We start from the raw sequence: 72,089 nt of genomic DNA on the forward strand, positions 1-72,089 counted from the left end.
AATAGAATTACCGGTGAGTAAATTCTTATTTTCTCTAACGTCCTAGTGGATGCTGGGAACTCCGTAAGGACCATGGGGATTATACCAAAGTTCCCAAACGGGCGGGAGAGTGCGGATGACTCTGCAGCACTGAATGAGAGAACTCCAGGTCCTCCTCAGCCAGGGTATCAAATTTGTAGAATTTTGCAAACGTGTTTGCCCCTGACCAAGTAGCTGCTCGGCAAAGTTGTAAAGCCGAGACCTCTCGGGCAGCCGCCCAAGATGAGCCCACCTTCCTTGTGGAATGGGCATTGACAGATTTTGGCCGTGGCAGGCCTGCCACAGTATGTGCAAGCTGAATTATACTACAAATCCAACGAGCAATAGTCTGCTTAGAAGCAGGAGCACCCAGCTTGTTAGGTGCATATAGGATAAACAGCGAGTCAGATTTTCTGACTCTAGCCGTTCTGGAAACATATATTTTCAGTGCCCTGACAACGTCTAGCAACTTGGAGTCCTCCAAGTCCCTAGTAGCCTAGGCACCACAATAGGCTGGTTCAGGTGAAACGCTGACACCACCTTTGGGAGAAACTGGGGACGAGTCCTCAATTCTGCCCTATCCATATGGAAAATCAAATAAGGGCTTTTACAAGACAAAGCCGACAACTTTGATACTCGCCTGGCAGAAGCCAAGGCCAATAACATAACCACCTTCCACGTGAGATATTTCAGATCCACGGTTTTTAGTGGTTCAAACCAATGTGATTTTAAGAAACTCAACACCACGTTGAGATCCCAAGGTGCCACAGGAGGCACAAACGGGGGCTGACTCTGCAGCACTCCTTTTATAAATGTCTGAACTTCAGGTACTGAAGCTAGTTCTTTTTGAAAGAAAATCGACAGAGCCGAAATCTGTACCTTAATGGAACCCAATTTAAGGCCCATAGTCACTCCTGCTTGCAGGAAATGCAGAAATCGACCTAGTTGAAATTCCTCTGTTGGGGCCCTTTCGGCCTCACACCGTGCAACATATTTTCGCCATATGCGGTGATAATGAGTTGCTGTAACCTCTTTCCTGGCTTTAGTAAGCGTAGGAATGACTTCCTCCGGAATGCCCTTTTCCTTCAGGATCCGGCGTTCAACCGCCATGCCGACAAACGCAGCCGCGGTAAGTCTTGGAACAGACAGGGCCCCTGCTGCCGCAGGTCCTGTCTGAGTGGCAGAGGCCATGGGTCCTCTGATATAAATTCTTGAAGTTCTGGGTACCAAGCTCTTCTTGGCCATCCACGAGTATCGTTCTTACTCCTCGCCTTCTTATTATTCTCAGTACCTTTGGTATGAGAGGCAGAGGGGAGAACACATAAACCGACTGGTACACCCACGGTGTTACCAGAGCGTCCATAGCTATCGCCTGAGGGTCCCTTGACCCGGTGCAATATCTTTTATAGCTTTTTGTTGAGGCGGGACGCCATCATGTCCACCTGTGGCCTTTCCCAATGGTGTACAATACTATTGGAAGACTTCTGGAGGAAGTCCCCATTCTCCCGGGTGGAGGTCGTGTCTGTTGAGAAGATCTGCTTCCCAGTTGTCCACTCCGGGAATGAACACTGCTGACAGTGCTAACACATGATTTTCCGCCTATCGGAGAATCCTTGTGGCTTCTGCCATCGCCATCCTGCTTCTTGTGCCGCCCTGTTGGTTTACATGGGCGACTGCCGTGATGTTGTCTGATTGGATCAGTACCGGCTGGTTTTGAAGCAGAGGCCTTGCCGGCCTCACGGCATTGTAAATGGCCCTCAGGTCCAGAATATTTATGTGTAGGGAAATAACCTGACTTGACCAAAGTCCCTGGAAATTTCTTCCCTGTGTGACTGCCTCCCAGCCTCAAAGGCTGGAATCCATGGTCACTAGGACCTAGTCCTGTATGCCGAACCTGCGGCCCTCTTGAAGATGGGCACTCTGCAGCCACCACCGTAGAGATACCCTGGTCCTTGGAGACAGGGTTATCAGCCTATGCATCGGAAGATGCTATCCGGACCACTTGTCCAACAGGTCCCTCTGAAAAGTACTTGTATGGAACCTGCCTAATGGGATTGCTTCGTAGGAAGCTACCATTTTTCCCAGGACTCGCGTGCAATGATGCACCGCTACCTATTTTGGCTTCAGGAGGTCTCTGACTAGAGATGACAACTCCTTGGCTTTCTCCTCCGGGAGAAACACTATTTCTGGTTTATGTCTAGAACCATCCCCAGGAACAGTAGACGTGTCATAGGAACCAGCTGTGACTTTGGACTGTTTAGAATCCAACCATGCTGTTGTAGCACTTTCCAAAATAGTGCTACCCCGACTACCAACTGCTCCTTGGACCTCGCCCTTATAACGAGATTGTCCAAGTACGGGATAATTACAACTCCCTTTTTTTGAAGGAGTATCAACATTTCGGCCATTACCTTGATAAAACACCCTCGGTGCCATGTACAGTCCAAACGGCAGTGTCTGGACTTGGTAATGGTAATCCTGTACCACAAATCTGAGGTACTCCTGGCGAGGATGGTAAATGGGGACATGCAGGTAAGCATCCTTGATGTCCCAGGATACCATGTAATCCCCCTCGTCCAGGCTTGGAATAACCGCCCTGAGCGATTCCATCTTGAACTTGAATTTTTGTGTTCAAGGATTTTAAATATAAAATGGGTCACACCGAACCATGCGGTTTCGGTACCCCAACCCGTGTGGAATAGTAACCCCGTCCTTGTTGAAGTAGGGGCACCTTGAGTATTACCTGCTGGGAATACCGCTTATTAATTGCCTCTAGCACAGCCTCCCTGCCTGAGGGAGTTGTCAGCAAGGCATATTTTAGGAAACGGCTGGGGGGAGACATCTCGAATTCCAGCTTGTACCCCTGAAATACTACTTGAAAGAAACAGGGATCCACCTGTGAGCGAGCCCACTAATTGCTGAAATTTTTTAGACGGCCCCCCACCGTACCTGGCTACACCTGTGGAGCACCCGCGTCATGGTGTGGCCTCACAGGAGGCGGGGGAAGAATCTTGATTCTGGGAACAGGCTGACTGGTGCAGCTTTTTTCCCTCTACCCTTGTCTCTGTACAGAAAGGAAGCGCCATTTGACCCGCTTGCTTTTCTGAAGCCGAAAGGACTGTACCTTTGTCTGTGAGGAAACCTGAGGTAAAATTATTTCTTCCCAGCAGTTGCTGTGGATACGAGGTCCCAGAGACCATCCCCAAATAATTCCTCACCCTTATAAGGCTCTCTATGCGCTTTTTAAGTCAGCATCACCTGTCCAGTGACAGGTCTCTAATACCCTCCTGACAGAATGGACATTACATTTATTTTGGATGCCAGCCGGCAAAATATCCCTCTGTGCATCCCCCATATATAAGACGACGTCTTTAATATGTTTTTATGTTTGCCAACTAGTATCCCTGTTTGACAGGGTCACCGACCACGCTGCAGCAGCACTATCTGCAGGTCTCAGTCTAGTACCTGAGTGTGTAAATACAGACTTCAGGATAGCCTCCTGTTTTTTATCAACAGGTACCTATTAAAGTGGCCGTATCCTAAGACGGCAGTGCCACCTTTTTTGACAACCGTGAGAGCGCCTTATCCACCCTAGGGGATATCTCCCAGCGTAACTTATCCACCTGGCGGGAAAGGGTACGCCATCAGTAACTTTTTATAAATTACCAGTTTCTTAACGGGGGAACCCACGCTTTCACACACTTCATTTATTCATCTGATGGGGGAACAAAACACTGCCTGTTTTTTCTCCCCAAACCTAAAACCCATTTTTAGAGGTGCTTGGGTTAAAGTCAGAAATGTATAACACATTTTTTATTGCCGGGATCACGTCACGGATGTTCCTAGTGGATTGTGTCTGCCATCTGAGAGAGCGGGCGTTTTTGAGCCCCTGATGGCCTTTGAGACGCCTGGGCAGGCGCGGGCTGCGAAGCCGGCTGTCCCACAGCTGTTACGTCATCCACCCTTTTATGTAAGGAGTTGACACTGTCGGTTAATACCTTTCACCTATCCATCCACTCTGGTGTCGGCCCCACAGGGGGCGACATCACATATATCGGCCTCTGTTCTGTCACCATATAAGCCTCCTCATTCAACATGTCGACACAGCCGTACCGACACACCGCAGACACACAGGGAATGCTCTAAACGAGGACAGGACCCACAAAAGCCCTTTGGGGGGACAGAGTAAGAGTATGCCAGCACACACCAGAGCGCTATATATATACAGGGACTAACTGAGTTATGTCCCTAATAGCTTTTATATAATATACTGTATACAGTGCCAATTTTAATGCCCCCCCTCTCTTTTCCCTCTTACTGTACTGTAGAATTGCAGGGAAGAGCCAGGGAGCTTCCCTCCAGCCGAGCTGTGAGGGAAAAATGGCGCCAGTGTGCTGAGGAGATAGGCTCCGCCCCTTTTTCGCGGCCTATTCTCCCGTTTTTTATGGAATTCTGGCAGGGGTATTTACCTCATATATAGCCCCTGGGGCCATATATTGAGGTATTTTAGCCAGCCAAGGTGTTTTTATTGCTGCCTCAGGGCGCCCCCCCCCAGCGCCCTGCACCCTCAGTGACCGGAGTGTGAAGTGTGTGAGAGGAGCAATGGCGCACAGCTGCAGTGCTGTGCGCTACCTTGGTGAAGACAGAGTCTTCATGCCGCCGATTTTCCGGACCATCTTCTTGCTTCTGGCTCTGTAAGGGGGACGGCGGCGCGGCTCCGGGACCGAACATCAAGGCTGGGCCTGCGGTCGATCCCTCTGGAGCTAATGGTGTCCAGTAGCCTAAGAAGCCCAATCCGGCTGCAAGCAGGCGAGTTCGCTTCTTCTCCCCTTAGTCCCTCGCTGCAGTGAGCCTGTTGCCAGCAGGTCTCACTGAAAATAACAAATTCTAAGACTATAACTTTCTAAGAGCTCAGGAGAGCCCCTAGTGTGCATCCAACCTCGGCCGGGCACGAAATCTAACTGAGGCTTGGAGGAGGGTCATAGTGGGAGGAGCCAGGCACACCAGGTAGTCTAAGATCTTTCTAGAGTGCCCAGCCTCCTTCGGAGCCCGCTATTCCCCATGGTCCTTACGGAGTTCCCAGCATCCACTAGGACGTTAGAGAAATCAATATAATTATAGCCACAATATTTTTACAAACGAACCCATTTATACGTTTACCATGTAAAGATAGGGAAAATAATAGTATCTTTAAAAAGACACTTATAAATAATCTATTTGTAAAATATCACAGTAGTTCTACTAAATAGCCGAAGAGAACTCGTGTCTGACACATTTATTTGTGGCTTACAACTTATGTTATGAACTACTCCAGCACTGTACAAAATGCAATTTAACTAGATGATTTTGGTCTAGTTAAATTGATTTAGGCAAGGACAAACTAGCAGACACAATACAATCAGATCTTGCCAATAGAATCATGGCAGGTGGCAGATTCAAAAGTCTGATTAACCAAATCCCAGTTTGGAATGTGAGGTAACCTAGGGCAGAATGTATTAACAGTAAAATGCGGTCAAACCTCCCAAAAAAGTCAGATCGCTGCCACCCGCATGAGTATCAAGCCCCAGAGCCAAGGATTCCTATAGCCAACTGTCCATCGCCTATAGATGGACTGTGGGCTTCTTTCAGCATCTAGTCCCCAGAGAGAGATCTGAAGGGATCTTTATAAGCTCACCCCTAACACCCCCACCCCCGCGTACGGGCCTTGCACATGTGCTAGATAGTGGCCACACGTGCACAATAGGACTCTCAGGTCATAAACCTGTCTCGGACCAAATTACTCATGAGTATTCATGCATGGTGCATTGATAAATGCTTCTATGCATGCGATAAGTGTCGGGAAGTATCACAAAGAATAAGCAAAGTATGTTACATCCTGCCCCTAGTGACACAGTGGCAATCTAGTTATTCTACACAACCCCTCAGTGAGCAGATGTGTGATGAATATTGCTCTCCATGTGAGGGGCTAAAATAGGCAAGGATCTGGTGGTTTAGTTATTGGGCATAATTACTAGATCACATGAGCCATAAACCAGTCTCCTCTTCTATGAGAACAATAGAACACATGCAATCCGTCTGATACTTGCTCTATGTATGGTAGTGCCTGCCTGAGCTATAAGAGCCAATACATTGATGACGTACAATTGGATAACAATTTATATACAGTTACATTATTTTCACATGATTTGTTTGTTACAGCAACAAATCCTGTAATTACCCTCCCAAACCTCATGCAAGAAGTTAACAGATATGAACAGCTGTCAAATTTTAAGATTAATTATTATTCCAAGCTAATTCCTCTTAACATCAATGTTCCAGATAAGATCATTAATGGATTACAACAATCCTTTCCATTTACTTGGCATCCTTCCCATATCAAATAGCTAAGGATTATTATGACTAAAGATATAACATACCTAACTAAGAGTCTAATTCAAGGTTGATTGCAAAATAAAATTTCCTCTAATGGGCAAAACCATGTGCACTGCAGGGGGGGAGGGGGGGGGGGCCACAGATATAACATGTGCAGAGAGAGTTAGACTTAGGTGGGTTATTTTGTTTCTGTGCATGGTAAATACTGGCTGCTTTGTTTTTACACTGCAATTTAGATTTCAGTTTGAACACACCCTATCCAAATCTAACTCTCTCTGCACATGTTATGTCTGCCCCACCTGCACTGCACATAGTTTTGTACATGAGAGGAAAATGTTATTTTGCAATCAACCTTGAATTAGGCCCTAAATCTAATGCTGTTCCCTTTCTACCCAAATTGCATTTGGAGTTACCAAGTTGGTTGTCCCTCAAATTCTGTTGGCTAGGAAAAATTAGCCTAATATTATTAAAATGAATATGCTCATCAGACTCCTAGGGCGGTATTCAAATTAGATATCATGCCCAATCTCCTTTCTAAAGTGAACCCCATTATCGCACATATCGCGCCCCTAGTAATCAGGTTTAGCTGCGTAAAGGGTTGGGCTGAAATAATACCACGCCCGTCAGCAGAAACAGAACGGATGTGGGAGGGGGTGGAAAGAATTGAATACCACCCCTATATTTATTTAAAAACTAGTGTTTGCCTGTATGGATGTCTTCCAAAAAACAAAATATTAATTTTGTCTCCATAGTTCATAAACAGTCCCTAGAAGTATATTTGTTTCCAAAATTGTATATTATATACAGAAAGTAATTTCTGACTTGAGGAGCTTGCAAACTGCATATGCTGAGTGTCAAACATCTGGTTTTTCCTTTATTGCTCTTCTCTCACTGATGTCACATTGAGATAATACTGTACACTCCTCAGTTTCTTTCTAGGTCACTAAGCTATCATTTCATCCAGTAGTTTTGCGTGATACTGGAACAAACAGACAAAAAAAATTACAACTTTATTATAAACTAATGTTTTGCCCACGGCTTCGCTCATGTGGATGTCTGTTATTGCTCAGCGGAACTAATTTTACACAGACAACAGTGACATCTAATATTGTGGTGTATATTGTATATTGTACACATTGATCACAAAACTTCTTTGTAAACAATATTTGCAGTTTTTCTTTCAAGGATTAGCAGAATAAGATGCTTGGTGCACCATCTACTGGATTGACATGTATACTGCATCTTCATGAGTCAAGATAAACTGCCTGATTATTGATTAATATACTGTATAGGGCCGGATGTATTGGAATGCGAGACGGCCGGAGCTCCAAGACTCCAGTCGAACTCTTACGTTTTTTTAAAGCAGCAAATGTTTACAAGGCAAATCCAGGTTGGTTTTACTGGCCATCTCGCATTCCAATACATCCAGCCCCAAGTTGGATTTTATTGAGAAATAGATCTTGAGACATACATCTCTATCTATATAGATACGTATAAATGCGAAAGCCCTCACTCACTCACTGACTCATCACTAATTATCTTACTTCCCGATATTTATTTATTAACAGTTCTTCTATAGCGCAGCAAATTCTGTTGCGCTTTACAGTTGGACACAATGATAAAACAAAACTGGGTAATAAACAAAACAGTAATAGAGGTAGGAAGGCCCTGCTCGCAAGCTTACAATGTGTAGGGAAATATGCATTGATACACAAGGATAGGTGCTGTCTATTGCTTAGCTGTCCACCGCATTGCAAAGGTTCTAGGTGGGCTGCCTGATATCACATCACAGCAATGATGAACCAGGGTCGGAAGGAAAAGTGAAGAAAGAGAAAATAAGTGGAGGATATGTGCGGACTTTACAGTAGGGATATAATTGGATAGGAAAGCTTATGAAGGTTGAGTAAGCGGTTCTGGAATGTGATAAGCTAGCCTGAAGAGGTGAGTTTTCAGGGAATGCTTGAAGGTTTGGAGACTAGGGGAGAGTTTTATTGTGCGTGGTAGGGCATTTCACTGAGTGGGTGCAGCCCGAAGAACGTCCTGCAATCGTGCATGGGAGCAAGTAATGAGTGTGGATGAGAGACGTAGATCTTGTGAAGAGTGGAGAGGTCGGGTTGGGAGATATTTTGAGATGATCGAAGAGATGTACATTGGTGTAGTATGGTTAATGGCCTTATGTGTGAGTAAAAGTATTTTAGATTGAATACGGTAGAATACAGGTAACCAACGGAGGGACTGACAGAGTGGATCTGCAGACGATAAACGTCTAGCAAGGAAGATTAGCCTCGCAGCTGCATTCAGAACGGGTTGTAGTGGTGAGAGTCTGTTTTTGGTAAGACCAGTAAGAAGACTATTGCAATAATCAATGCGGGAGATAAAAAAAAGCATGGATTAGAGTTTCTGCAGTGTCTTGTGTAAGGTATGGTCATATTTTGAATATGTTTTTTAGATGCATGTAACTTGATTTTGAGACAGATTGAATGTGGGGAGCAAAGGACAGTTCTGAGTCAAGTATGACACCCTGGCAGCGAGCTTGTGGGGTAGGATTGATTATTGAGTTCTCAACAGTGATAGAGATATCAGGTTGGTAATGTCAGGAATCGGGACTTAGCATCACAGATCTTACCAGTGCGCAGCCTAGTCCGACTCTGGTGGTCCTGCAGGTGTCATGTCGTCCCTTGTTCTGCTTCCCACTGTGCTGGCTCCGGTACCCCTGAACCTTGTTCCAGCTCACCACTATCCTCCCCGCTGGCCGCAGATACTGGGCGCCGCCATGTTGCCGATGATCAGCTGACCGCAACTCTACCAACCACATCTGTCAGTTCAGTCACATGATTCCGCTGCCCAATCACTGTCCATCTAGGGGGATAGAAGGGCCGGACAGGACCCTAGCAAATCGTCCAGAACAACGTCGCTTCTTAGCTGTGTCTAGACTCAGACTTCAGTGTTCACTCATTGTTCCCTGAAGTTCTTTAAACTACCTGTAATTCTTCAGTTCCAGCAGTACTACCAGCACTGTGATTCCAGCTCATTGTATATCATCAGCACAGAGACTTCAGCTCATAGCAGCATTACCAGCACTGTGATTCCAGCTCATTGTATATCATCAGCACAGAGACTTCAGCTCATAGCAGCATTACCAGCACTGTGATTTCGTCTTAAAGCAAGTATTACCAGCACTGTGATTTCAACTCACTGCAGCAATACTAACACTGTGATTCCAGCTCATAATAGTAACACCTGTGCTGAGTTTCCTGAAGTTAAATAACCTCCCGGTGTGTCCTCGAGTGTGCTGCTGCAAGCATTATTGAAACAGCTCAGTCCAAGTGCAAGCTAATCAGTGTGAATTCGTGTGTACTGCAGTTCCAGTTGTCTCACCGGATTCCAAGCCAGTTCAAGCAAGTCAGATATTCAACTGACTCCAGTTCCAGTTGTCTCACCGGATTCTAAGCCGGTTCAATCAAATCAGATATTCAGCTGACTCCAGTTCCAGTTGTTTCAGCGGAATTCAGGCCGGTCCAAGCAAGTCAGATATTTAACGGACTCCAGTTCCAGTTGTCTCACTGGATTCCAGGCTGGTTCAAGCAAGTCGGATATTCAACTGACTCCAGCTCCAGTTGTCTCACCGGATTCCAGGTCGGTCCAAGCAAGTTGGATATTTAACTGACTCCAGTTCCAGTTGTCTCACCGGACTCCAGGCCGGTTCAAGCAAGTCAGATATTTAACTGACTCCAGTTCTAGTTGTCTCACTGGATTCCAGGCTAGTTCAAGCAAGTCCGATATTCAACTAACTACAGCTCCAGTTGTCTCACCGGATTCCAGGCCGGTCCAAGCAAGTTGGATATTTAACTGACTCCAGTTCCAGTTGTCTCTCTGGATTCTAGTCTGGTTCAAGCAAGTCAGAAATTGAACTGATTATTTTGACCAGTATATTTCATGTAATCTACAATAAAGCATATCAGTATTAACCTCATCTTCCTGTGTATCTCATCCGCAAGTCTTATCTACGCCCATCAAGTTTCCTGCACTGTGTGCCCACCATGGAACCACGTATTGATTCTAACTTGGATACACAAAATACCAGAGTTCTGACAGGTAACTTCTATTGGCCAGTGGAAATATAAGTAACTCTGTTTTGGAAATATTAAGTTTGAGGTGGTGAGATTACATCCAAGATGAAACAGTAGAAAGACATTCAGTGACACTGACCAATACATATGGTGACAAATTTGGGGAGGAGAGATAGATTTGAGTATCATCTGCGTACAGATGATACTGAAATCCAAAAGAGATGATTAGTTTATCAAGAGATGAGGTACAGATAGAGAAAAGTAGAGGACCTAAGACCGAGCCTTGCGGTACTCCAACTGAAAGAGGTAGCGGAGAGTAGGTGGATTCAGAGAAGCGAACACTGAGGAAGCGATTAGATCCAGGAGAGGACTGTGTCTTGAAGACCTAGGGATTGTAGTGTTTGTATGAGAAGAGAATGGTCAACAGTGTCAAAAGCAGCAGAGAGATCTAGAAGAATAAGAAGTGAGTAATGGCCTTTGGACTTCGCAGTGACTAGATAATTCGCTACTTTAGTCAATGCTGTCTCTGTGGAGTGTTGGGAACCAAAGCCTGACTGAAGTGGGTCACATAAATTGTGTGATTTAAGAAAGTGTGTGAGGTGAGTGTAGGCAAGTCTCTCAAGTAGCTTGGAGAGGCATGGGAGCTGAGAGATGGGATGGTAGTTTGAGAGAGAGTTAGGGTCAGAATTTTTTTTTTTTTTTCAGAATGGTGGTAATCAGTGCATGCTTGAACAGTGAAGAAAAGATACCAGTGTAGAGAGAGAGAGAGAGAGAGAGAGATTACAGGTGTTAGTTAAGGTTGGGATGAGCACAGGAGACAGATATTTACTTACTTGTGAGGCCATAGACTCAAGAGGAGAGGTAGTAGAGTAGCAGGATGAGAAGAGTGTTGACACTTCATCTTCATTTGTGGGATCAAATGAAGAGAGAGTGCAAGAGGGTTCAGGTAGAGAATTGAGCAGGTCACTGACTTTGGAAGAGCATACCATTTCATCTATGATCTTATCAATCATGTCCTTGAAGTAGGAAGCAAGTTTTTGCGCCTTGAAAGTGGTTGGTGGGTTGGGTGAGGGAGGGTTCAGAAGTAATTTAAATGTATTAAAAAGTTGTTTGGGGTTAGAGGCTTGAGCAAAGATGAGAGTTTGGAAATATGTCCAGTACATTACGATAAGAGTGGTAGACAGTCTTATATGTGAGAAAGTTGCTTGGAATACGAGATTTACGCCACTGACGTTCAACTTTCCATGAGAGTTTTTGTAGGTATCTTGTTAATTTAGAGGGCCACAGTTGACATCTAGACCTACGTGGCGTGTAAATCCTGATGGAATGTACTTCAAATGATGCAAATGTGAGTGATGGTACCTGTGATAGAACTGTGTATGTGAAACCCCACCTCCTTTACAGTTACCAGGCCTGGAGGTGTGTGTGAAGCGAAGACCACCATGTGACAGTGCTGCAGGGGAGGCCATGCCTGATTGTGTGAGCCATGTTTCTGTTACAGCAAGCATATTGAAGTTGTTAGATATGAAGAGGTCATGTATGAATGTTAATTTGTTACAAACGCAGCGTGCATTCCATAAGGCACATTTTAGTGATAGTTATATCTTAGGAAGCTGAAATTTAACATAGGTATTCTTCAGGTGAGAAATAGGAAACTGCGTAACTAGAATTTTAATAAACCTCCCCTAAGGGGATGAAAAGAGGGTTAACATAATAATGTCATTACCAATGCATGGCTTGCGTTGCATGAATGATAACACCCAAACGGACAATCGGATCAAAATTTGGATTGCACCTCTAGTGTGTAGAATCTAATAAACTACAAAAATGCGAAAGCCCTCACTCACTGATTGACTCATCACTAATTCTCTTACTTCTCGATATGTAAGGAAGATTAAATTTAACATATGTATTCTGCAGGTGGGAAATAGGAAAATTAAGTAATTAGGATTTTAATAAACCTCCTCTTAGGGAATGAAAAGGGGGTTGACATAATGACGTCATTATCACGTGAAAGATAACGCCCAAACGGACAATTGGATCAAAATTTGGATGTTGCCGCCAGTGTGTAGAATTTAATAAACTACAAAAATGTTTTCTCTTACGTCCTAGAGGATGCTGGGGTCCACATTAGTACCATGGGGTATAGACGGGTCCACTAGGAGCCACTGGCACTTTAAGAGTTTAATAGTGTGGGCTGACTCCTCCCTCTATGCCCCTCCTACCAGACTCAGTTTAGAAAATGTGCCTGGAGAAGCAGGTCACAGCTAGGGGAGCTTTTAGGGTTTTTTCTAGTTTAATTATTTTTTAGAGTTAGTTAGGTACAGGAAGGCTGCTGGCAACAGCCTAACTGCTTTGTGGGACTTAGGGGATGGGGGGGGGAGTAGGAACCAACTTCCTGAAGAGTTAATGGTTCCCTACTCCACTGGCAGGACACTGAGCTCCTGAGGGTGTTGATCGCAAGCCCACAAGGCGACCGCTCACTCCCGCAGCTGGGCCCCCACCCCCTAACAGAGCCAGAAGAAAGAAGAGTGGTGAGTACAGCGCCGGTGTCCCAGTTAGCGGGTCGCAGGCGGGTATGGCGTCACGACGGTTGGAGCGCAGCTCTGAGGGGCTGCACTCCCGGAGGTCCAGCAACATGCATCATGTCAGCGCTTGATGGGTGCCCTGGGCCAGCACAATACCCTACACTGGTCACGCTTGTTAACAGGGGCTAATCCCGCTGTTAACATTACAAACACCTCAGGCCAGTATAATCTCTTAGTGCGGGAAGCGGCACGCCATTACAGGGGGCGGGGGCTTCTTCTCAGAGCGGATCCAGCACTCACCAGCACCATTTACTCCCTGCAGATCAACAGAGACGCTGATTGAGAGCACTGCCCTCCACATAACTCCACAAGTACTCTGCGGTACCAGCGTGTTATAGACAGGGGGGAGTGTTATATTAGGACTAACTACCCTATTAAGGATAGTTAGTCGGCACCAGGCTTTTATCATAATAGCTGCCTACAGGGGTGCTGTGTGGCTGGCTCCTTATACTCTGTGACTCTCTGAAGGTACTCTGGGGGAAACTGTATCTGACATTCGTGTGTGTGTGTGTGTGTGTGTGTGTGTGTGTGTGTGTGTGTGTGTGTGTGTGTGTGTGCGTGCGTGCGTGCGTGTGTGTGTGTGTGTGTGTGTAAGTCTGTATATACCACATTACCATGTCCAAGGACTCTGTGGCCTGTGCTGCGGAATGTTTATCTTCTCCTGAGGAGTCTATTCCATGTACTCAGGACTGCAATATGCTTTCTCAGCCTTCCGAATCCGAATCTGCATGGGTGGATTCTTTAAGGAGAATGATATCCCAGATTTCTAGCAGGATGTCACATAATGAGAAAGAGATGCAGTTTTTGAGGAAATCTGTGGTGGGTTTGCAATATTCGACACCCACTACTTGTTAGGGCCCGGTATGGGAGTCCCCTTTGACCTCCCCCCCTGCCGCCAGGCCTGCAAGAGGGCTTTCTTCACAACCTATACCTCCTTCTAATAGGAAGCAGTGGAAGTCCAGCAACATGCATCATGTCAGCGCTTGATGGGCGCCCTGGGCCAACACAATACCCTACACTGGTCACGCTTGTTAACAGGGGCTAATCCCGCTGTTAACATTACAAACACCTCGGGCCAGTATAATTTCTTAGGGGGTCATTCCGAGTTGTTCGCTCGCTAGCTGCTTTTAGCAGCATTGCACACGCTAAGCCGCCGCCCTCTGGGAGTGTATCTTAGCTTAGCAGAATTGCGAACGAAAAATTAGCAGAATTGCGAATAGAAATTTCTTAGCAGTTTCTGAGTAGCTCCAGACCTACTCACAAGACTGCGATCAGCTCAGGCCGTTTCGTTCCTGGTTTGACGTCACACACACGCCCAGCGTTTGGCCAGCCACTCCCCCGTTTCTCTAGACACTCCCGCGTTTTTGCCTGACACGCCTGCGTTTTTCCGCACACTCCCTGAAAATGGTCAGTTTCCGCCCAGAAACACCCACTTCCTGTCAATCACACTCCGATCACTTCAACGATGAAAAGTCTTCGTTTGGACGTGAGTAAATCTACTACGTTTTTCTGCTAAAATACTTAGCGCATGCGCATTTTTGCCTTAATCGCTCCGTTGCGAAAATCGGCAACGAGCGATCAACTCGGAATGACCCCCTTAGTGCGGGAAGCCGCATGCCATTACAGGGGGTGGGGCTTCTTCTCAGAGCGGATCCAGCACTCACCAGCGCCATTTACTCCCTGCAGATCAACAGAGACGCTGATTGGGAGTACTGCCCTCCACATAACTCCACAAGTACTCTATTCCATGTACTCAGGACTGCAATATGCTTTCTCAGCCTTCCGAATCCGAACCTGCATGGGTGGATTCTTTAAGGGGAATGATATCCCAGATTTCTAGCAGGATGTCACATAATGAGAAAGAGACGCAGTTTTTGAGGAAATCTGTGGCGGGTTTGCAATATTCGACCCCCACTACTTGTCAGGGCCCGGTATGGGAGTCCCCTTTGACCTCCCCCCTGCCGCCAGGCCTGCAAGAGGGCTTTCTTCACAGCCTATACCTCCTTCTAATAGGAAACAGTGGGGCGCCAGAACCAATGTCATCTGAAAATGGAGTAGGTTCCGATAGGTAAACTCCAAAATCTCTGTTTTCAGCTTGTTGAATATTAGCCAGCCTCATTGGGCCACTGAAAGAATGGGTCTGTGATACTCCTTTCAGACATAAGAGCCTGGAAATACACAGGTACGACCCTGGTAAATCAGCACAGGAATTTCCCAGGTCTCAGTCTGAGTCCCGCATTCACACTACACTAAAATATGGTAAATTCCCAGGTTGGATGCGTTCACACTGAACCTGGGTCTGCCCTGGAATTTTGCGTTTATTTAAAGGGCACGCTTTTATGTATATTATTCAGCCTTTGATATTTAGTAATGGCAAGTTTCTGGTCTTATTTCCTATTTAAATACATGTTGGTTTAATACTGTGCTACTTACTAGGTAATTATCATTTTTTTTTTATCTTACTAAGGTGCTCCCACTCACATTCCCCCTCCCACACCAGTTATCTGCCAGTATTAGCGAAATTCCTCAGGTTCAGATCTGCCCATGTGTGTAATCTTCCTGTAAGTATACAGCATTTACCCTGTCTGCTGTGTAATAGTCTAAGCGGGTAATTCAGATCTGATCGCTGGGCTACGTTTTTTGCTGCCTTGCAATCAGATAGTCGCCGCCTACAGGGGGAGGGGAAAAGCGCTATGCAAGTGTGCGATCGCTTCTTTAGCAGAGCTGTACAAAAATCAGTTTGTGCAGCCTCTGCGCAGCCCAGGACTTACTTATCATGTGCGATGGAATCCTGCTGATCGGGGCCGGAGCTGACGTCAGACACCCTCCCTCAAACGCCTGATCCCACCTGTGTTTTTCCGGACACTCCTGGAAAACAGTCAGTTGCCACCCACAAATGGCCTCTTCCGGTCAATCTCCTTGCGAACGCCCGTGCAAATAATATTTTCGCACCATCCCGTCTCTAAGCACCAATGCCTGTCGCTGTTGTGCGACGCACCAGCGCGTAGTGGTGCATACACATGCGCAGTTCAGATCTGATCGCCCGCTGTGCGAAAACGCACAGTAGCGATCAGACCTTAATTACCCCCTAAATGTAGCTGGGTTATGTTACCTGAACAGCCAATCAGATACTTTTCTTCCAACCCAGGTCTAAAAACCTAGGTTGGATGCATTCACACTAGAGGCATCAGGGGTCGTACTGGAAAAAACCCTGGTAGGGAGCAGGAACGTAAAAACCTGGGTCGAGACACGTTCACGGGTAAACACCCAGGTTTTTGCTGTATGGGGGTGATTCAGACCTGATCAGTAGGCTGCTAACTTTGCTGTCCTGCGATCAGACAGTCGCCGCCCAAGGGGGAGTGTAAATTCGCCGTGCAAGTGTGCGATCGCATGTGTACGCCGAGCTGCAAAAATCCAGTGTGTGCAGTCTGTGTGCAGCCCAGGACTACTCCTCCAGTGTGATGAGAACGGGCTGATCAGGGCCGGAGCTGACATCACACACCCTCCGTGAAAACGCTTGGGAACGCCTGCGTTTTTCCAGACACTCCCAGTAAACGGTCAGTTACCACCCACAATCAGCCTCTTCTTGTCAATCACCTTGCGTGCGCCTGTGCGAATGAAATGTGATGATGAAGAGGCCCCTTAGACCCCCACATTTATAAATATTCAGAATAATATCATTTGGGACAAATCCCCAAGAATCATACAATCCCTGTAGCATGACATAATAAGAACCCAGGAACTGACCAAAGGAATTGACAATCTAGTAATATATGGTCTAGCTCTGCCATAACAACAGAAAAAAAATAACATAAAAAATATATATATTAAATGAGACTGTACATGTTCGTGGTTTACTGCTAGGAATGTACAATGATCTGCAGTGATATCTGGCTGTGCATTATAAAGACTGAACACGGAAGGTGTAGGCAGACAATGTAACACTCACCTACTTCTCACTACACTGTTATGCAATAATGGGAACAGAACGTGGTGGGAGTGTCTCCCAATTAATGCAAATTAGGCAGGTAGCAGCGCTCAGGTAACAGTCAGGGCTCAGATCTGTAGTGAGCAGGTGGATGGCCGCGGCCGGTGGACCCCTCTTACCAAGGAGACATGTCTCAGCCCAGGAGGCTGCTTGGCCGCTGCCCGGTGCTGTTTTTGCTAGCGGTGTGTTTCGATGTCCTGGGGCTCAGCCTGATCCTGACGGGGATCTTCGCCACCGTACAGCTGGACGGCCGGAGCTTTGGGGACTTCATCATCTACGGGGGCGGCATCCTCCTCTTCTTCAGCCTTCTCTTGTGGCTGGGCTGGTACTCCTTCAACCTGGAGGTCTCCATGGAGGAGCTGGTGAGAGACATCCCTGCGCCCCCCAAACGAGGCAACCTGGTGCAGCTGGCCAGAAAGTTCTCCGAGAGGTTCTCAAAGAGAGAGCGAAGGAAAGGGGCGACCAAGGGCTCCTCGGCTCCTCACAGCCTGCCCAAGCAGCCTCTACCTCTCACCCCTTCTGTGTTCATCAGTAACCTTGGGCTCAGCAGCCCGCTGCAACCGCCGGGATTCCCGCAGACACCATGGGAGCTGAGCAGTGTTAGTAGTCTGTTTGGGCACATGGAGACAGTGGGAGTGCAAGTGGTGGTGGACAGACTGGTGTAACTGGCTACGCTGTCAGGTAAGACTCGCAGTCAGGTCCCATATATAGTAATATAAATAGGTCATTTTTGCAACCCCAAGAACACCAGTGACTGCAGAATTCTAAAGTACAACACACACACACACACACACACACACACTTTTTATCATACAGTAGACGGCAATTAACATGTTCGTTCCCACTTAAATTATTTATTTCTATGACAAGCTGTTCAGTCATTATAGTAATATCATTCCCCAAATGTGGATGATGCATTAGCTCAAATAATTGCAGGATTCACTTTCCAGTGTGTGTGTGTGTGACTACAAGTTCCAGCATGTCCTGCAGGCCAGAGGCATAGCATACCAGAGACATTGTGTGTTTTTTATTTGTTTTAACATTGCCGGTCTGCTCAAACGATACCCAACTTCCCATCCCAGGAAATGGCAACACTTTGTGGAATGTTGTTAGTGCAGGAAGTAATTGGTGTGTCTATTCTTGTCTTAAAAAAGGAACCTATTTATTTTGAAGTGGGTGCTCCGTTTTATGGGGTTTTTTTTTTTTTTTTTTTTTCTCTTTCAGTATGTCTCCCTCAATATTATGAACAAAATACTTTGTGCTAGAAACCATATATTTGTCTACATCTGCTGCTTTCTTGACATAAGCATAGACACATATTGCTCATATATAGCAATGCAACAGCCAGGGGTGTATCTACCTATTGGCCAGGATGGCACTCGCCAGGGGCGCCAGGCAAGGAGGGGGCGCCGCCTGGCTGTGCCACCCGCGGCCAAAGGATAGAAAAGCAGTACTGTCAGACTGTGCCTGGTGAGAGTCTGTTACTGCTGGAGCGGCGCTGGTGTCCGGCAGCACCGCACTTGTAATCAGACTCAAAATAAACTACAGCTCCCAGCAGCCCTTGTTGCTGGGAGCTCCTGGCAGCAAGGGCTGCTGGGAACTGTAGTTTATTGTGAGTCTGATTACAAGTGCGGTGCTGCCGGACACTACTCTGATCACTAGTGCAGTGCGGTGCTGACGGACACCGGCGCCGCACCGGCAGTAACAGACTCTCACCAGGTACACAGCAATTGTTATATAGCACAGTGCTATAGATCTATTTGTTGTTGAAGATAATAAAAAAAGTGTCAATGTTTGGGAGAAGGGACTGTAGTACCTGGAAATCTACACGATTTTCATGCATGTTAGATGTAAGTAGTAAGTAAGTGAAAACTTTAACTTGTTGAGTGTAATAAAGAAAATACATATCTTACCTATTTCAAGGCCATGTTCAAGGAAACGTGTATCAGTTAATTGTATAATTGATCATTTTATCTTGGAAGTGATGGCACCCTGATGTTTTTTCTAACAGGAAGTACTTCTACCATCCAACTAATGGTGTTTGGTTAATGGATGGGTCCATTTGAGGCTCATCTCACTGCAGCTCATTAGCATTTCATTCAGGATGCAGTCAAGATGCTGGCGTTTGGCATCCCGGCGATTGGAAAGCTGACGCCAGCATCCCGAAACTGCTCGGAATGCTGATGCTGGCATCCCAACATAGATAGCGATGCAGAATGGCAAAATCCGGATTGAGTTGATGCCAAAGTCTGTACTGGCAAGGCACGTGGGAGGGTTAGGGTTAGGCTGCGAGGGCGGGAGGGCTAGGGTTAGGCTGCAGGGAGGGAGATTAGGAAGGGTGGGTTAGAGTTAGGCACCACTGAAGAAGCTTTTGGGGAAGGGGGGGAGGTTACGGTCAGGCTGTGGGGAAGGTGGGTTAGGGGGAGGGATGGTGTAACGTGAATACGAGACACTACTGTGCGGTGTAATGTGAATGAGGGACACTACTGTGTGGCATAATTTGAATTGGAAGTATTATTGTGTCCATGCCCTTCCCCCACAAGACCATGCCCCATTTCCAATACTCGCACCTTATTCCAAATGTGTGTGTGTGGGGGGGGGGGGGGGGCGCCATCCCCTTACTTTGCCAGGGGCGCTCGGACCCCTAGATACACCCCTGGCAACAGCCACTAATGGCCTAAAGATGTATTGTTTTCTTGTTTGTTTTAAGGAAATCATTGATAGAGCAGAATTTCATTTTTACTTTACTCCAGTGGTTCACAAACGCGGTCCTCAAGGTACCCCAACAGTCCAAGCTTTAAGAATATCCATGTTTTAGGCACAGGTGGTTTAATTATGCCTCAGTTTGATTATAACAGGGATATCCATAAAATCTGAACTGTTGGGCTGCCTTGAGGACTGCATTTGGCAGCCACTGCTTTAGTTTCTCTGCACAGAGAACACTTAATTTATTATGTTTGCCTTTTAACATGGGCGAAAGCTATCGTTTGGGTTGCTTCTTTTGGCCTAATTGACGCTTGCCCCGCTAGTGGTAAGATTTCTAACGGTTTTACCAAACCATAACTTTGGGTTATAGAGTATTTTTCAAACTGGATACGGTCTGAAGATCGACGGTGTCTAGGTCGACCACTATAGGTCAACAGTCACTAGGTCGATATGTTTTCAAGGTCGACAGTGTCTCTAGGTCGACAGGTCAAAAGATTGACATGAGTTTTTCACTTTTTTTTTTTTTTTTTCTTCTTTTTTTTTACTTTTTCATACTTAACGATCCACGCGGACCACGATTGGGAATAGTAACCTGTGCCAAGCACAGCGAGGCACCTTGCCCGAAGCATAGCGAAGCGAGCCATGCGAGGGGACACGGTGCACTAATTGGGCTTCCCGGTCACTGAAGAAAATGACACCAAAAAAACATGAAAAACTCATGTCGACCTGTAGTGGTCATCGACCTCTAGTGGTATAGTGGTCGTCGACCTCTAGTGGTATAGTGGTCGTCAACCTAGACACTGTCGATCTAGTGATCCACACCCCTTTCAAACGTGTAAGTTTTAAGCTAGTTTCACTCTTTAAAAAGATTTTCTTTTTAAATGGTATTTAAAAACACAATCAGCAAAACCTGCTGAATGTGCATGTAGATTAGATGTGACATCTGCACTTTAATCAGGTCAGGTTGAACTACTTCTAGGAATATTACATAAGATCCTTTCAAGGATATAAAAAGAACATATGAATAGAACACAATATGATCCCCTCCCTGCCCATAGTAACCTAATTCTGCATTGCTACAGCTTTTTTCCAGATCAAACTGATCTTCCTAATCAATTCATAAAAAATGTTTTTGTATTTCGCTATTAATTACTAGAAAATACATAGCTTTTAGTATAATGTTTACGATCCTGCTCTGCTTTTTGTTTCCTATTAATTTTGGGGCACTCTAGCTGCTGTTCTCAATACAGAGGAAATTTTAGCCTGTGAGTAACAGCCCCAAAAATAGCACCATACTGAAGACCCTAGAATTCTATGAACTAAGCCCTGGAGTGAGATAAAGTGGACAGAAATAAAGTTCCAGCCAATCGGCTATTAACTGCTATGTCACCGGCTGTGTGAAAAATGACAGGAGCTGGTTGGTTGGTACTTTATCTCTCTTCACTTTATCTCTCTCCAAGGCTTAGAGCCTAATTCAGACCGGATCGCGGCAGCGATCGCAGTCTGAAGCCTTTTACAGAGTGCGCATGCGCACCCCGGGAGCCCAGTGAAATGCTAAAAGCATCTCAGGGCTGCGATCGCCTCTACCTGATTGACAGGCAAGGCGGTCACGGGGCGGGAGGGGGCGTGCCAATGGCATTAGAACGCCATTGGTGGGGCGCAGTCTGTACAATGCAGGCGTGTCTGGAGAATTGCGGGGGCAGGCCGCGGCAGCTGCGTGACATCACACGCAGCTGCTGCAACCCAGGTTGCGGGGAGAAACATTTGAATTAGCCCCAGAGTACTTTACATTTGCCTATACAAAACAACCTTAACAAGGGACATTAGTGAAATGCTTGGGTAAACGGGAAAGTCTTGAGTCTATTTTTGAAGGATTGTAGAGTGGATGCTTCTCGAACTGTGCGGGGAAGCGAGTACAAAGAGTCAGAGCCACAAAGCTGAAAGCTCGACCCCCAAATAAATTCTGGGAGATTCTAGGTACTGTTAATAGTCGTCCATCAACAGATAGCAGTAATCAAGCAGGACAGGAAGGGATTAGAAGCTGCTTCAAGTACCTTCGGCCCTTCCATGTAGGGCTTTGAAACTCAGCCAATCTCCATCTTACAGGCAGCCATTGGAGGGAGTAGAGAATGGATGTTATGTGGCTGGAACAGGTTTGGTTGGTTAACAGCCTGCCAGCTGTTGAAGCAGTTTGTGTAAGAAAACAAAATGTTACCTGTCATAGACGTGCCGCATGTCTGATCCATTATGGGGTTTATTCATGAAGCAGTGAAAAGTGTGGAGAAGTTGCCAATGGCAACCAATCATCATTGAAGTAACATTTATAATTTGCATATTGTACGGAGCAGCTGATTGGTTGCTATAGACTATTTCTCCACAGGCTCACTTCTCCACTCTTTTCACTGCTTCATGTATAGACACCTAAGGTTCCGATTGGCTATAATGGTTTCATGTGGCATTATTGGGGAGCAAGTGTCAGTGGCTTTCCCACTTAAACTTTCTGTTCAAAACGTCAGAGGTAGGAAGTGTGTGGAGTAGGACAGTAATACCCCTTTCAGACATCCTCCAAAATCCCAGGTGTTTACACATGTCTGAAAGGCCCCAACCTGGGAACACATTCCCGGGTTGCTGACCCTGCAATGACCAGGGTTTTTCCCGGGACTTAAGTCCCGGGTAAACAACCCGGTTTAGTTCTTAAAGGCGGGACCAGGGAATTTGCTCCCAAGTCGCACCTGATTGGCGTGTGTACTTGTGGAAGGGGCTGGTCTGTCTGGAGGGAGCCGGAGTGAAGAGGGGCGTGCGCCGGCTGCTGTAGTCCATGTTACTGTGAGTAGTTGAAGCAGCCAGCGCAGCCTAAAAACAGAGAGGCGGCCTGTTGTGGTGTGTGTGTGTGTGAGTTTGGCATGTGTGTGTATATCACATGTATGTGTGTGATTGAGTGTGACGTGTATGTGTAAGACATGTACGTGTGTGTGTGACATGAGTAGCCTGGTCTGCCCTGGTTGTCAGGGCAGACCAGGCTTGTGACTGAAAGGGGTCGACCCGGGAATTTCCCAGGTCTCGGGTGTAGTGTGAAAAACTCGGGACTGAGCAGGGAAATTCCCTGGACGTATGTCTGAAAGGGGTATTAGAGCAATTGGGGATCCCAGGTAACCCAGCATCCACAGTACCATTTTGTTTTTCTTATTAACGAAAAAGTTATGTTTTAGATTTGAGTGCGTCTATATTTATGTAATGGGTTTTTGTTTTGTGTTTTTGGTTTGTTTTTTTATTTTGTGGTGGTACGGAGTACTTGCACCTTTTTCACCTCTTGGAAACAAGAAGTTCTTCTGTCATTGTTATTATATACTGTAACACTCCCTGGAACCTGTATCACCAGACAAGTACATTCCAGCTACTTAATAGATCGGGGGAGATGTATCAAGCTTTGGAGAGTGGTTGCTTTGTCATTTATCTAGCAGTCTTTGGGGCGAATTGAAATGTTGTTGCACCCCTGATCTCCTGTCTAAAGTGACGGGAGATTGTGGGGCAATATTCAAATTCCCCCACTGATCACGCCCATTACACTGAGGTTTAGGCGAGCAAAGCACATAAACTCGACTAAAGTAATGGGCGTGAGCGGGAAAGGCCCAAATGGGCCTCTTTTCATGCATTTCATCGCGTAAAGGTGGTAATGAGCTGAAATGATCTTGTCGCACCCATTGGCAGCATCATTAAATAGCTGCTGGCAGGCGCGATCGTGGGTGGGAAGGTGGTGAGACATTTGAATTCGTCCCTTTGAAATGACAGGAACTGATTGGTTGGTATGGCTAACTTCTCCACTTCATCACTTTCCACTACTTAATGCTTCTCCCACCAAAGGAGACATTAACCTGGCCCAGGAGCATTTTAACAGAGGAGGGGGCCCTTGTGCAGGCTCTGGGTGAGCCCTCTCCTGTCCACGGCACAGTAGACTCTGGCATTGTTCCAGTCTGCTGTGCATGCGTAAGTCTCCGGAAACATGGCGACCACCATGTTCCTGAGACTAATAATTATTATGCACAGCGGCCATTTTGCCTGTGATTATTATTTATTTTTTGTCGCGATTGCAGCACCGTTGCGCAGGGCTGCCATCAGAAATGATAGGGCCCAGGCAGGGGTGGATCCAGAGCAAAATGACAGGGGGGGCACCATGATAGTGGAAGTCGGGGGGGTTCTTTTGCTCATGCTCCTGGGTGTGGCTCATAACATGGGTTGTGGCCTCACAGGGAATGGCATGCCGACGAGCCACTCTGCACTGCTAGTTGCCACTGTATGGTGCAATCAGGGTAAGGAAGCATGTGTTTGGATTTGTGTATGCAAATAATGCAGGATGTGGGATACAATGAGTGATATAGAGTGGGGAGCGGGAGGTGGCACAGAGGTTTACAGTCAGATAGAATAGCGGGGTCACTGACTGTGGAAAAGGCATTATGCAGTGGTTTGGACAGTGATAGGAGGAATAAAGTCAGTGTTTTTCTATATTTAACTTTAAATGCCTTTGAGACATCCATGAGCAGATGCAGTGGTGGAACTAGTGAGCGGTGGGCCCAGGTGCGACAAAATGCTTTGGGCCCCTCCACCATCCCATCCAAGTTCTGGTGAGGGGGACCTGCTCGGGGCCAGGGAAATAGATACCTAGCAACAGTGCCGTAACAAGACATTTTAGTGCTGTGTGCAAGAAACAGCATCGCCCCCCCCTTCTATGTAAAACAGGAGCAGTGCGCGTCGTAGGCGCGCGCAAGGAATATAGAGGCGTGGACACAAAATAATACCAATTCACAGTAGTCTCAATTATTCAAATTACGCCGCATAGTAGCACCACTACACCAGGTAGAGCCCCTTTTACACATTACGGCAGACAGCGTCCCCTTTTTACACATAACGGCAGACAGCGTCCCCTTTTTACACATAACGGCAGACAGCGTCCCCTTTTTACACATAACGGCAGACAGCGTCCCCTTTTTACACATAACGGCAGACAGCGTCCCCTTTTTACACATAACGGCAGACAGCGTCCCCTTTTTACACATAACGGCAGACAGCGTCCCCTTTTTACACATAACGGCAGACAGCGTCCCCTTTTTACACATAACGGCAGACAGCGTCCCCTTTTTACACATAACGGCAGACAGCGTCCCCTTTTTACACATAACGGCAGACAGCGTCCCCTTTTTACACATAACGGCAGACAGCGTCCCCTTTTTACACATAACGGCAGACAGCGTCCCCTTTTTACACATAACGGCAGACAGCGTCCCCCTTTTTACACATAACGGCAGACAGCGTCCCCCTTTTCCCACATAACGGCCGACAGCGTCCCCCTTTTCCCACATAACGGCCGACAGCGTCCCCCTTTTCCCACATAACGGCCGACAGCGTCCCCCTTTTCCCACATAACGGCCGACAGCGTCCCCCTTTTCCCACATAACGGCCGACAGCGTCCCCCTTTTTTCCCACATAACGGCCGACAGCGTCCCCCTTTTTTCCCACATAACGGCCGACAGCGTCCCCCTTTTTTCCCACATAACGGCCGACAGCGTCCCCCTTTTTTCCCACATAACGGCCGACAGCGTCCCCCTTTTTTCCCACATAACGGCCGACAGCGTCCCCCTTTTTTCCCACATAACGGCCGACAGCGTCCCCCTTTTTTCCCACATAACGGCCGACAGCGTCATGTAATGAGTCGGTTTGACTCATTACATGCCGCTCTGGATTTGGGCCCCTGGACAGTGGCGGGCCCCAGTGCAAGGCACTGCTTGCACTGGTGGTAGTTCCGCCACTGAGCAGATGACTGAATGACAGTTTAAGACAATGCCTAATAAAGATTTATTAAGCTCGGTGAAGTGATAAAGTGGAAGGTGATAAAGTACCAGCCAGTCAGCTCCTAACTTAACTTCTATGTCACAGGCTGGTTTTGAAAAATGACAGTTAGGAGCTGAGTGGCTGGTGCTTTATCACCTTCCACTTTATCATTTTATCATGCTTAATAAATCTGCACCTGAGCTCTCTGACAGAATCGCTGTATGAAAATCTGAACAGGGAACGTTTTGGGGACACTAAAAATATAAACACTAAAAAATGAAGCATAATCCCTCTGTATTTTGTCAGTATTTCCCGCAACCTCTGTCCCCTTGCAAGTGATACCAATCTTACTTACAGTGGTCAGCATGGGGAGCCGTTGGTGAAGATGCCTGCTCTGGCTCCCTGGTCAACTGGGGTCTCTAGAAGGGCAAGAGCGCACCAGAGCATTGGAGGAGTTCGGGGAGTCTGAGCTGCTCAGCACCCAGCCAGCGTGACAGGGAATGCTGGAGACGAGAGCTTAACCCTGTCACTGTGCCGAGTACCGGCAGCGGCGGGACCCGGCAGCGGCAGCATCAGTCCGGGCTGAAGGGAGCTAGAAGGAGTGCCCTTAAATCACGACCCGTCCCCCCCCCCTCCCGCGCGCGGCCAGCCCTGTTGCTATGCGGCCGGAATGTAATGAGTATAAAGGCTTCAAAAATTATCCTAAACGACAGGGGGGGCACGTGCCTGGGTGCCCCCCCCCCCCCCCCCCTGAATCCGCCACTGGGCCCAGGACTGAGAAATAAGACGCGTGTGTTCTTACTATAGAGCCGGTCGTGAGTCAATCGGAGCTCACAGACCGGCAGCCAATCAGGAGCTGCCACTTGACAGCTCCTGATTGGCCGCTGGTCTGAGAGCTCTTGCTCACGGCTGGCTCTGTAATAAGAATACCACTGGCACCACGGCTCTGTTCTTCCATGCCGTGACTTCCTGCCGGTGCGCAGGCAGGCAGCTGGCCTGGCCCCCGATCCTGACTGCAACCACCAGGGCCCCATCTCAGTCCGGGGCTGGTGTCCCCACCATCCCCCCTTGATGGCGGTCCTGCCGATTCGGGACTCCAGAAAGGTAAGTAATTAAACATGAGTGGTGTTTACAGTATTGTCTAATGACTAATTGGTTGTTAATGAGTCTCCTTAATTACAATTGGGATAACCACTTTCAATATATTAATTAGTTTGTTTGATCCTGCTGGTGAATAAATGGACAGCAATCGTTGGGGCAGATGTATTAACCTGGATAAGGCATAAGGAAGTGATAAACCAGTGATAAGTGCAAGGTGATAAATGCACCAGCCAGTCAGCGTCTGTCAATTTGCATATTGGAGTTTATTGGCTGATGCGTTTTATCACCTTGCACTTAGCACTTGTTTATCACTTCCTTATGCCTTGTGAACATACCTCCCAACTGTCCCGATTTTGGCAGGGCAGTCCCGTATTTCACAGTTTGTCCCGCTGTCCCACTTGCGGGTCACAGTCCTGATGTGGTGGTGGGGGTGGGAAGGGGGACAGTTGGGAGATTCCGCCTCTCTGTCACTGGCTGCTCTGAGCGGAGCAGCAGTGAATAGATTCTGTGCGCATACATGCGGCGTCAATTCCCCGGCAGAGAGGGACAGGGGGCATGGCCAGCAGCTCACTGAGGTGTCTATTCATGAAGAAGTGAAAAGGGTGGGGAATTATACATAGCGGATTGGTTTGACATGGGCAACTTCTCCACTGGCTCACTTCTCCACTCTTTTTTTTTCTTTGCTTCATGAATAGGCCCCTGAGTGCTGAAAACGGGGGCGTGGCTTGCAAACACAGCACTTGCCGTGAGGTCACTCCCACTAATTTCGGGTGCACTCTGGAGCACGAATATGTCACTCTTCGAAGCACTAAGTTGGGAGGTATGATAGTGAAAGGTCCTTTTATCAAATGTAAAGCACTGACTAGCTACCGTGCACTTACTGTATTGTCCTGATCTTCCGATTATCAGCTAATCGGACCGTTTACTGCATAGTGTATAGCAGCGACCAATGAGCAGTAGTCGGGGCATGAAAAATCTTCCAACACACTTGACTGATCCGATCATTGGTCGGCCACATCTGGCAATGTAAGTGCTGCTACGCCCAACTGCTGCACATTTCCCCTGTTCCTTCACAGGGGAGGAACAGGGAAATGGTTTTTGTCCCCAGGGGAGGGAGAGCGGGTATCAGGTTGTCCGATAAAATGTGTATCAGACATTGTGTCTGACAATGTACACCCAGCATGAGCCAGCCAGTGGCTTCTTATTGGTTACCCACATACTGTATGCTGGGTGCTATAGCATCCCAAGGCTCACCGGAGCATGCCCAATTGACCTGTAATACAATGAGCCCATAGATGTGTAAGGACTTCTGCAAGCAGTGGACTACATCCACTCTAAATTCATCTTTTCTTCCTAATGCATTGCCCTCATGGTTTCTGTTTTAGAAAAAAAAAAAAAAATACATTCACGTACTAGTCATTCAGATGGTTATGGTTACATCTCTCAACCACTTGATACACTTAACCACTTAACTGGCATGGTCAGATCACATGCGACTGCGCCACCCCACTGTGTCCCTCAGTTTTTGACGAGGAGATCCATTCGGCAAATGTGCATAATATAAAATGTAACTATTTAAAAAAAAATACTTTTTAAACTATATTGAGTAATTAAAAAAAACAACAACAATCTTATGAACGGTTTTGAAGGGACAAATTGTCAGTTAAGTGGTAAAGAAATGTGTAATTTTGTAATATATTGCATCCAACTCTACAGCTTATCCTCAGTAAGTAACTTAAAACCTGGTCCACTTGTTTATTATTTAATTTCTCACCTTGACTACTCACTGTAACCGCCTCACTGGCTTTTCCCTCTCCTTTTTACTGTTCAAACCATCCTGGTTGCTACAGCTAGTCTAATCTTCTCCAGACACTCCTCATCTGCTGCTCTACTCTGTAAATCCATTCACTGGACCACCTTTCCCTCTCAAATTCAAGATGCTCACCATTGCATACCAAGCCCTCATTAGCGCTTCCCCTGCATATATCTCTGACCACCTCATGAGATAGAGAGCAGCTCAACCACTCCACTTCTTCCATACTGCTCCCCATCTCTGGAATTCCTTATTTCACCCTTTCAGACGCTGCCCCAACCTAAACTACTTCAAATGCTTCCTGAAAACTCATGAAGACACCCCCTCAAACACTTATGTCTACTTCCTTCATCCACCGAGACCCCATAAACCCCATTAGCTCCTTTCTCACATTATCCCCTATCTAGAATGTAAGCTCTTACATGTAAGACCATCTCCACTCAGAGCCGTAAGGTGGGCAGTGCTGCCGGTTCCAACGCACAGTGCGGAGTACACTGGGGGTGGCACCCTCACCGCCAGTGCTGGCCAGCGTGTGCTTTAGACAGTCCAGCCATGCAGGCTGTATAGCTGCTTTGAGCATCTTAAGGACACTTGGAGCAGTGCAGTAGTTACCCAGAGATGGCCTACCCACCCTGATAGGTGCAGACTTATCACTGTATGCACTCAGGGGGGAGGGAACACAGATACTGTGCTGTCTCTACCCTATGTCTCATGTCTGTCCAATCTCAATCTACCTAGTCCTTGTTATATCTTTTATGCTCATTTTATGCTGTTTATGTACTCATAAAATTAGTACCTGCATCTATACTAGTTGCAGTTGATTGCATATAAATCAGTCTTGCGTAGTCATGTATGTGCTATCATTATGTTCTTGTATCTGTTGTGTGTGCTCATTGCATTTGTGTAAGGTGTAGCTGTATAATTTGTTTGCCACTACAGAATCCATGACAGAATATATAAAATAATGAATTTGGTGATGGAGCAGATTAATGGGCACTACACATTTAAAGATCCGTAGCCGAGCTGCCTGACGGCGGATACGGCCGACCCGGGTGTGGGGGGAGTGAAGTTTCTTCACTCCCCCCGTCACCTGGCTCCATTGAAGTGCAGGCAAATATGAACAAGATCGTCCATAATGGCCTGCATGCACAGCCGATAGGGAACCAGCGATGAACGAGCGCGGGGCCGCGCATCGTTCATCGCTGGTGACTCCACACTCAAAGATATGAATGTTATCTCGTTCATTAATGAACGAGATCATTCATATCTTTGAGGATTATAGGCCAGTGTGTAGGGCCTATAAAAGTCTAATCTGTTGTCATAATAGTCATGTTAAATTATATTATTATTAAATGGGTAATGTTAAATGGTAACATTTCCATCCTATGAATGTACTCCATTATCTACAGCTCTGTTTCATATACTGCCCCCATACTTCAGCATCTCCACTTTAAAAAAAAAAAAAAAAAACCCTCACACCTTAGTAAATATACCCCTATGGTTGGCAAAAGATGTGCATTCCTGTGTTGCAGACTGCTGCTTGTTTTGCAACTAGTGAAAACAAAATTTCTGACTGCAATTATGCGGAAATGTGGACAGCTGGAAATACACACAGCTAGCTCTTTAATCGCATGTAGTTTTCATGGCCTTTGACATCTAATCAACATACTTGCCAGTTATTACCATTTTAAATCTTGCTGGCTGACAAACTCAATTTGCCTGCTAATAGTATGTAAAACGAGCTTAATGATGGTAACCTGCCACACTATGTATTCTTGAACTGTCCTGTTAGTACTAGTTGTTTTGACCTATAATTAGTAATCAATGTCAGCTCTATCTCTAAGTACTACTATAGTGAATTATTTCTCTCCATTGCTTTGAATGGAAACTGTATACAGTATTATCACTTTAGTTTGTGATTGTCCCTGCAGTATATTGTTATAGGTTATTCTTAACATACTAGTAGAAGAGTAACCTAGAGAAGTATGTGTTTAAACTAAGAAGTGACTCAAGTTATATCTATTGACCATTAAAAATCTAAATATGGAATAGGGTAGGTAAAGGGGACGGGATCCTGTCTGAAGATCGACAGTGTCTAGGTCGACAATGTTTAGGTCGACCACTATAGGTCAACAGGTCAAAAGTTTGACATGAGTTAAATGAGTTTCAATTTTTTTTCTTTTTTTGAACTTTTTCATTTTTAACGATCCACGTGGACTACGATTGGAACGGTAACCTGTGCGGAGCGCTGCAGTAGCGGAGAGAGGCACCTTGCCCGAAGCATGGCGAGCGGACACGGTGCACTAATTGGGCTTCCCGGTCACTGTACGGCGAAAACGACACTCAAAAAACATAAACTCATGTCGACCTAGAACATGTTGACCTTCAAACCCTGTCGACCTATAGTGGTCGACCTAAACACTGTCGATCTAATGATCCACACCCACAGGGGACACAGTATATTGAAAGTGAGGACCTCAACACAGCTGTGGCTTGTGTGTTATTGACAGCACGGTCAGAGGCACATAAATATGCTAGACTGCTTAAGTTACTTGTGCGCTCGCCACAGGTTTTAGTCCCACTCTATGGGGGTCGTGGACACCCACGAGTGGGAATAGCCCCAGTTTGTCGGCATGCTGACTGTCGGGCATTTGATCGCTCGGGATCCCGGCGTCTGCATGGTGATTGCGGGATCCCGAGCGGAAGTCACGTGACCGCATCCTGTGGATATGGCTAGTATTGCTGCAAGACAATAAAGGGGCAGGTGTTATGGTGCCTTTTGCAGTTTCAGTGACAAGCTTTTAAGGTTTCATCGGCAAATGGTGTTTAAGGTGATGTCTGCACAGAATTCCAAGGGTTAAACATCAACAAAGGGCAGCAGAGAGTGGAAGCTCAATCTCCAGGAGTTTATTAATTTATAGCACAAGTCAGACTCAACTGACTGAACTTCTGCCACTAGCAGCCAATTTCGTAATAAATGGTCAGACAAGAGCAAAGAGACAACTTTCATCCCAGTCAACTACCAAGTACTATATGGGAGTATAGCAGCCGCTGCTTGCCATAACATTAAAAGGCGCTCCTATTCGGACTACACCTGACACTCGTCATCTCATTCGCTGCTTCATGTGATTTTTTATTAATTCAAGAGCACTGTCTCCCACCTTACAATGAGCAATAAATTGGATTTTCACACATTATCATTCTTCACCGGTATATACCAGTGATGTGCGGTAGGGTGAGGCAAAGCCTTTCCTTTCATACTAACGTATATGCCAGAGTTTTGGCTATATAATCTAAGAAAAATACAAAGAATATATTAGAAATATCTTATTTGCATTATTCTAATCATTTTTATAGCAAAACTCTGGAGTATAAAGTTTATGGCAGGTGATGCAGTGCCTCCCATGCCTAACGTGCACATCCCTGATCAAAACTCACCAAATTTCCAGCATTATATACAGTACTGCTGCACCTGTGTATAATACCCACATGAACCCTTGGTTCATATATTGTTTGTAAATCTGGCTCTGGTACTAGTCAGTGCCTCCTGAGCCATTTACCCATACTTGCCTACTTTTGAAAAAGCATTTCAGGGAGATTGTGAGAGTAACACCTATCAGCGCGGACGTATACTGCTACATCTGAGAGGTGTGTCATGATTGATGTCTTGCATCCAAGTGTAAATGAGCCCCAAAGTCAGTAAGATCTACTTGTTGAAGAAAAGATACTGATATTTTGCAGGATTTGTTTGTATATTTTGATTTGCAAGAGGTTCATATACTGTAAGTGGCCATGATAAGCCTTATTTAAAATGCATGTAGCCATAGGGATCATTGTGCCTTATAACCAATACAGGGAAATGGCCCTGATGAGCCCAATTGAATGTGCAGTATGTATCTCTGATTTCTCCCCCCCCCCCCCCCCCCAAGAGTGTAACTGCTAAACAATGGGGGAAATGTGCAATCAGGGAGATTGCTGGTCTATTCAGGGAGTCGGGGAGATTGCTTCTATTTCAGGGAGTCTCCTGCAGTATGTGGGAGGGTTGGCAACTAGGCATTTACCCAGGGCTTAAAGTGGTCCTAGAGAGGATGGGGAACTCATCTCCCCCACGACCCCTCCCGCTTAGCGCACGCCGAAAAAGGGGTGTGTCCTTACAAGGGAGGGGTGTGGCCACACAAGTACCCTCAATTCAAAATAATGCCTCACAGTAGCACAATTTTATTCACATTGCCCGCCCCACATACTACTGCCCTTTACACACACAATGCCCACAATAGCAGAGCCACTTACACGCACAATGCCCAAAGCAGTACCCCCCCCCCTCCTAATTTTAGATTCGATTCAAAATATTGCAGTATGTTGAACAACCTTTGCTCACCTCTCTTATGTCTTCTATGTGCCTTTTCTACTTTCTTGTTTCCTTTGTCTGTCACTCTCCTCATGTGTCCATATCTTCATCCTAGGTATCCATTACTCCATATATGCTGTCCTTTGTGTCTGATCATCTGAATCTTTCTCTCCCCTTTCTCTACACCTCTCATTCCCTGTGCCTCACTCCCCCATCTCACTCCCTGTTCCTCTCACTCCCTCCCCATCTCACCCCCTGCACCTCTCACTCCCTCCCCATCTCACCCCCTGCACCTCACTCCCCCATCTCACTCCCTCCCCATCTAACTCCCTCCCCATCTCACCCCCTGCACCTCTCACTCCCTGCTCCTCCCACTCCATCTCACCCCCTGTTCTTTTACAACCCCCCTTCCACCATAGCTCACCCTCTGCTCCTCCCACTCCATCTCACCCCCTGCTTTTTTACAACCCCTCTCCCTCCATCTCACCCCTTGCGTCGGGTCACGGCTGCAGCATAGTAAAGCTGTCAGCGGGCGCCAGACAGGACTTGTGGATTGGCTGCTATTTAAAAGAAGGGGCCACCACTTTGAAACTGTCGCCGGCTGCGCACAAATTACGGTACGCGAGCCGCCAACCAATGAGAAGCTGCCACTTGGCAGCTTCTCATTGGCTGGTGGTCCGTGAGCTGTGATTGGCTCACATCACATTTTGAAATAGCCGCCCCTTCTTTTTTCGTTGGCAATGCAGCCGGTCCGCGAGCTGGGATTGGCTTGCGGCCGCTGCCAACTTTAGATGGCTGCTGGGACCTGATGCTTAGTGAGCCGGGCGGAGGCGGAACTGGTTCCGCCTGCAATTAGAGGTGACAGAACGCAGTTCCGGCCCACTTGAACCACTGCATTTACCTAATCACACGTCCCTGGTATAGACTCACATAAACCTAACACATACCAAAGGTGGAGTGCTGGCTACAGCCTTTTTTACCTATGTACATATTTTACCAGCCGCTACTGGAAACCCAGTCCAGTACTTCAGAGAGCTGATCGAGAATTGTACCAATTTCAACAGACTGAATAGAAAACTTACATAACGTGAAACTAGAGGAAAAAAAGTATGCTTGTGGTTGCATACAATAGCACCTTGATACCAGGTATAACACAAAGTTTTATTGGATACCTCTGTGCTAGTACTAAGTGAATATTGGAATAGAGAATAACACACTCATTGTAGCAAATGGGAAAAGGAGGAAGCTTTAGTAGAAGTATTTTTAATATTGATTATATGTGCACATATGGAGATATGTGCACATATAATTTTTCGGACCATAAGACGCACCTGACCATAAGACGCACCTAGTTTTTAGAGGAGGAAAACAGGAAAAAAAAATATTCTGAACCAAATAGATTCTGTTACATTGTCTTATATAGCGCAGCAAATTCCTTTGTGCTTTACAATTGTAAACAGAGATAAAACAAATTGGGTAACAACAGACAGACTTGGAGGTAAGAGGGCCCTGCTGCAAGCTTACAATCTATACTGTAGACACAGACATCAGCTTTACAGGCTCTGAGAAAGGAAGAGGTGAGGGGGGGACTCACTTTATTGCCTGTCACAGCCTGTCAGTTTACGCTGCCCAAAGCACTCTACTCTGAGGAAGGAATCGGAGGAGGTGAGGGGAGGGAGCGGAGGAGTCACGTGATGCCGGCACTCTCAGATGACGGGCTCTGAGATGACGGCAAAGCAGCAGCAGCAGACAGGACCCGCCGCTACCCGCACCCGATAACTGCTGCCTCTCCCACCCAGTGCGCTCCTACCCAGCGCATTGAGAGCGCTCCATAAGGTCTTTATTGCTCTATTCGGACCATAAGACACATGTACTTTTCCCCCCACATTTTTGGGGAGAAAAAGTGCGTCTTATGGTCCGAAAAATACGGTATTTATATAAATTATATGTACTTAGTATATGTTGTGTGTGTGGATTATTATGGTAATATTCAAACGTGTTATGCTAAAGCTATCTTATACACACTAGGTCAGAGGTTCTCACTCGCGGTCCTCAAGGCACCCCAACAGTCCAGGTTTTAGGTAAATCCAAATTTACTGAGGTGGACTGTTGGGGTGCCTTGAGGACCGCATTTGAGAACCTTTGCACTAGGTATTTGACCACAATATGGTACATAATGGCCATTCAAATAGAATGCTGTGTCCACCAGACAGACCATTTACTATGATTTTGGGCACGTTTTCTAACGTCTGCAACTTTTGTTTCCAGTGTGTTTTTTTTTTTTTTTTTTTTGTATGTGTGTATATGTATGTATGTATGTATGTATGTATGTATATAATATATGTCTTAAAAAGAACCCAATACATAATTTTGATGTTGCATATTAATCACTGAATCTGTTTTGTGCTTAGGGCTTGAAGACGTGATACATGGGTACATTTCTGGAGGTTATCGTATTACTTGACAAAATCATCGCTGCAACAGCTGTTACCCTGTTGACTTAAATCTTCGCTTCAATTCTCTTACCTCAGCTGTGACTCCAACTATTGTTTTATCAGGTGTATACAAACAAAAGTTAAACTTTATTTTTTATTTTATTTTTTACTTTTAATTCACTGTACAGATACTATTTATTTGGTTAAGCACTGGATATTTTATTATAGTGTTAATGGAGGATTGAATCCTCCTTACTCCCATCCTCCCTGGCAATGAGAATTTTTTTTCTTAAATTATTATTTCTCTTATTGTAGTCAACGTTTTAACTCCAATGGAGCATTCTACAATCAACAGTGGACGCCAGGTTTTTTTTTTTGTTTTTGTTTTTTTGTTTTTTGGGGGGGGATCTTTTCATACATGATATATATTGATGTCTTATTTTGAAACAAACTTGTGCTTATTGGGGCCGTTTTGTTTGTAACTTTACTTTTTTTTCGTAATACAAAAAGGGGTTTTCCTGTGTTTTAGGAAATGAGGCCATCAAACGCAAATATTATTTCAAGAAGTCAACTTTTCCTGATGGAGATCTTTTTTTCCTTTTTCTTTTTGTTCTTTTTTTTTTGTTCTTTTTTTTTTCTTTCAGGGGTTTTTTTTTCCTCACGCTCAAATTGCAATAAATATTGATAAATATACCAAGAATTCTCGCTTCTTAGTCATAGACCGTTTATTTTTATTTTTTTAAGGATAACTTTATATTAAGAAGTGTTGTTGTGTTTTTTTTTTTTTGTTTCGTTTCTTTCTTAGTGTTATATTATGTAATAACAAAAATAGGATTACTGAGACCCAGATTTAATGAGAATAGAACGCTTACTATACAGGGTTTACTAACCTTTTAAATAAGAAAAGTGGAAAATGTTGTCCATGACAACCAGAAATATTTTCGGCTATCATTTTAGTCTGGTTGCTTTGGGCAGTACCTCCACTTGGCCACTTGTGCTCTTTAGTGGGTTTAATAAACATTACAGTGTTTAGTGTTGATATGTGGAGTGTGCATTTGACTTTACCGAGCTGGCTGCTGGTTTGGTCTTCTGCATGCATGACACCATCTTGTCACTCTGGAAGAGCACTACAGTGACATATGGACGCCGGAATCCCGACCGCCAGCATACCAACAGCTTTTCTCCCTCTTGGGGGGTCCACGAACCCCTGGAGGGAGAATAGACCGTGCCCGCACCGTGGTGAGTGCAGCGAGCCCGCAAAGGTCTCATTTGTGCTCACCCAGCTGTCGGTATGCCGGCGCAGGTATGCTGGCCACCGGGAGCCCTACCGCCGGCATAACATACTACACCCATGGACGTGTACCATAGACCGTGTGATATCCCTAGATACTTGCTACTGAAACATACTGCTACTGCTTGTGTATGCACCACTACCCACATACATCACTGCTGTGCTCTGTATCTTCTGCTCAAGCTCCGCTCCCTCCATATATTGAGTATATGTAACTGTGAGTACGGCTGTACAAACGTACTACTGCTCAATAAACCATACTGCTGGTAAAGTCCTGGGCTGTTGGGTGCGTTTGGTAGATCCACTGGTGTATACTAGTTAGTCTGCTTATTATCATTGCCAAATACCATACCTCCCAACCTTCCCAATTTAGCAGAACCGTCCCTTTTTTTTAGCACTGTCGCATCATCCCACCAGCACGCCGCAGTGTCCGCAGGAGGAGGTTTGGAGACTCCTTCCTAGAGCAGCGGTGAATATGAGCTATGTGCTTGGCATCTATAGTCACAACAGTGGGGCTGGGGGCATGGCTAGCTGCTTATGGAGCACTGGGCATGCCCCCACCATAAGGCTATGCCCTAGAGCCCTGTGGCCATGCCCCCTTGTTGCGCTCGCCACAGGTTATACTCACACTCTGTGGGTGTCGTGGACACCCACGAGTGGGAATAGTCCCTGTCAGTCGCCATTTCCTCTGGGTGGGATTCCGGTGGCGGGATATCCCTCTGGGCAGGATAACCGCATCCCGTGCGAACATGCTTCTGCTGAAGCAATACAGCTGCAAACCCTCCATCTGTCCCTTTTTTTTTTTTATGGTCTGTACCGATTTTTGGCTCTCCAAACTTCCATTGAAACTATAGGAAAAGGGGCATAGCCATGACCCCTTTACCTGTGACCACGCCCCCTTTTCGAATTTATACCGATTTTTATATGTATAATGGAGGATGTGCATCTGCAAGCAGGGATGGACTGGTGCTGTCTAATAGTTTTGTCATTGTACTATGCACATGCAAGAAAAGGGGGTTGGTCATGGCACATGGGGGCATGTTGTGAGTCACTGGGCCTAGCCTCATGGCATTCCCCCATGTCTCTATATGCTGGGTGGTCGAGCAGAGCACCATGAGGCAGAGCTGCTCAGCCAGCCCGTTTATGTGAGCTGGGCAGCCAAGCAAGAGTGCTTGGCCAGCTTGGTTTCTGCGTGGCTGAACTGGCCAATCAGGCCAACAGCCCTTCTGGTATTTGTCAGAAGTACCAGATGGGAAGTCTAGCCGTGTCCGCAAGTGTACAACATTTCTGGAGACATGAAGAGAACAATGCCAAGAAAAACATTGCAAATGCTTGACCAGTAGGCGGCAAAAAAGACTCCTTACCCATAAGCATCAAAAATCATGCTGTTACTAGAATTGTGCAACACTTACACAAGCATGCAACAGAGACCACATGGAGGGATAAGTGTTACCACTTAACTAAATACATTTAATCTGATCAAGAGTAATAACCATTTTGTTTGTATAGTGCTCTTTCGCCAACAGGACTCAAAGCGCATTACAGACATCAAATACAATGCAAATAATACAGGAGATTAAAGTAATACAGCAGTAGACAAGCCACACAGACATAAAAAAAAAAAAACAACTTAGAGCGCACAGTAGGCAGTTGAGTAATAACTTCCATGGGTTGTGTATTCCACCCTCACAAGGTACCAGGTGAGGCAGCTGTCTTCAGTGCACAACATAGATCCCCCTGGGTGGAATATTTCTAGAAAAGATGACCCAAAATGGGGTGATTGTAGGGTCCCAACAAAACGGTCAGGTCCATGTATTTTTCATCCCAGGAGTCCTCTCATGGGGACTGATGTAGAGTTGAACATATGCTGTTTGTGCAGTGTAGTGTATTTTCCTCTGTACATAACAAGTTCAGTTGAGTGTATTGATGGCGTTGCGGGCTATGTAAAGTTTTATGCATGTGTAACAACGTCCGTTTCTATATGTATCATTTGCACTATGCCTGAAGTTGGTGCACATTGATGATGAGTAACAAAGTGCACAGATAGAAGCAGTACGCTGCTTCTGTGTAAATATGCACATTTTGGGGATAATTCAGACCTGATCGCTGCTGTTCATTTTCGCACAGCAGCAATCAGGTCTGAACTGCACCGACGCATGCCAGACAGCCAGTGACTGTCTTAGCCCTGCGATCGCCACTGCCTGTCACTCAGGTTGCTGGGGGTGGGAGGGGGTGGGTCGTGGCATTTGGCTGCAGTTTAAGGGGCTCGTTCCGGGCAACACAGGCGTACCCGGACCACAGCGACGAGTAGTTTGCAGAGAGCTACTCTTCCAGTATAAAAGCATCGCCGCTGTGTGATGCCTTTGTACTTGTGTGGGGGGGGGGGGGGGGGGGGGGGGAAGGTCAGGTCTGACATGCTGGGTGTCTTTACCCACCCCCCCACCACCACCACCACCACCCGCCACGGCATGTCAGGGAAGCTGATCGTAAAATTTAGCACATCTACGATCAGGCCTGAAATACCCCCGTTGTTCCATGCAAGCAATACGGCAACAGAAACAATAGAGAGCGCTGGTAACTGCGTGTAAAAAGGCTTTTTTTATTTTTATCTATTCCTTTCTAAAACATCCTACAATAAGAGTATTTATATCTCATACATTAACTTCAATATAGTCTTAATACATAATATGCAATAATTATTTGTATAAAACATATATTACAATTTTATTTCTCCAAGCTCCAGAGATAGATTAAATCAATAGGTACAGTTATACTGACAGCCTCTGCTGAGCTTGGATAAATAACATTACACTTGTTGCAATTTTGTTTCTTATCCAAACATCCACATCTAAAACAAATACTTTTTAACCACTTTATAAAAGATATATTGTGTCCCCAATGTGCTTCAGGGGGAATTATCCACATCTGTGGATTTAAAACACCATATCATAAAAAGTCTTAATTGTTTAACCACTGAGAGTCTTAATCCGTAAACGGCAATCTATTAAACAACTTGTGCTCAAATTGTGTCAGCAGTCTCTCTTGCATGCCAAAGTCCTCCGTAATCGCTTAAGGATACAGCTCTTAAAGTGGCAGGCACCACTCCAATGTAATTAAAACATGGCCATGTTTGGTAATTTAAAAGATCGATATTACCACATCCGTCCTTACTGGACTAATGGGGAACACTGGTCCGTTCACTCGCGGCCCTGGTAGCATAATTCCTTTATTGGGTCATATCTGGAGGTCCAAAACAGGTTCCACAGCATAAAGAAGATGTTAGAAATATAGAATGTCTCCTGATGTCCACAGGGTATTAAAACGTGTTTCTTCGCCTTCCTCCATTTTTCAGCGGCTTCCTCAGTCAGTGACATGCTGGGCGTCTTTCCCCCGCCTCCGCATGTCAGGGAAGCTGATCGTAAATGTACTAAATTTAGCACATCTACGATCAGGCCTGAAATACCCCCGTTGTTCCATGCAAGCAATACGGCAACAGCAATGGACAACTTTCACTCAACTCTGTATATATGTCACATCAGGGCCAGACTGTTACAGCATTTTAAGGCAACTAGACACATCTTGCATTCCATCATCATCAATAGGGGATCTTCATGCATGAGCCATCAGGTACAGGCTATGACAAGTAAACCTCACAGTAAGTCGGATCTTATTCCAGTTGGATTGGAAAACGTAAAGAATTGTACTTATAAATTTATTGTACATACAAACATTGGAACACTTGCAACTGTATCCCCACGACTGATAAAGGTGCATCAGGGTAACCAGGTAAGGAAGCCCCTCCCACTGTACATTTTAAGAGAAATTTTACTCCACTAAATTGTTTTATCCTTGGTGGCTTATGACTGATTTTCTGATATTTATCTGTATAATTGGATTTTGAATACCTACTGGTAAATCCTTTTCTATGAGTCCGTAGAGGATGTTGGGCTGCTCAAAGAACCAAGGGGTATAGACGGGATCCGCAGGAGACATGGGCACTTTAAGACTTTCAAAAGGTGCATGACCTGGCTCCTCCCTCTATATCCCCCACCAGACTCAGTTTGGAACTGTGCCCGGCGAGACAGACATTTCGAGGAAAGGAATTAACAACAAAGGTGAGCACAACACCAGCTCACGCCATAAGCATGCCATACAACATGGCAGATAATTGAACACATGTCAACGGACATGAACAAGATTCAGCAAGAAGCTGGAAAAAAAAAAAACAACCATAGCACCAACTGTGTTTAATCAAAACTACACTGCAGAAACAGTACGCACTGGGACGGGCGCCCAACATCCTCTACGGACTCATAGAAAAGGATTTACCGGTAGGTATTCAAAATCCTATTTTCTATTTCGTCCTAGAGGATATTGGGCTGCTCAAAGAACCATGGGGATTATACCAAAGCTCTAAAAAACGGGCGGGAAAGTGTGGACGACTCTGCAGCACCGATAGACCAAAACTAAGGTCTTCATCGGCCAAGGTATCAAACTTGTAAAACTTAGCAAACGTGTTTGACCCCGACCAAGTAGCAGCCCGGTAAAGTTGCAATGCCGAGACACCCCGGGCAGCCGCCCAGGAGGAGCCCACCTTCCTAGTGGAATGGGCATTCACCGATTTCTGTAACGGCAAGCCTGCCGCGGAATGAGCCTGCTGAATTGTTTGACAAATCCAGCGTGCAATGGTCTGCTTGGAAGCAGGACATCCAATCTTATTGGGAGCGTATAAAATAAACAGAGGCTCTGTTTTCCGCAATGGAGCCGTTCTGGCTACATAGATTTTCAAGGCTCTGACCACATCCAGAGACTTATCCGCAGCCAAAGCGCCAGTAGCCACTGGCACCACAATAGGTTGGTTAATATGAAAAGAGGAAACCACCTTTGGCAGAAATTGTTGCCGAGTTCTTAACTTAGCACGATCTTCATGGAAGATCAAATAAGGGCTCTTGTGAGACAAGGCCGCCAACTCTGACACCCGCCTAGCGGATGCCAATGCCAATAAAATGACAACCTTCCAAGTGAGTAATTTCAACTCCACTTTACGTAAAGGTTCAAACCAACGTGATTGAAGGAATGATAACACCACATTAAGGTCCCAAGGTGCCACAGGGGGCACAAAAGGAGGTTGGATATGCAACACCCCTTTCACAAAGGTCTGCACCTCAGGAAGTGAGGCCAGTTGTTTCTGAAAGAAAATGGACAAAGCAGAAATCTGTACTTTAATGGAGCCCAATTTAAGGCCCTCGTCCACACCCTTTTGTAGAAAATGGAGAAAACGGCCAAGGTCAAATTTCTCCACATGAGCTTTCTTGGACTCGCACCAGGAAATATATTTCCTCCAAATACGGTGATAGTGCTTCGATGTCACACCCTTCCTGGCCAGGATAAGAGTAGGTATGACTTCACTGGGAATACCCTTTTGGGCTAAAATCTGGCGTTCAACCGCCATGTCGTCAAACGTAGCCGCTGTAAGTCTTGATAGACGAACGGCCCCTGCTGCAGCAGGTCCTCGTGCAGAGGAAGAGGCCAGGGATCGTCGACCAGTAATGGCAGAAGATCCGGGTACCAAGTTCTCCTTGGCCAGTCCGGGACCACAAGGATCGCCAGAATGCTTGTCCTTTTTTTTAGAAGCCTCAGCACCTTTGGGATGAGAGGAACCGGAGGGAACACATACACTGAGGGGAACACCCAGGGTGTTGTCAGTGCATCCACCGCATCCGCCTGAGGGTCCCTGGACCAAGAACAATACCTCGGAAGTTTCTTGTTGAGGCGAGACGCCATCATATCTATATGGGGAACCCCCCCCATCGTTTTGACAGCAGTGTGAAGACCTCCGGATGGAGGCTCCACTCTCCTGGATTTAGGTCGTGTCTGCTGAGGAAGTCTGCTTCCCAGTTGTCCACTCCCGGAATGAATATTGCCGACAGAGCGCTTGTATGCCTCTCCGCCCAGCAATAAATCTTTGTGGCTTCTGCCATTGCCGCTCTGCTTCTTGTGCCGCCTTGTTGCTTTATGTAAGCTACTGCCGTGACATTGTCCGATTTGAATCAGAACCGGCAGGTCTCGAAGAAGATGTTCTGCTTGTAGAAGGCTGTTGTAAATGGCCCTCAGTTCCAGAACGTTGATGTGAAGATGAGTTTCTGGACTTGACCATCTTCCCTGGAAAGTCACCCCCAGAATGACTGCCCCCCCAACCTCGGAGACTTGCATCCGTGGTCACTAAGATCCAGTCCTGGATCCCGAACCGACGTCCTGCAAGGAGGTGAGAGCTGTTGAGCCACCACAGGAGGGAGATCCTGGTGTTGGGAGATAGAATTATCTTCCGGTGCATATGCAGGTGGGATCCGGACCACTTGTCCAACAGATCCCACTGAAACACTCTGGCATGGAACTTCCCGAATTGGAGGGCCTCGTATGCCACCACCATCTTTCCCAGCAATTGAATGCATTGATGAATGGAAACCGTTTTTGGTTTCAATAAGAGTTTTACCAAACTCTGAATTTCCAGAGCTTTCTCCACAGGGAGAAAAACCTTTAGCTGGACCGTGTCTAGAATCATGCCCAAAAACGCCAAACAGGTTCTCGGGATCAACTGTGACTTTTGCAAGTTCAGGAGCCAGCCGTGCTGTTGCAGAACTGACATGGACAGCCGGGGAGGACCTCTGCTCCTGGACACCCGAGGAGGCGGGTGCCCTTTTTCCTCTACCTCTGGTAGCCAGAAAGAAGTTGCCTCGGCCCCTTCTATACTTGTTGGGCCGAAAGGAATGCATTTGATAATTTGGCTGTTTCTTTTGCTGCGTAGGAACCGAGGGTAAGAAGGCAGATTTACCCGCGGTAGCTGCTGATGCTAAATCAGCAAGGCCTTCACCGAAAAGTTCTCCTCCCTTGAAGGGAAGGGATTCCATGTTCCTTTTGGAATCAGCGTCGGCATTCCACTGATGAGTCCAAAGCGCACGTCTAGCCGCAATGGACATAGCATTCGCCTTAGCACTAAGGAGGCCAGCGTCACGTACAGCCTCTTTCAAGTATGCAGCTGCATCTCTCATATAACCCAGCGTCACCTGGATGGAATCTCTATCTAGATTCTTCCAATCAGAAGATAAAGTGTCTGCCCACTTTTCAATAGCACTACTGACCCACACGGACGCAATAAGAGGCCTGAGCAACGTCCCTGTAGTAGTGAAAATAGCCTTCAGGGTAGCCACCTGCTCACGGTCCGCCGGCTCCTTAAGAGTCGTCGACTGAGCTGCAGGGAGGGCTACCTGTTTTGACAAACGCGCCAGGGCTTTGTCTACAGTGGGGGGATTCTCCCACGGGTCCCTATCCGACTCGGGAAAAGGGTATGCCACGTTGATTCTTTTAGGAATCTGAAACTTTTTATCAGGGTTATTTCTAATGCTATCAAAGAGAGCGTTCAGTTCAAAACAAGGAGGAAAAGTAACCGAGCGCTTTTTCTCCTTGTAAATCAGGACCCTGGTTTCAGGTGTAATAGGGTCCTCATTAATATTCAAGATATCTTTAACAGCTACAATCGTATACGGAATACTCTTAGCCAATCTTGGATCTAATCTGGAATCAGCATAATCGGCATCAGAGTCTGCGTCGGTACCTGTGTCAACTAATTGGTCAAAACTATGTTTGTGTGACCCTGCAGGGTCTTGCAACTATAATAAAGCGTCCTCTACTGTTCTCTTCCACACCTGGGATTGAGACGCAGACTCATCAAACCTTTGATTTAATGATGTGACACTAGCATGCAAAGCATTCAAGTATTTAACCAATCTGCAGTCGGCGGTGCCGACATGGCCACTCCCAAAACATTTGGTGTCCCCAACAAATTGTCCCCAGGAGAGGAATAATCAGCCCGCGACATGTCGACACCTGAGAAACAGCACACACACACCAAGCAGTGAGGGAATACAAAGGGAAAAAGCCAGCTCACACCCCAGCGCCAAATAAGCAGGTCTGTGAACACCAAAGATGTCCCAGAGCTGTCTGCGCTTGTTTTACCTAAATAAATATGCCCCCTCTTATGTCTGTTTAGCCCCCTGGTACTTGCTGCGAAGAGGAAGGTCCAGCGACTTCAGCTTGTGGAGGAGGAAATGGCGCCAGTGAGCCGTGAGGAAGAAGCTCTGCCCCCAACATGGCTCGCTTCTTCCCGCCTTTATTATTTAATTACATGCCGGCGGGGGTTAGGGGTAAGTGCCAGGGCACTGTAGGATTAAGCCAGCCTTATATATGAGGTAATATATACTCCCCAGGGCGACCCCCCCCCCCCCCAGCGCCCTGCACCCAGCGTTGTGTACTCAGCGGGAGCTCGGTGCGCACTGTGCATAGCCGCTGTGCGGTACCTCTACAATGCCATCTTGAAAAATGAAGAGAAGTCTTCTTTCTTCTTATACTCACCTGTCTTCTGACTTCTGGCTTGAAGGGGGGGGACGGCAAGCTGTGGGAGGGAGCATCCAGGAGAGCCCGGCGTTCGTCTCCCCTCAGGAGCTGAAGGCATCCTGGCAGCAGCAGCAGCAGAGCCCTGGAACTCATCAGAAGTGGGTCTAGACTGCTCTCCCCTCTTGCCCACGAAGCAGGGAGTCTGTAGCCAGCAGATCTCCCCAAAATAAAAAAACCTAACATTAAGTCTTTCAGAGAAACTCCTAGTGCCCTGTGTCTCGTTCGGGCACATTTCTAAAACTGAGTCTGGTGGGGGATATAGAGGGAGGAGCCAGGTCACGCCCCTTTTGAAAGTCTTAAAGTGCCCATGTCTCCTGCGGATCCCGTCTATACCCCTTGGTTCTTTGAGCAGCCCAACATCCTCTAGGACGAAATAGAAAAGTGGTTTGTGTTTTTGTTACTGTTGACTATTATAAATATAGTATCTGCTCTCAAACTTGAATTGCATCCAGGCTCACTTCTCCTCCTCACTTATATTTGTAGCAGGATCAGGACCAGGCGAAGAGAGGCTGAGATTTATGGCACTTTTTCTGAGCAGGCTGACAGATTAAGCATTATCTCTTCTGTATGTTTACGCCTAAAAGGGCGAGAGCTATTAGCTTAATGTATTCGGAATTTAGAGTGTGCAGATGGATAGGATGCTCTAAGTGCCTGGGGGCATTTAAACAATAGCATCTATTTTCGCTCTGCAAGTGTGACACCTGCTTCTTCTAAAATCGTAGGGCAGGTTCTGCAGCATTTACTAAATCCTGCCCTAGGAAAGTAGTATTTGGTGGAATACTGCATTCAATAACCATTTATTATTTTGGGTGGCGTTATTCTATACATTGAAAAAAAAAAAAAATCTTATATGAGCTTGTACTGAAATATTTGAAGTGGGAAAAGTTAAGAGGTCAAATGACAACAAGTTCAGCCAATCGGACTGCTCCATTTAGTAATTTCCATTGTGAGTGAGAATTTCTGTGAACATGACCACATTTTAAAATTTACAAGACCTAAATATATTATGTTTGTTTTTATTATTACAAGACACAGATAAGATGGGTGTGGTTCATCAAATCGACAGTATCTAGGTCGACAATGTTTGTCGACCACTATAGGTCGACAGTCGCTAGGTCGACATGGATGGAAGGTCGACAGGGTTTCTAGGTCGACATGTGCTAGGTCGACAGGTCTAAAGGTCGACATGAGGTTTAAATTTTTTGGGGGGTATCGTTTTCTTCGTAGAGTGACCGGGATCCCCAATTAGTGCACCGCGTCCCCTCGCATGGCTCGCTTCGCTCGCCATGCTTCGGGCATGGTGCCTTCGCTCCGCTACCGCTACCGCTTTGCTCGGCACAGATTACCGTTCCAATCGTAGTCCACGTGGATCGTTAAGTATGAAAAAATTCAAAAAAAGAAAAAATGTGAAAAACTCATGTCGACCTTTAGACCTGTCGACCTAGAAACCCTGTCGACCTTCCATCCATGTCGACCTAGTGACTGTCGACCTATAGTGGTCAACCTAAACATTGTCGACCTAGACAGTGTCGACCTTCAGACCGGACCCCGATAAGATTGCTAATACCATATTCAACTTTATAATAGGGCTTAGTGATAACTAGGGAGGCCAATAACGGGATCGGGATCCCGGGATTTGGGCCCAAAAATGCCGGGATTTGAATCCCGGTATTGGAGCATCCAATCCCGGGATTCACGGGATTGCACTGCGCATATGCGGGAGGGAGTGTGTGTAAGTAATACTACTCACACTTAGGCGGGCGGCAGCCATAGACGAACGCTGAACGCGGCGACACTTCAAATGTGGCGCCGGCCGCCAGCCAATCAGAGCTGGCGGACCGGCAGCCAATCAGGAGCGACTGCTGCGGCCGCTTCCCTGATTGGCTGCTGGTCCGCCTGCTCTGGTTGGCTGGCGGCCGGCGCTTCATTTGAAATGCTGCCGCGTTCAGTGTGTCCATGGCTGGCGCCCACCTAATAGTAAGTGTTATTACTTACGTTACACCCAGCCTCCCTCCCGCGCCGCTACCAACCCTCCCCGCTACCTACTGTACACCCTCCCGCCCAGCTACCTACACCCTCCCGCCCAGCTACCTACAACCTCCGCACCGCTAACTACACCCTCCCGCCCAGCTACGTACACCCTCCGCACCGCTACCTACACCCTCCCGCCCAGCTACCTACACCCTCCTGCACTACTACCTACATCCTCCCTCCCCTCCCCGCCGCTACCTACACCCTCCCGCACCGCTACCTACCCTCCAGCGCTGCTCCCTACACCCTTCTTTACTGATCCCTACTGCAATCCCGGGAATCCCAGGATTGATCGTTTTTCAATCCCGAATCCCGGGATTGAAAAAACGGCCCAGGATTGGCCTCCCTAGTGATAACAGTGGATTTATTTTAAAATCTGGCTTGTGTTTTTGTTATGGTAAGGCAGTTACATATTGGTGAATCTGTGATTGCCATTTTGTTATTTTGTTCTGCTGGTGTTTTAAAATGTTTTAATGCAATGTTCTAGAACTATTTTTATGCCTGATGTAACAGCACCTGAAATACGAAATGGTGACACAATAGAATTTTTTTCCTATCTTCCTTGCGGCTTTCCGAATACTAACAAAGTATGTCTGCAGTGATGTTTATAAAGTATTCACAGACTTCAAAAGCCAAAAGGAACAGCTCTCATTGGGGCAGATAAATTAACCGGGAGAAGGGATAAAGCAGTGATAAGTGGAAGGTGATAACGCACCAGCCAATCATTATGGATTTGAAAAATGACAGGAGCTGACTGGCTGGTGCGTTATCACCTTGCACTTATCACTGCTTTATCACTTCTCCAGGCTTAATACATCTGCCCAACTGTTTGGTGGCCGAGCCCATTATACATCACAGCAGCAAAATGTTTACTATTGCCCCATAACTGCAACCACTGTGGTTATTATTCTGTGATGACCATTCCTACTACCGAGCCTGTAGAATATTCTGCCAATCAATAGGAACTTTTCTTGGATTCAATGGGGTCGATTCAATTCAGCGACAGTTGAATAACTCCCGGCCCTATTCAATACAGCGACAAGAGACACCAATTATAGACAGTCACACAAAACAAATAAAATAACACTAGCATTTCAGTAAATATTAGTTTGTTTTTCAATCATTAGCCCATGTTAATCTAAATCAAATGGTTATAAATTGGAGCACTGTGTGTGCTGATTCAGTCCCATCACTGCCACCAGAGGGAGATGTTAGTCTGTTTCATAACTTCTCAGCCTATTTATTCATAATTTCTTTTATGTAAAGTCCCCATGTGGCTAAATGAATACATGACTGATTATGAAATGTGTATATGCTCTTTGTAAAGGATTCTGATAGTAAGTGTAAAATACAGTAGGCATGCTACAAATGACTACATTAGAAATGCAACTCTGTTCTAATGATCCTTAAAATATCTACAAATACCACACTAATTCCTTTTTATACCAGAAATTGAGGAATATTTGTGGCCTCTTTGTACGTTTCATTTAGTGTATTTTCCCCTGAATAATTTGAATATTACTGATTTTTATGTCTGTGAAATATCTCTACCAGCTACATGAATTACACAGGAGTTTGGTTCAATTTATACTGCAACGTTGTTGTTGGTACAATTTTATTCTATTGATTGATGTTAAAGTGGAGCTGTACCCAAAAGATATGAAAGAAGAATCATTTCATACCTGTGAATAAACCATTTGTGTCTTTTTAAATCAGTTATACGGTTTGTGCTTCTCAGAGTGAGTGTTGATGTAATGGTGGTGCTGTATATACTAGTCTATTAATTGTCATATGTACCGATTCTACCTTTCAGATCAAGCAAGTCTTCATTTTGCATCTGTACACACACATATCCATGCACGTGTTGAGCAGATAGATCTCTTCTGCCCTCACTGCAATCTGGGAACACCTAGGCCTGATAGTGGTGGTGTTTAACGTGGTCAATTGGTCATGTACTATTTATGATAAGGCATTGTGGTCACACTAGGGATAGAAAACAGTAGCCAGAGGGGCTGAAACTGATTTTTCAGTACTGTATATTCTATATAATAAAAGGTTAAGGCTGCTCCTCGCCTCTGTTATGTGCACCAGTGGTCACTAGAGGCCGCCACATGAACCAAATGACTCACAAGCTAAAAGTGAAAGTGATACTGCAGGGAGATGTTACAGCCTCCTGACTTGCTGCTGCTAATATTAATAATGAGCAAACTGTTTCACACTTGCTGCATACGGAGAGGAGGTTTCTAGACAATTTAGCTCTCCGTGCAAACAGTAATAAATGTGCCCCTCCCCCCTGGGCATTTTTGTGTGTGAAAAGGGGTGTGGCATTGATGTATTGGGCGTGCACTTGCTGCAGAGGGTGTGGTCTCAGGGGACGGCAGCCATTGAGAGTGACAGTAGGCCGGGCAGCCATGGAGAGAGTGACAGCGCAGGTGGCATTTAAATTGTGGCACCAGCTGCCAGCCATTCGGATCTCGCGGTCCAGCAGCCAATCAGAAGTGGCCACTCTGTGAGCTTCTATTGGCTGGCGGGCAGCACTACATTTTGAATGTCTTTATGGCTACCCATGGTGCCGGCTAAGTGTGATACCCCATCAAATAGCCCTCTGTGTAGTTATATGGATATCACAGTTTTAAAAAAGGAGCTTTATATGTGCTGCCTCATGCCCCAACAATATGTATGTGCATGGATAATTATTTGATAATATATTTTCAGCCAAAGTTGTTTTAATCTATAATGCAGATATTCCCAGCATCCCTGGCTGCTGTTCGTGATGTCAGGAGCAGGTCACATGAGCGGTGTCAGGTGGTACAGAAGCGACCATTTGAAGTGCGTGTCAGTTGGTCGAGCCCTGAGGTAACCGCTGAGGAAACATTTGCTACTGCTGAGGGACTGCTGGCGATGGCTGTGCATATGAGCCACGCCACATCACGGTGGACAGCTGCTCTGTGAGGTTGTAACTGAGGCAGGATTAGGTAGGGCTGTGAGACCAGCACTGGCTTCCCTTCATGCCCTGGAGTGTAAGGATGCAGGTCAGAGGTATAGCCGGAGGTGGATGTGTGTGCAACTCAAGGGCTGGAAGCTCAAATCTTCTTCCCCCTTCCCCCTCTCCCCCCCTTCCCCCCCCCCCACACACACACACACACACCCACACCTGTGACAGGAGAAGCACACACCCCTCGGCAAGCCTATTTTACCCCTCAAAGAGGCAGAGGTTTCCTCTAAGGATCAAGTTACATATAAGTACTGTATATTAACTCATATGTAATAGCCTCATTACTACTGACTAGGATGCTGAGGCTATTAGCAGAGAGATGATCACCACACTCTTCTGGAGCTACAGTATTGGAACATTATTTCCTATTGAGCATTAGTCCAAATGCAAAACAAGTGCAACAGTTTTACCTTCAACTACCTGGCCTCCCTGACAATTACCTCTCTCCACTCCAATCTATCAATGCTGCAGCCTGGCTCATATTCCTCACCAAACGCACTACATCCACCTCTCCTCTCCTACAAGCCCTTCACTGGCTCCCCTTCCCTTTCAGAATCCAATTCAAACTTCTCACACTCACTTACAAAGCACTCACCCACTCCTCTCCCATATACAGCGCTGACCTTATCTCCCTTTGCTCTCCCACTCATGCACGGCTAATGCACGCCGACTCTCCTGTCTTCTGATTACTTCCTCCCACTCCTATCTCCAAGATTGTTCACGTGCTGCTTCCTTTCTCTGGAATTCTCTACCTCTCCCCCTCAGACTCTCCACCTCTCTACAGAACTTCAAATGGGCTCTTAAGACCCACTTCTTTACCAAACCCAGCCAAATCTCATCCTAACCCTCTGTCCCATTTTCGGTCTACCCCATCTGTGTCACCCATGTCTGTCTGCCCCTCTCCTTTAGAATGTAAGCTCTCACGAGTAGGGCCCTCTTCCCTCATGTGCTTATCCTTTTCCTACGTTAATAATCCTCAACTGCCCAAATCCTGCAGTTTTTTGGCCACCTTGAAACTTATCTTTGTGTCGTTTCTGGTGTAGTTATGCTTAGTTGCCCTGTACTTGTCCTATATTGTCTTCAACTGTAAGTCAGTTTTTTCCGGTTTTGATTATGTGCATATGTACTCTGTAATTGGGCGCTGCGGAACCCTTGTGGCGCCATATAAATAAAGGATAATAATATACATGCATGCATATATATATATATATATATATATATATATATATATATATATATATATATATATTCCTGTAATTACCAACCTGCACTTTTTACAGACTAATATACTGTACTGTGCACATTCAAAACAAAAGGCAGTTATAGCCGACACAATTGCTACACTTGAGCGTGTTGCAACTACATTAATGTTCTTAATATGTGATAAAATAAAACATATGTAAAAGGTACAGTTCATGTGATTATGAGTTAATTGGAACAATTCAGTCACTATTTCTAATTGCATTTAGTTCTTTTAAATGCTGGAGTTAGCAATTGAATGAAGGTGTTAAATTAAATTATTTGCAAATATTTTCTCTATCGTCCTAAGTGGATGCTGGGGTTCCTGAAAGGACCATGGGGAATAGCGGCTCCGCAGGAGACAGGGCACAAAAAAGTAAAGCTTTTACCAGATCAGGTGGTGTGCACTGGCTCCTCCCCCTATGACCCTCCTCCAGACTCCAGTTAGATTTTGTGCCCGAACGAGAAGGGTGCAATCTAGGTGGCTCTCCTAAAGAGCTGCTTAGAGAAAGTTTAGCTTAGGTTTTTTACTTTACAGTGAGTCCTGCTGGCAACAGGATCACTGCAACGAGGGACTTAGGGGAGAAGTAGTGAACTCACCTGCGTGCAGAGTGGATTTGCTGCTTGGCTACTGGACACTAGCTCCAGAGGGACGATCACAGGTACAGCCTGGATGGTCACCGGAGCCGCGCCGCCGGCCCCCTTGCAGACGCTGAAGAGAGAAGAGGTCCAAAATCGGCGGCTGAAGACTCCTGAGTCTTCATAAAGGTAGCGCACAGCACTACAGCTGTGCGCCATTTTCCTCTCAGCACACTTCACACAACAGTCACTGAGGGTGCAGAGCGCTGGGGGGGGCGCTCTGAGAGGCAAATAAAAACCTTATTAGAGGCAAAAAATACCTCACATATAGCCCACAGAGGCTATATGGAGATATTTAACCCCTGCCTAACTTCAAAAATAGCGGGAGACGAGCCCGCCGAAAAAGGGGCGGGGCCTATCTCCTCAGCACACAGCGCCATTTTCTCTCACAGAAAAGCTGGAGAGAAGGCTCCCAGGCTCTCCCCTGCACTGCACTACAGAAACAGGGTTAAAACAGAGAGGGGGGGCACTGATTTTGGCGATATTGTATATATATAAAAGATGCTATAAGGGAGAAACACTTATATAAGGTTGTCCCTATATAATTATAGCGTTTTTGGTGTGTGCTGGCAGACTCTCCCTCTGTCTCCCCAAAGGGCTAGTGGGTCCTGTCCTCTGTCAGAGCATTCCCGGTGTGTGTGCTGTGTGTCGGTACGTGTGTGTCGACATGTATGAGGACGATGTTGGTGAGGAGGCGGAGAAATTGCCTGTAATGGTGATGTCACTCTCTAGGGAGTCGACACCGGAATGGATGGCTTATTTAGAGAATTACGTGAGAATGTCAACACGCTGCAAGGTCGGTTGACGACATGAGACGGCCGACAATCTATTAGGACCGGTCCAGGCGTCTCAGAAACACCGTCAGGGGTTTTAAAAACGCCCATTTACCTCAGTCGGTCGACACAGACACAGACACGGACACTGAATACAGTGTCGACGGTGAATAAACAAACGTATTTCTCATTAGGGCCACACGTTAAGGGCAATGAAGGAGGTGTTACGTGTTTCTGATACTACAAGTACCACAAGAAAGGGTATTATGTGGGAGTGAAAAAACTACCTGTAGTTTTTCCTGAATCAGATAAAATAAAATGAAGTGTGTGATGATGCGTAGGGTTACCCCGATAGCAAATATTGGCGTTATACCCTTTCCCGCCAGAAATTAGGGTACGTTGGGAAACACCCCTTAGGGTGATAAGGCGCTCACACGCTTATCAAGTGGCGTTACCGTCTCCAGATACGGCCGCCCTCAAGGAGCCAGCTGATAGGAAGCTGGAAAAATATCCTAAAAAGTATATACACACATACGGTGGTTATACTGCGACCAGCGATCGCCATCAGCCTGGAGATGCAGTGCTGGGTTGGCTTGGTCGGATTCCCTGACTGAAAATATTTTATTCATGTAGAGCATTTAATAGGATGCATTCTATATATATGTATGTGAGATGCACAGAGGGATATTTGCTCTCTGGCATCAAGATAAGTGCGTTGTCCATATCTCCCAGAAGATGTCAGGGACACGACAGTGGTCAGGTGATACAGATCCCATACGGCAGATGGAAGTATTGCTGTAAAAAGGGAAGGAGTTATTTGGGGGTCGGTCCATCGGACCTGGGGACCACAGCAACAGCTGGGAAATCCAACCTTTTTTACCCCAAGTTACATCTCAGCTAAAAAAGACACCGTCTTTTCAGCCTCAATCTTTCCTTTCCCATGGGGGCATGCAGGCAAAAGGCCAGTCATATCTGCCCAGACATAGAGGTAAGGGAAGTAGACTGCAGCAGGCAGCCCTTTCCCAGGAAAAGAAGCCCTCCACCGCGTCTGCCAAGTCCTCAGCATGACGCTGGGGCCGTGCAAGCGGACTCAAGGTGGGGGGGTAGTCTCAAGAATCTCAGGGCGCAGTGGGATCACTCGCAAGTTGACCCCTAGATCGTACGAGTATTATCCCAGGGGTAAAGATTGGAGAGTCGAGACATCTTCTCCTCGCAGGTTCCTGAAGTCTGCTTTACCAACGGCTCCCTCCGACAGGGAGGCAGCATTGGAAACAATTCACAAGCTGTATATCCAGCAGGTGATAATCAAAGTACCCCTCCTACGACAAGGAAAAGGGTATTATTTTTCCACACTATATTGTGGTACTGAAGCCAGACGGCTTGGTGACACATAGTCTAAATCTAAAATGTTTTGAACACTTACATAAAAGGTTCAAATCGAGATAAAGTCACTCAGAGCAGTGATAGCGAACCGGAAAAAAGGGGACTATATGGTGTCCCTGGACATCAAGGATTACCTCCATGTCCAAATTTTGTCCTTCTCATCAAGGGTACCTCTGGTTCGTGGTACAGAACTGTCAATATCAGTTTCAGACGATGCCGTTTGAATTATCCACGGCACCCCGGGCCTCTTTACCAAGGTAATGGCCGAAAAGATGTTTCTTCAAAGAAAAAAGGCATCTAAATTATCCCTTACTTGCACGACCTAAAAAGGGCAAGTTCCAGAGAACAGTTGGAGGTCGGAAGAGCACTATCTAAAGTAGTTCTTCGACGGCACGACTGGATTCTAAATATTCCAAGAATCGCAGCTGTTTTCCGACGATACGTCTGCTGTTCCTAGGGATGATTCTGGACACGGTTCAGAAAAAGGTTTTTCTTCCCGAGGAAAAAGCCAAGGAGTTATCCGACCTGTCAGGAACCTCCTAAAACCAGGAAAGGTGTCTGTACATCAATGCACAAGAGTCCTGGGAAAAATGGTGGCTTTTTACGAAGCAATTCCATTCGGCAGATTCCATGCAAGAATTTTCCAAAGGGATCTGTTGGACAAATGGTCAGGGTCGCATCCTCAGATGCACCTGCGAATAACCCTGTCGCCAAGGACAAGGGTATATCTTCTGTGGTGGTTGCAAAAGGCTCATCTATTGGAGGGCCGCAGATTCGGCATACAGGATTTGATCCTGGTGACCACGGACGCCAGCCTGAGAGGTTGGGGAGCAGTCACACAAGGAAGAAACTTCCAGGGGGTATGGACGAACCTGGAAAAGTCTCTTCACATAAACATTCTGGTACTAAGAGCAATCTAAAATGCTCTAAGCCAGGCGGAACCACTCCTGCAAGAAAAACCGGTGTTGATTCAGTCGGACAACATCACGGCGGTCGCCCATGTAAACAGACAGGGCGGCACAAGAAGCAGGAGTGCAATGGCAGAAGCTGCCAAGATTCTTCGCTGGGCGGAGAATCACGTAATAGCACTGTCAGCAGTGTTCTTCCCGGGCGTGGACAACTGGGAAGCAGACTTCCTCAGCAGACACGATATTCACCCGGGAGAGGGGGGTCTTCATCCAGAAGTCTTCCACATGCTAATAAACTGTTGGGAAAGACCAATGGTAGACATGATGGCGTCTCGCCTCAACAAGAAACTGGACAAGTATTGCGCCAGGTCAAGAGATCCACAGGCAATAGCTGTGGACGCACTGGTAACACCTTGGGTGTACAAATCAGTATATGTGTTTCCTCCTCTGCCTCTCATACCAAAGGTATTGAAGATTATACGGTGAGGAGGAGTAAGAACAATACTAGTGGCTCCGGATTGGCCAAGAAGGACTTGGTACCCGGAACTTCAAGAGTTGGTCACGGACGACCCGTGCCCTCTACTTCTGAGAAGGGACCTGCTACAACAGGGTCCCTGTCTCTTTCAAGACTTACCGCGGCTGCGTTTGACGGCATGGCGGTTGAACGCCAGATCCTAAAAGGGAAAGGCATTCCAGAAGAAGTCATTCCTACCTTGATTAAGGCAAGGAAGGAAGTCACCGCGAAACATTATCACCGCATTTGGCGAAAATATGTCGCGTGGTGCGAGGATCGGAGTGTTCCGACGGAGGAATTTCAACTGGGTCGTTTCCTACATTTCCTACAATCAGGATTGTCTATGGGTCTCAAATTGAGATCTATTAAGGTTCAAATTTCGGCCCTGTCAATATTCTTCCAAAAAGAATTGGCCTCAGTTCCTGAGGTACAGACTTTTGTTAAAGGAGTACTGCATATACAGCCTCCTGTGGTGCCTCCGGTGGCACCGTGGGATCTAAATGTAGTTTTAGATTTCCTCAAATCCCATTGGTTTGAACCATTGAAAAAGGTGGATTTTAAATATCTCACATGGAAATTGACTATGTTACTGGCCCTGGCTTCCGCCAGGAGAGTATCTGAATTGGCGGCTTTATCTTATAAAAGCCCTTATCTAATCTTCCATTCGGATAGGGCAGAACTGAGGACTCGTCCGCATTTTCTCCCTAAGGTGGTATCAGCGTTTCACCTGAACCAACCTATTGTGGTGCCTGCGGCCACTGGCGACTTGGAGGACTCCAAGTTGTTGGACGTTGTCAGAGCCTTAAAAATATACATTTCAAGGACGGCTGAAGTCAGAAAATCTGACTCGCTGTTGATACTATATGCACCCAACAAGTTGGGTGCCCCTGCTTCTAAGCAGACGATTGCTCGTTGGATTTGTAACACAATTCAACTTGCTCATTCTGTGGCAGGCCTGCCACAGTCTAAATCTGTTAAGGCCCATTCCACAAGGAAGGTGGGCTCATCTTGGGCGGCTGCCCGAGGGGTCTCGGCATTACAATTCTGCCGAGCAGCTACGTGGTCGGGGGAAAACACGTTTGTAAAATTCTACAAATTTGATACCCTGGCAAAAGAGGACTTGGAATTCTCTCATTCGGTGCTGCAGAGTCATCCGCACTCTCCCGCCCGTTTGGGAGCTTTGGTATAATCCCCATGGTCCTTTCAGGAACCCCAGCATCCACTTAGGACGATAGAGAAAATAAGAATTTACTTACCGATAATTCTATTTCTCGGAGTCCGTAGTGGATGCTGGGCGCCCATCCCAAGTGCGGATTATCTGCAATACTGTACATAGTTATTGTTAACAAATTCGGGTTATATTGTTAAGGAGCCATCTTTAAGAGGCTCTTTCTGTTATCATACTGTTAACTGGGTTTAGATCACAAGTTGTACGGTGTGATTGGTGTGGCTGGTATGAGTCTTACCCGGGATTCAAATTGCCTCCCTTATTGTGTACGCTCGTCCGGGCACAGTACCTAACTGGAGTCTGGAGGAGGGTCATAGGGGGAGGAGCCAGTGCACACCACCTGATCTGGTAAAAGCTTTACTTTTTTGTGCCCTGTCTCCTGCGGAGCCGCTATTCCCCATGGTCCTTTCAGGAACCCCAGCATCCACTACGGACTCCGAGAAATAGAATTATCGGTAAGTAAATTCTTATTATTGTCTTGAACATATAGTGGAGAAGCAGTTGTTTTATTGTAATCATTCCAACCCATCTGAATAAATATTTTCTGTATTAAACGTGAAACTGATTTCAAGACATTAGTTACAGATCTCTGTGCTCGGTTTACCTTCTTACCTCTCTGTAAAAGCAAGAACATCCTGCATGAAGTAGAAAGGACCATAAAGGCCTGGTAAGGTTCCAGAAAATTACCCCACACTAACCTTGAACCATCATGTGGGGTATCACATAAGCATTATGCACTGGCACAACTGCCACCCAGGCCCACTGTGTGAGTGTGACTGATTGTTCCTGCTAATGGCGGTGGCAGGTGCATAGGGCAAGGCTTGCCTGCCACTAGAAGTGAGGGTAGGGGCAGATAGGGACTAGGGGGTGGAGAGTGGGGTAGGGCAGACAGGGAATAGGGGAGAAAGAGCGAGGGTGGGATAGTTGGGGTAGATATGGACTGGAGAGAGAGTGGAGTGGTAGGGGCAGATAGGGAAGAGTGGAGAGAGATGCTCCTCACCTCTGTGGTGCCACCAGCAGCAGCCACTTAAGGGTGCCCGATGGAGCTTCATTCGACACACACACCTATGTACACTGCACCGCCCACCATATACTGCCCCTATATACACTGCACTCCCATATCCCGCGTAGAGTGCTCCTACACAGGGCCCACCCCTTATTGGCATTTCTGTCATGGGTGCAGTGTGTGCGGTGCACACGGGACCCCGGGTCCAGGGGGAGCCGTCACCGCACCAGTGTTGTTGTAATACTTACCTTTCTGGAGTCCCGTGATGGGCGCTGCAGCTGCAACAATTCCACAAAAAATGTCCGCCGCGCATGTGCAGTACAAAACTTTGTGTTTGGACAACGGCGGGCACCATGTTTCCGGAAACCTGCGCATGCGCAGTAGACTCTGACACAGTGCAGGAGCCTGTGGTGCCATGGAAAGGAGGGGGCACACCCAGAGTCTGCACACAGGCCCCCTCCTCTCTTAAAATTAGAGATGAGCGGGTTCGGATTTACTCTGTTCTTTACACCAGAATTATCACCATTTCTTATTTTCTGGATTTTTCTTATTGGCTAACCAAAACACGTGATGTCCGATAGCCAATAAGGAGATTTGGGTAAATCCGAGTAAAACCGAACCCGCTCATCTCTACTTAAAATGCCCCTGCCACCCCTCCTCCATATTCTGCTCCCGCCATATACCACATACTTACCCCCTCTTTCATATACTATGCTGCCACTCCAGGTGCCCGGGACTCCGCAGCAATAACCAGGAAACAGATTCAAGAACCACCAGAGGGTCCTGCAGCACTCATAGTAGAGGAACTGGGGACACGTGTGGTCACTTATCAGAGGGGGGGGGGGGGAGAAAGTAAATCCAGCAGAAAGGGCTGAGACCAGACCCTGTGTTGGGTTATATGCATATATACAGCGCACCAGCAAAGTGCAGTGTCCTGTGCTGCTCGTCTCTCCCACACCCCTCACAGGCCATGCCCAGACCCCTCTGGCCCACCTGCTGGTGGCTAATAGTCTCCTATACCCTCAGACTGGGCAGGAGCTGCGCACAGATGAGCTTACACGTGTCGGCACTAGTGTATATAGGGGGTGATTCAGAACTGATCGTAGATGTGGTAAATATATCACATCCACGATCAGATTCTCTGACATGCGGAGAGATGCCCAGCACAGGACTAGTCTGCCAGGCATGTCAGGCACACCCCTACCCCCCCCCCCCCCCCCTCCCTGCAAGGGTGCAGAAGCTTTTGCACCTGCTGAGTAGCTCCCTGCCTAGCTGTGCTGGCAGGCGGCTACTCGCAGGCGACGTCACGCCCCCTCCCGCCCTGCGGTCGCCTCTGCCAATCAATCAGGCAGATGTGATTGCAGCCCAGGCAGATGTGATTGCAGCCCTGAGATGCTGTTTAGAGTGCATTTGGAAAATGTGGTGAATGGGGGTTTTACCGCATTTTCTGCTTAGTGCATCCTGCCCTAATGCTACGCACGCGCGCACGTAGCCAGAACTTTGTGGGCCCCATAGCAACATTTTGAAGAGGCCCCCGTCCCAATGCTTCTGGAGAGACACTTCTCTGCAGCAGTTGTTAATTTTATGCTCTATAATAGTGCCCTAGTTCATTTTCTGAACCATAGTAGAGCCTTATTTAATGTTATGCCCCATAGTAGTGCCCTAGTTTCTTTTATTAATTGTATTAGTTCTTAAGTTCAACATATGTCACATTTCAGAGCTGCCAGTACACATTATGCCGCACAGTACCCCCAATTCACATTATATGTAGTGCTCTCCGTTCATATTGTGCCTCATTACAGTGCCCAAGTTCATATTATATAACTTTAAAATGCCTTCCAGTTCATTTTATACCACACTACAATGAGCAGGTCCAGGGGCACACCTATATATTTTGCTGGCCCCAAGGAAAAAGTTTGAAAGGACCCCTACATACCACACAATGGCAAAAAAATTATATAACACATGTAACTTTTACAGGGCAGGTGGGCCCCTCTCAGCTCTGGGCCCCATAGCAGCTGCACTGCCTGCACCTATGGTAGCTACGCCCTTGCACACACACATACACTATGACAGAGCCCCAGCAACTCCTGTGTGAGTTGCGACTGCTTAGGCCCCCTCTCCCCCTTATAATCTGACCCTGGTGTCTGTCACTTTAACAGGCTTTCTCTATCGTCCTAGTGGATGCTGGGGTTCCTGAAAGGACCATGGGAATAGCGGCTCCGCAGGAGACAGGGCACAAAAAGTAAAGCTTTAGGATCAGGTGGTGTGCACTGGCTCCTCCCCCTATGACCCTCCTCCAAGCCAGTTAGATTTTGTGCCCGGCCGAGAAGGGTGCAATCTAGGTGGCTCTCCTAAAGAGCTGCTTAGGAAAGTTTAGCTTAGGTTTTTTATTTTACAGTGAGTCCTGCTGGCAACAGGATCACTGCAACGAGGGACTTAGGGGAGAAGAAGTGAACTCACCTGCGTGCAGGATGGATTGGCTTCTTGGCTACTGGACATCAGCTCCAGAGGGACGATCACAGGTACAGCCTGGATGGTCACCGGAGCCTTGCCGCCGGCCCCCTTGCAGATGCTGAAGTAAGAAGAGGTCCAGAATCGGCGGCAGAAGACTCCTCAGTCTTCTAAAGGTAGCGCACAGCACTGCAGCTGTGCGCCATTTTCCTCTCAGCACACTTCACACGGCAGTCACTGAGGGTGCAGGGCGCTGGGAGGGGGGCGCCCTGGGAGGCAAATGAATACCTATTTTGGCTAAAAATACCTCACATATAGCCTCCGGAGGCTATATGGAGATATTTAACCCCTGCCAGAATCCGTTAAGAGCGGGAGACGAGGCCGCCGAAAAAGGGGCGGGGCCTATCTCCTCAGCACACAGCGCCATTTTCCCTCACAGAAAGGCTGGAGGGAAGGCTCCCAGGCTCTCCCCTGCACTGCACTACAGAAACAGGGTTAAAACAGAGAGGGGGGGCACTAACTTGGCGATATGCTTATATATATATTAAGATGCTATAAGGGAAAACACTTATATAAGGTTGTCCCTATATAATTATAGCGTTTTTGGTGTGTGCTGGCAAACTCTCCCTCTGTCTCTCCAAAGGGCTAGTGGGTCCTGTCCTCTATCAGAGCATTCCCTGTGTGTGTGCTGTGTGTCGGTACGTGTGTGTCGACAGGTAGGAGGACGATGTTGGTGAGGAGGCGGAGCAATTGCCTGTAATGGTGATGTCACTCTCTAGGGAGTCGACACCGGAATGGATGGCTTATTTTGGAAATTACGTGATAATGTCAACACGCTGCAAGGTCGGTTGACGACATGAGACGGCCGACAAACAATTAGTACGGTCCAGACGTCTCAAAAACACAGTCAAGGGTTTTAAAACGCCCGTTTACTTTAGTCGGTCGACACAGACACAGACAGGGACACTGAATCCAGTGTCGACGGTGAATAAACAAACGTATTCCTTATTAGGGCCACACGTTAAAGGCAATGAAGGAGGTGTTACGTATTTCTGATACTACAAGTACCACAAAAGAGGGTATTATGTGGGATGTGAAAAAACTACCATAGTTTTTCCTGAATCAGATAAATTAAATGAAGTGTGTGATGATGCGTGGGTTCCCCCCGATAGAAAATTATGGGCGGTATACCCTTTCCCGCCAGAAGTTAGGGCGCGTTGGGAAACACCCCTTAAGGTGGATAAGGCGCTCACACGCTTATCAAAACAAGTGGCGGTACCGTCTATAGATAGGGCCGTCCTCAAGGACCAGCTGACAAGGCTGGAAAATATAATAAAAAGTATATACACACATACTGGTGTTATACTGCGGCCAGCGATCGCCTCAGCCTGGATGTGCAGAGCTAGGGTGGCTTGGTCGGATTCCCTGACTAAAAATATTGATACCCTTGACAGGGACAGTATTTTATTGACTATAGAGCATTTCTATATATGCGAGATGCACAGAGGGATATTTGCACTCTGGCATCATGAATAAACGCGATGTCCATAACTGCCAGAAGATGTTATGGACACGACAGTGGTCAGGTGATGCAGATTCCAAACGGCACAGTATGGCCGTATAAAGGAAGAGGACTTGTTTGGGGTCGGTCCATCGGACCTGGTGGTCACGGCAACTGCTGGAAAATCCACCGTTTTTTACCCTAAGTCACATCTCTGCAGAAAAAGACACCGTCTTTTCAGCCTCAGTCCTCTCGTCCCTATAAGATCATATCTGCCCAGGGATAGAGGAAAGGGAAGAAGACTGCAACAGGCAGCCTATTCCCAGGAACAGAAGCGTTCCACCGCGTCTGACAAGTTCTCAGCATGGCGCTGAGACCGTACAGGACCCCTGGATCCTACAAGTAGTATCCCGGGGGTACAGATGGGAATGTCGAGACGTTTCCCCTTCGCAGGCTCCTGAAGTCTGCTTTACCAAGTCTCCCTCCGACAAGGAGGTAGTATGTGAAAAAATTCACAAGCTGTGTTCCCAGCAGGTGACAATTAAATTACCCCTCCTACTACAGAAAAGGGGTATTATTCCACACTATATTGTGGTACTGAAGCCAGAAGGCTAGGTGAGACTTATTCTAAAAAATTTTTTTTGAACACTTACAAAGGTTCAAATTAAGATGAAGTCACTCAGAGCAGTGATAACGAACCAGGAAGAAGGGGACTATATAGTGTCCCGGGACATCAGGGATGCTTACCTCTATGTCCCAAATTTGCCCTTCTCACTAAGGGTACCTCAGGTTCGTGGTGCAGAACTGTCACTATCAGTTTCAGACGCTGCCGTTTGGATTGTCCACGGCACCCCGGGGTCTTTACCAAGGTAATGGCCGAATTGATGATTCTTCTTCGAAGAAAAGGCGTCTTAATTATCCCTTACTTGGACGATCTCCTGATAGGGGCATAGTCCAGGGAACAGTTGGAGGTCGGAGTAGCACTATCTCGGATACTGCTACAATCAGCACGGGTGGATTCTAAATATTCCAAAATCGCAGCTGATCCCGACGACACGTCTGCTGTGCCTAGGGATGATTCTGGACACAGTCCAGAAAAAGGTGTTTCTCCCGGAAGAGAAAGCCAGGGAGTTATCCGAGCAAGTCAGGAACCTCCTAAAAACAGTGCATCATTGCACAAGGGTCCTGGTAAAAATGGTGGCTTCCTACGAAGCAATTCCATTCGGCAGATTTCACGTAAGAACTTTTCAGTGGGATCTGCTGGACAAATGGTCCGGATCGCATCTTCAGATGCATCAGCGGATAACCCAATATCCAAGGACAAGGGTGTCTCTCCTGTGGTGGTTATAGAGTGCTCATCTTCTAGAGGGCCGCAGATTCGGCATTCAGGATTGGATGCTGGTAACCACGGAGCCCAGCCTGAGAGGCTGGGGAGCAGTCACATAAGGGAAAAATTTCCAGGGAGTGTGATCAAGTATGGAGACTTTTCTCCACATAAATATACTGGAGCTAAGGGTAAATTTATAATGCTCTAAGCTTAGCAAGACCTCTGCTTCAAGGTCAGCCGGTATTGATCCAGTGGGAAAAACATCACGGCAGTCGCCCACGTAAACAGACAGGGCGACACAAGAAGCAGGAGGGCAATGGCAGAAACTGCAAGGACTTTTCGCTGGGCGGAAAATCATGTGATAACACTGTCAGCAGTTTTTCATCCCGGGAATGGAAACTGGGAAGCAGACTTCCTCAGCACGACCTCCACCCGGGAGAGTGGAAACTTCATTGAGAAGTTTTTTCCACATGATTGTAAACCGTTGGGAAATACCAAAGGTGGACATGATGGCGTCCCGTCTGAACAAAAAACGGGACAGGTATTGCGCCAGGTCAAGGGACCCTCAGGCAATAGATGTGGACGTTCTGGTAACACCGTGGGTGTACCAGTCGGTGTATGTGTTCCCTCCTCTGCTTCTCATACCTAAGGTGCTGAGAATTATAAGACGTAGAGGAGTAAGAACTATACTCATGGCTCCGGATTGGCCAAGAAGGACTTGGTACCTGGAACTTCAAGAGATGCTTACAGAGGTCTTATGGCCTCTGCCGCTAAGAAGGGACTTGCTTCAGCAAGTACCATGTCTGTTCCAAGACTTACCGCAGCTGCGTTTGTCGGCATGGCGATGGAAAGCCGGATCCTAAGGGAAAAAAGGCATTCCGGAAGAGGTCATTCCTACCCTGGTCAAAGCCAGAAAGGAGGTGACCGCACAACATTATCACCACGTGTGGTGAAAATTTGTTGCGTGGTGTGAGGCCAGGAAGGCCCCACAAAGAAATTTCAACTCGGTCGTTTCCTGCATTTCCTGCAAACAGGAGTGTCTATGGGCCTCAAATTGGGGTCCATTAAGGTTCAAATTCGGCCCTGTAAATTTTCTTCCAGAAAGAATTGGCTTCAGTTCCTGAAGTCCAGAAGTTTGTCAAGGGAGTATTGCATATACAAACCCCTTTTTTTGTGCCTCCAGTGGCACTGTGGGATCTCAACGTAGTTCTGGGATTTCTCAAATCACATTGGTTTAAAACCAGTCAAATATGTGGATTTGCAGCATCTCACATAAAAAGTGACCATGCTCTTGGCCCTGGCCTGGACCAGGCGAGTGTCAAATTGGTGGTTTTTTCTCAAAAAAGCCCATATCTGTTTGTCCATTCGGACAGGGCAGAGCTGCGGACTCGTCCCCAGTTCTCTCCCTAAGGTGGTGTCAGTGTTTCACCTGAACCAGCTTATTGTGGTGCCTTGCACCTACTAGGGACTTGGAGGACTCCAAGTTGCTAGAAGTTGTCAGGGCCCTGAAAATATATTCCAGGACAGCTGGAGTCAGAAAATCTGACTCGCTGTTTATACTGTATGCACCCAACAAGTTGGGTGCGCCTGCTTCTAAGCAGTCGATTGCTCGTTGGATTTGTAACACAATTCAACTTGCACATTCTGAGGCAGGCCTGCCACAGTCTAAATCGGTTAAGGCCCATTCCACAAGGAAGGTGGGCTCATCTTGGGCGGCTGCCCGAGAGGTCTCGGCATTACAACTCTGCCGAGCAGCTACGTGGTCAGGGGAGAACACGTTTGTAAAATTCTACAAATTTGATATCCTGGCAAAAGAGGACCTGGAGTTCTCTCATTCGGTGCTGCAGAGTCATCCGCACTCTCCCGCCCGTTTGGGAGCTTTGGTATAATCCCCATGGTCCTTTCAGGAACCCCAGCATCCACTAGGACGATAGAGAAAATAAGAATTTACTTACCGATAATTCTATTTCTCGGAGTCCGTAGTGGATGCTGGGCGCCCATCCCAAGTGCGGATTATCTGCAATACTTGTACATAGTTACAAAAATCGGGTTATTATTGTTGTGAGCCATCTTTTCAGAGGCTCCGCTGTTATCATACTGCTAACTGGGTTTAGATCACAAGTTGTACGGTGTGATTGGTGTGGCTGGTATGAGTCTTACCCGGGATTCAAAATTCCTCCCTTATTGTGTACGCTCGTCCGGGCACAGTACCTAACTGGCTTGGAGGAGGGTCATAGGGGGAGGAGCCAGTGCACACCACCTGATCCTAAAGCTTTACTTTTTGTGCCCTGTCTCCTGCGGAGCCGCTATTCCCATGGTCCTTTCAGGAACCCCAGCATCCACTACGGACTCCGAGAAATAGAATTATCGGTAAGTAAATTCTTATTTTTAAGAAGTAACGTATAATTGGGAAGGAATTATAGTGAGAATCTTGGAGCAATAACCTGAAAAACAAAAACAAATGCAGAATAAATCCAAAAGCGGAGAGATTTGACATGTTATTGTTAAATGAGATCTCACTTTGTTAGAGCAAGGGAGAATAATGGTTACTGCAAAATGGAACAGCCCAGATCAGACAGGTTTTACTTCATATACTGTATGTGGAAGAAGATTATAGGCGGTTCCCCCGCATGCATAAAAGCATCATTTGTCACTACTCTGATTCTACAATACACGATGTAAAGGTTATGTTGGGGCATTTTGCAGACCTAAACAAAATAGTACAGTACAGACATGAGGATTGTTATACCATGGTCTTTAGAAGTTACCTGTAGCCAGCAGGGGTGTACTAAGGACTTTATTAAGCTTGGATCGCTGTTGAGACAGAAATAGTGCTTTTCTTAATCCTTCTTCTGCTAAAAAGCGCATGTGAAGAGCCGCCCAGAAAAAAAGACGCCCTCTGAAGTAATCGCAAAAATGCGTAAGCAGTCGCAGAAACTGCCATGCATAAACAGAAATCGAGTATAGTCGACAGTTGCGGATGACCCAAGGCAACTCAGAAAAATTATAATGCAGTCGCACTGGGTGCCATGTTTTCAATTGCAGGAATCACAGCTAACATTAAATGCACACCCTGCAAACGGCCATGACACACCTGCGTTTCCTCAGCCACTCTCCGCAAATGCCATGTGTACGCCTGTCAATCAGCCTGCAAAAATCACAGGTTGTGCAACACGAGTTTGCAGCACATGCATAGTCAGATAATCGTCCGTTTTGCAATTTTTGCAACTAAAGCTGAATAAGGTTCTAAGTGAGGGGGAGGGGGGTGCAGTGTGCAGTCTCCATTGAGGGCGGTGGTACAAGCATAGACCATGGCACTGTGCCAGGGTCTACTGTGCATGCATAGGTCTTTGGGAAAATGTGCAGCAACCATTTTCTCAGCATTTTTTTTCTACTTCGTATGAGCAGATTGACGGAAAAATGGCTACCGGGGCATTTTCCCGGTCGCTTGTACAGTGCCACCACAGGACTATGTAGGGGCGAATATTAAAGAACCTGGGTGTAGGGTGAGGGCCCCCCTGGACCCAGAGGCCTGTGTGCAGTGCACACCCTGCACCCATTGTAGATCCACTACTGCAGGCATTCCCAACCACGGTCCTCAAGGCACACTAACAGTGCAGGTTTTAGTGATATCCAGGCTTCAGCACAGGTGACTTAATTAGTAGCTCAGTTATTTTGATTTAACCATCTGTGCTGCAGCCAGGATATCACTAAAACCTGCAGTGTTGGTGTGCCTTGAGGACCGTGGTTGGGAATGCCTGCACTACTGCTAGGCATATATGGTTTGAATTGTTAAATTGGTTGGATGTCCAAAAGAAAAAGTAGATTTCTACTGTTCATTTGTTGCCAATATGAAAGCAATTGAAGAAAGAAGGGAAACTGATAAAGAGAACTGCAATGAGTGATATAGAGTTGAATGCATACACTCAGCCCCTCCTATTTCCACATTTATCTGTATGAAAGTGTGCAAACTGATTTGGAATGATCGAAAGTGTTGGAAAAGTCAGAAAAAAGGTATTGGTATTGCGATAGCCTTTACTGTATTGACAGATGGGTGGGTCACTAGAGTAGATAAGAACTTGTAAAGCAAGTGACCAACGCCCTAATGTAACAGGAGATGTTTACTGGGAAAACCCAAAACAACTCCAGCAAGTAACTGTTATACACCTCTATAGATCACATTCACAAATTATAACCTAAAATAATTCTACAGGGGGTGTTTGTGGAAGGTTTGGGAGAAAACATGTTCACTAAGTGGTTATTATAGTGACGGCCCCCTTTTCTCATTGCTTGTCACAATGATGGAGGATGCTGACTGCTGAAGAAGAACGTAAGGACCGTATAGGAGTGGAGTGGATTCAACCTCGGAGGCTGGGGTCGGGCCTGTAAGGACATCAGTTGTTGTGTCTGTCCTATAGGGGTAGAGGGTGAAGGTTTTTTATGGTATTTTGTGTCTGGTGAGGGGGGCTGGGTCAGCCTCTTTTGTTTTGGTCTTCCCACCCTCCCTCCCTGTTGTTCTATGTGGATGTGGGCAGTTCTTTGTTGGCTACTTTGCAGCGGGAAAGAATGGCAAGTTACCTGTTTTGTATGCGAAAATTGGTTGGAGTTCATTTGTTGGTTGGTTTTTAGGTGAGCTCTCCTTCGTTGACTGATATACATCTGATGGCCTCATCACCCGTAGGGGTCGGTAGTCAAGAAGAAGGTTGACTGGATACCTTTTGTGTTCTTAGGCGGTAGGCTTCAGGATTTTATAGAGGTGGGTTGTGTATTTTGGGCTTGGGCTGTTTTATAGCCGTACTTTCTTTGCCATCATACTTTTAATTATTAATTACTTTATACGATCATTAAATTACGTAGTCATTTAAATAAATAAATATTGCCAAATCCATGCCTCCCTGTCTTCATTTAATTACTTAAGTTTAGCATTATGTTTTGGTTATTATGTTGATGCACGTACAGGACAATTCTCAGCCGATAGGAGTTTTATTGAAATGTATAGACAGTGGAGAGGTGTTATGATGACTCACCTCCCCAGTGCTCCCTGTCCTGCCAGTATCGCATCAGCCTAGTGCTGATGTAATATGGAATACTCCTGTATGGCTGCACTGTGCATGCGTGAATACTCATAAAACTAAAATAATTCTCTTTATGGCACATTTGTGAGGACTTGCGGCAACGGGACTGGTGCATTGGGTATGGGATCCTGGCGGTTAGCATACTGATGCCGGGATCCTGGCTACTGGAATGCCGGCAGGGAGGGCGAGCGCAACAAAGCCCCTTGCAGGCTCGGTGGCTCGCTATGCTTGCCACAGGTTCTATTCCCACTCTATGGGTATCGTGAACAACCACGTGTTGGAATAGCCCCTGTTAGCCGGGATTCCGGCTGGCGGCATTGTCAGTGGTCAGGATTCTGGCATCTGTACCCTAACCGCCAGGATCCATACTGCCGGCAATGTAACTACATCCCGGACTGGTAAGTAAGCATAGTACCATAACATTCTCTTCAGTTTAGGACCTTTCACAAGCGCGTACCGGCATACATGCATGTGCAGATGTGCAAAAATTGCGTCATAGTGATTTTTGCACATCAATCACAGGGTCTGAAATGAAATAGGCCCAAACATAACTGAGAGCAGTAGTGCTAAATGGATATGTGTGTACATACTCATGATGAACCTGTATGTGAAAACGTACCGAGACCCAAGTTATCTTAAGGCAATAACAGAAAACATTTAGGGGCCCATTTAATAACATTATTTTTACTAAAATAATGTGACAAAGGGTGTTTTCACACCCTTTTCACATTATTTTAGTATCACCTGAATGTATTAAAGGGCATTTGGAGCAGTTTTCATGAAAAACTGCTCCAAACCCTTTAATTGTCATTTGTTTAGTAACCCAGATCGCATTCCCCATACTTATAATGGGAAATGCGATCTGGCCCGAATTTACAAATAAAAAAAGTAAAAAAATACCGCAGTGTGCCCTGTGATAATTTCTCCAGCTCAGGCTGGCGAGATCACAGGGCAGCACTGCGATGTGCCCCCTTTTGCGCAGCTTTCTCTGCCCCTGGCAGAGAAAGCTGAGCGGGGACCCGGCTCCAGTGATCAGCTATGTAACCATACTCCCTGGAGCCGGTGTCCACTGCTCCGGTGTCCGCTGCTGGGTGCCGGGTCCCCCATATGCTATGCTGTGACCCGGTGCAAAAAGTGATACTGCAAAGCGGCAGCGCACTTTACAGCACCGGGGGTCACAGCGCAGAAGAAGGACCCGGCGCCCGGCAGCCACCTGAATCAGCGGACACTGGCTCCTGGACTGGCAAGTATAAAATCCGGGGTGGGTGGGCTCTTTTGCATGCGGGGGAAGTTCCAATGGTGGGGGATATCGGCAGAGTCACAGCAGGACATCGGGGTATTTTTTACAAAAAATACCCCGATGATGCTGCAGAGAGCTCTGTCCCTGCATGCGATAATTGATACATCCATGAGATGTACTCAATTATCGCAGTGCGAGTTGGGTCGAGTTTATCATCTGTCATCAGCATCATCAGATGTGGATGGTGATAAATAGACCCCTTATACCCCTTTCAGACATAGGAGCCGGGAATTTCACCTCTGAAAAATCCCGGGTTCTTGCTGGGACCCCTTTCACACTAAACCTGAGACCTGGGAAATTCCCGGGTCGACCCATTTCAGACATAAGCCTGGTATGCCCTGGCAGCCAGGTCAGACCAGGCTACTCTATTGTCACATGTCTTATACACACACACAGACGTCTCACACATACACATGTGACACTCAAACACACACATACATGTAATATACACACACATGCCAAAAAAAAAAAAATATATATATATACATATATATATATATTTACTAGTGATGAGCGGGTTCGGTTTCTCGGAAACCGAACCCCCCCCGAACTTCACCTTGTTTACACGGGTCCGAGGCAGGTTCGAACCTTCCCGCCTTGCTCGGCTAACCCGAACGCGCCCGAACGTCGTCCTCCCGCTGTCGGATTCTCGCGAGATTCGGATTCTATATAAGCAGCCGAGCGTCGCCGCCATTTTCACTCGTGCATTGGAGATGATAGGGAGAGGACGTGGCTGGCGTCCTCTCCGTTTATTGTAGAAGACAGTTGATTGGTTGTTTATTGCTTAATTGTGGGGAGGATTGGGGAGCAGCTGTTAGGAGTACAGTGCAGAGTTTTTGCTGATAAGTGACCACCAGTTTTTATCCGTTCTCTGCCTGAAAAAAACGCTCCATACCATATCTGTGCTCAGTGTGTTGCATAATATATCTGTGCTGAGTGCTCACACTGCTTTAATTGTGGGGATTGGGGAGCAGCTATAGCAGGAGTACAGTGCAGAGTTTTGCTGACAGTGACCACCAGTATACGTTGTCTGCCTGAAAAACACTCCATATCTGTGCTCAGTGTGCTGCTTTATTGTGGGGACAGGGGACCACCAGTATAATTAATATTATATAGGAGGAGTACAGTGCAGAGTGCACTGCTGTACCTACCTCTGTGTCATCATCCATTAAGTACACTATCCATCTACATTCTATACCTGTGGTGCATTTTAGTTTTGCAGTTTGCTGACAGTGTCCACCAGTATACTATATATAGCAGTACGGTAGGCCACTGCTGTGTTACCTACCTCTGTGTCGTCACTCGTCATCCATTAAGTATACTATCCATCTACATTCTATACCTGTGGTGCATTTTAGTTTTGCAGTTTGCTGACAGTGTCCACCAGTATACTATATATAGCAGTACGGTAGGCCACTGCTGTGTACCTACCTCTGTGTCGTCACTTGTCATCCATTAAGTATACTATACATCTACATTCTATACCTGTGGTGCATTTTAGTTTTGCAGTTTGCTGACAGTGTCCACCAGTATACTATATATAGCAGTACGGTAGGCCACTGCTGTACCTACCTCTGTGTCGTCACTCGTCATCCATTAAGTATACTATCCATCTACATTCTATACCTGTGGTGCATTTTAGTTTTGCAGTTTGCAGACAGTGTCCACCAGTATACTATATATAGCAGTACGGTAGGCCACTGCTGTACCTACCTCTGTGTCGTCACTCGTCATCCATTAAGTATACTATCCATCTACATTATATACCTGTGGTGCATTTTAGATTTGCGCAGTAAATATAGTAGTAGGCCACTGCTATTGATACTGGCATATAATTCCACACATTAAAAAATGGAGAACAAAAATGTGGAGGTTAAAATAGGGAAAGATCAAGATCCACTTCCACCTCGTGCTGAAGCTGCTGCCACTAGTCATGGCCGAGACGATGAAATGCCATCAACGTCGTCTGCCAAGGCCGATGCCCAATGTCATAGTAGAGAGCATGTAAAATCCAAAGCACAAAAGTTCGGTAAAATGACCCAAAAATCAAAATTAAAAGCGTCTGAGGAGAAGCGTAAACTTGCCAATATGCCATTTACGACATGGAGTGGCAAGGAACGGCTGAAGCCCTGGCCTATGTTCATGGCTAGTGGTTCATCTGCACATGAGGATGGAAGCACTCATCCTCTCGCTAGAAAAAAGAAAAGACTTAAGCTGGCAAAAGCACAGTAAAGAATTGTGCGTTCTTCTAAATCACAAATCCCCAAGGAAAGTCCAATTGTGTCGGTTGCGATGCCTGACCTTCCCAACACTGGACGGGAAGAGCTTGCGCCTTCCACCATTTGCACGCCCCCTGCAAGTGCTGGAAGGAGCACCCGCAGTCCAGTTCCTGATAGTCAAATTGAAGATGTCACTGTTGAAGTACACCAGGATGAGGATATGGGTGTTGCTGGCGCTGGGGAGGAAATTGACAAGGAGGATTCTGATGGTGAGGTGGTTTGTTTAAGTCAGGCACCCGGGGAGACACCTGTTGTCCGTGGGAGGAATATGGCCATTGACATGCCTGGTCAAAATACAAAAAAAATCAGCTCTTCGGTGTGGAATTATTTCAACACAAATGCAGACAACAGGTGTCAAGCCGTGTGTTGCCTTTGTCAAGCTGTAATAAGTAGGGGTAAGGACGTTAACCACCTCGGAACATCCTCCCTTATA

At 46.6% G+C, this 72,089-nt stretch overlaps 1 protein-coding gene across 1 annotated transcript; it reads left to right on the forward strand.

The window, feature by feature from the left end:
• The first annotated feature begins 17,032 nt into the window (after window positions 1–17,032).
• Window positions 17,033–35,930, forward strand: LOC135057946 (transmembrane protein 238-like). Its single transcript, XM_063963643.1, has 2 exons — window positions 17,033–17,717; window positions 35,239–35,930. The coding sequence occupies exon 1, from the start codon at window positions 17,165–17,167 to the stop codon at window positions 17,699–17,701; it is 537 nt and encodes a 178-aa protein (XP_063819713.1). The 5' UTR covers window positions 17,033–17,164; the 3' UTR covers window positions 17,702–17,717; window positions 35,239–35,930.
• The last annotated feature ends 36,159 nt before the right edge of the window (window positions 35,931–72,089 follow it).

The sequence above is a fragment of the Pseudophryne corroboree genome, chromosome 3 (assembly GCF_028390025.1).
Source record: "Pseudophryne corroboree isolate aPseCor3 chromosome 3, aPseCor3.hap2, whole genome shotgun sequence".
NCBI classification, from domain to species: domain Eukaryota; kingdom Metazoa; phylum Chordata; class Amphibia; order Anura; family Myobatrachidae; genus Pseudophryne; species Pseudophryne corroboree.

What these genes read in the sequence shown, in the direction of transcription:
- LOC135057946 (XM_063963643.1), top strand. Translation starts at nt 17,165, where the DNA reads ATGTCTCAGCCCAGGAGGCTGCTTGGCCGCTGCCCGGTGCTGTTTTTG.